General features: G+C 31.5%; 2 protein-coding genes across 4 annotated transcripts; one reads left to right on the top strand and one right to left on the bottom strand.

Moving 5' to 3' along the window:
* Positions 1-4,528: 4,528 nt before the first annotated feature.
* Positions 4,529-30,484, bottom strand: ovo (transcriptional regulator ovo). Of its 3 annotated transcripts, XM_015512521.2 has the most exons (8): positions 29,560-30,483; positions 15,693-16,981; positions 15,299-15,571; positions 14,967-15,221; positions 14,506-14,878; positions 13,918-14,042; positions 13,623-13,781; positions 4,529-7,273 (listed from the first exon to the last, which is right to left on the bottom strand). In XM_015512521.2, exons 1-8 carry the CDS (start codon positions 29,906-29,908, stop codon positions 7,271-7,273), a joined length of 2,826 nt encoding a protein of 941 aa, XP_015368007.2. In that variant the 5' UTR covers positions 29,909-30,483; the 3' UTR covers positions 4,529-7,270. The 3 variants fall into 3 exon arrangements, with proteins under 3 accessions (XP_015368007.2, XP_015368006.2, XP_015368008.2); XM_015512520.2 differs by lacking the exon at positions 4,529-7,273 and having other exon boundaries at positions 9,554-13,781; positions 29,560-30,484; XM_015512522.2 differs by lacking the exon at positions 4,529-7,273 and having other exon boundaries at positions 9,554-13,781; positions 15,036-15,221.
* Positions 30,485-42,010: 11,526 nt separating this feature from the next.
* LOC107169150 (EF-hand domain-containing family member C2-like) lies at positions 42,011-56,120 on the top strand. Its single transcript, XM_089215744.1, has 11 exons — positions 42,011-42,070; positions 47,405-47,587; positions 48,981-49,134; positions 49,512-49,741; positions 49,909-50,163; positions 51,748-51,991; positions 53,206-53,472; positions 53,979-54,157; positions 54,210-54,634; positions 54,974-55,076; positions 55,991-56,120. The coding sequence occupies exons 1-11, from the start codon at positions 42,011-42,013 to the stop codon at positions 56,069-56,071; spliced, it is 2,181 nt and encodes a 726-aa protein (XP_089071870.1). The 3' UTR covers positions 56,072-56,120.
* The last annotated feature ends 6,051 nt before the right edge of the window (positions 56,121-62,171 follow it).

The following is a 62,171-nucleotide window of genomic DNA, read 5'->3' as shown; positions in this document are numbered from 1 at the left end:
TAATTTTTCAACTTTTTTAGTTTTTTTTTTTTATGAATATCGATAAAAATTTATTTGTTCGGTAAAAAAGCTTGAAAATTTAATAAATACAAGACTTCTAACACATTGAAACAATAGCAGTTAAAAAATATTAAAAATAAATTTAATTTTTACAGTATTGGATTTCCATTGAATTTCACATTTATTGATTTTCTTATTTTGGTGTAACTCAAAGTCTAAAACAAATGACCGCAGATACTTGAAATTTTCTCTGAATGTTTATAGTTTATATAGACATTTTCTAAATTTGATAACATTTTCAAAATATTTAGATTTGTTTTGAGCTGTTTACTGACATTTTAATTTTTCAACTTTTTAGTTTTATTTTTTCTATAAATATCAATAAAAATTTATCTATTCGGTAGAAAAGCTTGAAAATTTAATACAAGTAAAAAAAGGTTAAAAAAAAGGCTTCTAACACATTTTAACAATAGCAGTTGAAAAATAAAATAAATGTTTAGCCATAATTTTTTTTTTACATGTATTCAAATTTTAATTTTGACAACATACGTAAAAATCACAAAAATTGGTAAATTATTTTATCCTAGAAATTCATAAAAAATTTTCTTTTTAAATCTAAGATTTGAAAATTTAATACAAGATTCCTTACAAATTTGTCAATCTTTATCACAAAAAAAAATGTCCACCGGAAATTCAAATTAAATTTTTATGAGCATTTGAAATTTAAATTTTTACAACATTTGATTTTCACTGGATTTCACATTTAGCGATTTTCTTATTTTGGTGTAACTCTAAAACAACGACCGCAGATACTTGAAACTTTCACTGAATGTTTATACAGGCATTTTTTATATTTGATATAATTTTCAAAATATTTAAATTTGTTTTAAAATGTTTACTGACATTTTTAATTATCTATAATATATCCTAGGCTGATAAACCGTTTCCGCTCAGAATCGTTTTTCGTATACAATGATATAATATCATTGGATTCAAATTTAATTCCATCCATTACAGCAGGGGTGGGCAACTGTCGGCCCGCGAGCCTTTTTTATCTGGCCCGCGATACATTTTCAAATTGCATTAGGTATAGGTATACAATTTTAAACTTTATCGTCTATACTCTATAATCTATAATGTCTAGTATAGACAGTGTATACTCTATCTTATCGATATAATAATTGTTATCTGGTATTGAACATTGTTAAATGTATAAATGTCACAATATAGTTATAGTATGTATATACACACGTATGGATACGTATAGATTTTAACCATAGCTGTTTGTACCGATCTATTTAATTATATCAGTTTCTTCGTATCGTTCGTGTCCTATTTAAATTCTAATTACCTACTCTAAAATATCCACTTTTACGAGAGTTCGCATTAAAAATGTTATCCATGTTTGGAACTACTAACATTTGTGAATGTTCATTTTCAAACATAAAACATATTAAATCAAAACATAGAAATCGACTTACAGATGAAACATTAAGTCACCTACTTCTTGTTTCTTCGTCCGAAATAGAAGTCGATTTTGCCGCGTTGTCATTAGAAGCCACACATCCTCAAAACTCTCTCTAAACTGCAAATAAAAATTTATATTTAAATATTTAATTAAATTATTTTCAATAACGCTTTTTGTATTACCTATGTCCTATTTCATTATAAACAAAATAAATGCTATTTAAAATGTATATTTTGAATGACCATTTTTTTTTCTTGCTTTCTATGCTCTGGCCCGCTATATTTTAAATTTCTAAAAAATGGCCCTATAGTAACTGTGAGTTGCACATCCCTGCATTACAGTAACCCACTTGTAATCTACTGTACATCAGAGTGAAATCAACTGACATACCTGTTTTTATTTTTATGTTGTACTTAAATCGATATAAATAATTAAATTTTTATAAATATTCACGTCAAAGCTATATAGAAATAGTTTTTATTGTTAATTACAAAATTATTTTCAAATCTTTGTGATTTGACAAATTTTGTCAAAATGTAAGCTCTTAATGTTTATGAAAAAATGTTTATTAATGTATCTTTAATGATTATAAATAGCTATAAAATCACTTAATATGAAGAATCTTAAATTATATTTTTCAGTGTTAACTCGAAAAACTTCTTTTAATTTTTTAGTTTAATATCTCACATTGCAGTTGTGCAATGCTCAATTTTTGTGAATATATTTTTAACTAATATGCTTTATTGTAGATACATACTATAAAGTAGTAAACAAATAAATTTAAAAAAATTAAATTTTAAACGTGTTACGAAAAATATTTAGGGAACTATACGCATGAAAATGCGTACTTTGTACCAAATGTTTAACCCTTTTCGATAAAAAAGTCATAATAATAATTGTATGAAAAGAAAAAATTGACAAAAAAAATCGACATTCAATAACGGTCACCCATACATTTACGTGGCATAAAACCGCCGGCTGAGCCGAAGGAAACTTGAGAGAATCCCACGACCGCCGGAGGTTGTCCTATGGTGCCAATAGCAGAGAAAAATATGTTATTTAGATTAAAACATTTGTCGTTGATAATAACATGATTTGTTAAAAATTCATTACAGTTTCTTATAAGTTATCCTTATAGTGATTAAAAAATTATAAGAATACATAGGCACAATTTTTTTTTATTAGCATTTGAAGTTCAAATTGACAAAAATTCATTAAAACCATGAATATTTTTTTTTGTGTCTATCATCACGTTTTGGGGCAGTAAAAGTACTTCGATTTTTGACTTCAGAATCTTATTCGATCAGACAGTGAATCTAGTTGGTACTTGGGGGGTCAAGAGTAAACAATTTTTAACATTTTTCTAAATAATCGGGATAAACAAACTAAAAATTACAGAAACAACGGGAAATTTTAAGCACAATCAATTTTTGACAAAATCAATTTTGGTTTTTTGAGTAATTTTAAAACAAATGAAATTTTCACTGAATCTTTATATAAATATATTCTATCCACATGCAATTTTCAAAAAATGTCAACTTAAGTTGAACTATTCATAGGTATATGCAATTTTCGATCATTATTAGTTTTTTTTAAATCAATATCGATAAAAATTTATTTGTTCAGTAGAAAATCTTGAAAATTTTAATACAAGTCTTTTAACATATTGTTACAATAGCAGTCCTTCAGGTAGCTATAGAGAAAACTCGAAGCATCATTATAGGAAAAATGTTAAGTGCGTTTGAATTTTAAATTTTTACGAAATAGCGTAACGATAACGATTTATCCTCAAACGATTTTAAATATTTATTATTATTCAAAAAGTTTAAGTCATATATACATAAAAATTTCACCAGTTATTTACATTGGCATTTTCTTTACATGATTTAATTTACAAAATATTCTGAATTTTTTTGAGATATTTATAGACGACTGAAATTTTTTCTAAAGTGTTGATAAAATTTTTTTGGCCCAATCAAAATACTTAAAAATTTAACACAAAAAGTTTCTCATTAATTATTCTTATGGTGATTAAAAAATTACAAGAATACAAGCACAATTTTTTTTTATTAGCATTTGAAGTTAAAATATTGACAAAACTTCGTCAAACCATGAATATTTGCAAATTATTTTGTAGTTCAAAATTCATAAAATTGTTTGTATTTATATCTAAAGTTAAAAAATTCAACACGATAACGATTTATCCTCAAACGAGTTAAACAAATCATCTCCGTTTAGAATCGTTTTTCGTATACACTGATGATACCTATCATTGCATTCAAATTTATTCCCATCCATTACAGTAACCTACTGTACAGCAGAGCGATATCCACGACTTACCCGCTTTTTTTTTCAATTTTTCTTTTTATACAATTATTATTATTTATGATTTTTTTATCGAAATGGGTTAAACATTTGATACAAAGTACCTACGTTTTTTCATGCGTATTAAAAATTTCAAATATCTTTAAATAACTTAAAAGAATTTGAAATATTTTGAAAATTGCTTCAAGTATAGGAAATACCAGTATATACATTCAATGAAAATTTCATGTGTCTACTGTAATCTATTTTAGAAGTACCTACACCAATATCTAAAATCGATTTTCTCAAAAAATGATTTTGCGTAACAATTCCTGTTTTTCCTTATAATTATTTTTTTGTTTTTCCCTGCGCTTTTGAAAACTCTCTGGAATTTAAATATTCAACCTCCCCTTTAAACTAACTTGATTCATTTTCCAACCGGAGAAGCTACTAAAGTTGAAAATCGAATCATTATTATTTCGGCAATTTATTGTGTAAACAGACACACACACACACAAAAAAACACAACATAGGTAGTTAAATAATTCGCTCCGCTCAGAATCTTAAATAGTGGACGTGAGACGTGACGCTACTTCATGACCAATTAATCCTTGAGTTTATTCAAGTGACAAATATCTAAACTTATGCTGTCGAACTTCCTTTACTTGCTGCGTGTTACCACACATTTTATTATAGTTTTTCAAATTTTTTCAATAGGACAAGAGGGAAATGGAAATCAATGACAACAAAAGAAAATTTAATACAATATACATATAACGTGTATTATATTTACTCATATTATGAAATATCAAATATATATATATGATATATATTATAGCTTATAACTTATAAAATAGACTGTGGCGTGCGCAAGGAGGTGGTGAGTTAGGATTTATTGCCTCCTCCCATTTCCCCATTAATTCCCTTATTCTGATCTTTGGTACTATTAGCACCACAATATTTTAATCATTTAAATATATTATTATCAGGTTTGGGATTTTATACATAATATGGTGATGGAAGTCAAATTCACAATTTTCGTTATAATTGCATGGATTTTGTCACAGAACATTCTGGTGAACAACATGTGTTATCGCTTATTTCATAATTTCATCAAAAATAAAATAATTGATTAGCAACAGATTACCATTTTTTAATAATAATAATTATAAATTATGACATGATCAAATTGCCGTAGGTTTTTATGCTGTTATTTAGTAGGATGGAATCATGATACCTACAAACTTTTTTAAATTAAAACATCTAAAACAAATAAATTAGTGCACATTAATATTTATTTCGAATTTAGACTAATACGTGTTTGAATTAAGAGACGGGTTATTTATGTTAAACATACATACTATAGTACTATATTTACCTATAGATCTGTGGTGAAAAGGTAATATTTCTATTGGAGTCCAGAAGATTACATTTTTAATAATAAATGAGGTGCGGGGAAAAAAAGTCTATACGACAAATCTTTATGTTGTTTAATAGTTTTATGTAGACAAAACATTTATGTAAGACAAGTTGGCAGTCCGGTATTTTGACTACCACGGTCCGGATTCGGACCGCGGTCGGCCAGTAAAGGGGCGATACTCGTTTGCGAGCATTTAACCTTTTTTGCGACTCGTTTGCGTACAGTTGTACAACTCAATTACGCACATTAATTTTTACCACTTGTGATAAATGACCCAAAACGTAGGACTCGTTGGCGTGTACTTGAACTATGGAAAAAGTCTACTAAAACCCAAAAGAACTAACAAAAATAATGTTTAAGATTGTATTTCTCACTTTTACAGGCTTAGGACTGTCTGTATACAACAGACTTGATTAAAAATGTTTTTTTTCCCTGCTAATTTAATTTAATTTGCTATTCATAAATGTCTGAAACATTTGTGACCGAAACTAACTTTTGAGATTACGCGAATCTTATCGAAATTTCCTATGCAAGTTACAATATGAGTCTAATTTAATAATAATTGTACACAAACCAGTTGTCGACCGTTGTATTAGATCTTGCGTCTCGCAATATAATTTAACAAAAATTATAAAATTTATTTCTTAACATTTTGGCTTTTTATATTGTATTTATCCATGTGGCTCGTAAACGTATTCATGTTGGCCAACCCTATATTAGATACTCGTTATGCAATGGCGACCATAGTCGTGCACTCGTGCGTAAATTCAAATCCTATAACTATTAAATGCAAGATGGTCCAACCAACGGCCCTCCAAGCCTTTTTTTTTTTGTACTCATCCTCAACCTTTTTATGTATGCGTACCACCTATACAGTTTGAAAATGTTCGTGTATACTACTTAACCAAATAACGTTTTTGTTACTCGCCAAAAATGTAAACATTATTTTTCATGTTTGGAATATTATTTCTCTAGGGACTACAAAATTATTTTTTGGTTGACTGTGTTGTAGTTATTCTTTGGCATGTCTTAACTTGACGTGATAAATTTGTTTTAAAATTGTTTGCGTATTTTTGTTGTTTTTATTGCATATTTTCAGCACAGATTTAGTGATATTTAAAGTAATATTAAAGCGCATATTTTTGAAATTTTAAATGCTATAAAATCCCCCACTTGGTAAAATTACTTACCCCTCCCCTCCACATTTAAAAATCCTTGGACACGCCACTGCTAATAATGTATAAGTGTATAACCAAACAAATAAAAAATAAAAATAAATAATCGGTTAGGTACCTGTTATTATAATTTATACATATTAATACATTTTCAAAGTTTTATATAGTTTTAAGTATATACACAATTTATTTGCAATATACATATTTTACACATAAGGTAGCTAGAGAGTATTACATTTTGAATTTTGTGTGATTATTTTGAACAAAAAAAAGAAGTCGTTTCATTTCAAACGTGTCAAACGTTATGACAGTCCATTGTTCTCCCGAATGAGGACCATAGTACACCGTATATATATGGTCTTGGGCATAAGCTGGTTTCACGGAGCAAACTATTTTCAGTTCCCCTAGCACTTACCGCGAGTGCCGCCGTCTTAAATATTTATGGTCTATACCGCGTTTGGCGGTACGATATGTTTATAGGTGGCGGTAATATACATCATATATACCACACACTGTCCGCCTGGCCACAATATAATATCCGCAGAAAAAATATATGTTTATAATGATATAATACTATATGTATTATGGCCGGAAACGTTTCCGCGATTGTTTCCGATTCCCGGCGGCGGACAAGTGTTTCTGCAACAGCGTCTGAACGGCAGACGTAGCTTCAGACACCATCGGATGATTCCGGGTGAACATACTCGTATTATTATACTTTATTGCGTATCCACGGCGAGTGTCATGATTTTATGATCACCCGCTTAGCGGTCAGCCGGTGGGGAGGGAAGGTTTCGAGGGTGGGCACAACTCTGAGCAGGCGACGTCCATGATGATTGTGTTGCTGTTCCGTGTGCACAGTGTCCTGTGCCGTTACATTAAAGAGAATAGTAGAATCAGTCATCACTGTACGGAAACAAACAAAAACAATGTGTTAATTTCATTTCTTTTTCACAGCCATTTCAATATGTATTAAGCGTACAAGTATTATATTATTATAAGGCACATAAGCCCACATGTATATGGGTGGGTATGATCATATTATATAGAAGTATCAATTAAGATATTATATTCTTAGAGAATCATTCGCCTTCTCTATCTGTATGTCGGTTATGTGGATTATTATATAATATATACATATCAGCACTACCAACTACTGCATTTTTTTTGTAAAAATCTAATGGTATAGTTTTAATGTTCGGTCGGTGGGGGTGGGTGTGGGTGTCGTATGACATACGTCGTAAATGCAGCGCATCACCAATAAACAATATTCTTTTTAATGTTTTCTCCCATTCGCTGAGCCCAAATTGCGCAACTAAAGTTCAGAAACTTATAAGCGCATATAAACTTTCTTTTTTTGTTAGTGTTTTCTATGGTTTCACAAAAATCACTCAAAGATGATACCAACTCAAAATCACACTAAACTTACATCTATAATGAAGAAAGTGTGCCAGACTTCCGAGCAAAAGAAGATTTGTATTGCACATATTATGACGTTTTTGGTTATAACCATTTATTCTACCCGCAAAATGTGTTCATGGACAAAACATAAAACACTGTGACAATTTAAGATCAATTATAACGCCTAACACTAAAAACCCAAATTAGTACGATTGTACGAACAAATCCTAAAGAATTATTATTATTATATTATTTTTTTTCATCACACAACCGAAAAGGTTTTTGTTATCCACTTATCGTGACCAAACGGAACTTCAGACTTCAAAAAGGTCTAAATTATATGCAAACCAATCATAAATACTACGAATATTTATCTTCTATACATACTATCCAAATGTAAATATATATTTAAAATATAATTAATATTAAAACGTAGCTGACTCTTATCAGTATGACATAAGCATCACAAGTTCACACCCAATACGCTATATTTAAATAATTAGATACTATTTTAGCCTAGTTAGGTACTACCTATCTATACTTGTAATCATCACCTCCACGAATAAGGATTGTGATACAATGTATGCAGAATAATAAAAAAAAAAAAACACAATACTTTAGAGCAAAAATCGGATCAACCATAAATAATAGTGTTTTTATTAACATTGTTTATAGTTAAAAATGATTATTTAAAAATAAACAAATGTTAATCATATATAAATACCACACAGCCTGTCTATTTTGCTGTTACTCGTTGACCATGGCATAATACACTATCATAAAATGATTGTCCAAGTTCTATTTTGTAACTCAAACTTTTTTGGGTACACTTTCCCGTTTTACATATCATATGAATACAATTTGTCGGATATGACTTTGAATTAATAAAAAGTAAAAAATGAACCGACAAAAGTTTAATACAACTTTATTTGTGGGCACATTATTCTTATGACATGTATTTTATTAATAAATAAAATTTAGTTGGTGGTGAATAAAAGAGGAGGTAATAAAAAATAATATTTGAAACTGAGTAGTAATGTTGAATAAAATCGGGGTTGAGGATAATAATTCCACATATTTGGCGTTGTTATTTTTCCATGATTATAGTTTATAAGAAAAGTAATAATGTTGTATTGATTAATTGATTGATAATCGATTAAAAAAAATTTTAAAAAAATTATATTAATAATGTATAAATGTATATATTTTTATAAAAATGTATATTATTAAAATAACTTAAAAAGTACAACGTAAAAATGTAAAAATTTCCTACAAACTAAATAATATTGTTTACTTAATTTAAGACAATAATAATAATTATAATAATAATAATAATAATAATAATAATAATAATAATAATAATAATTTAATGATAATTATAATAATAAAATATTCATAATAATAATAATAATAATAATAATACAATTAATACAGTTAGGACGTGTATAAGAATAAGTTTAAATGTATCACAGGTTTATGTTTATAGTATTACATATAAATATATAATAATATACTAAGTATCTAATACTATAGAAAAAAATTATTGAATTCCTTTCCCAATTTTTTTTTATACTTTTTTTACTATAATCGTACTTAAATAATAATTATCGCATAATTTAACAGGATATATAAATAATTTATTTTCCATCCACTGAGGTAAAAAAAATAATACTTTATAGGATATCACTACCCGACCCGAAAGTAATTTATTTTAAATACTATATAATATTACTCTACACAAACTTATTCGTCAATATATTTTTAAAAAACAACTAGGTATGTATAATTTTATTTACACGTTATTTTATATCATAACATATATTATTATTTATTATCTAATGAGAGCCCATATACCACAAGCAGTGCCGTTAATCGTTAAACCTGTACAACAATGTTTTATTGGTTCTTCGTAGGTTATAATATATTATACTCTTTGGGATGAAACCTTCCGTGGTGCTCAGTAGTTATAATTTATGATTTGACGAGCCCCGTCACCATTCAGCATCGCCAACCGAATTTCTATGCTCAACACCACGACCACCAATACGATATTTTAGAAGACTTTGGTATGAGGTAAATTATTTTCAATATAATATGTATGTACAGGCTTTGTTTTGTTTATAATAAAATCTGTGTAACTAGGAATTCCACCATCAGAAATTAAAACCACTGCAATAGTATAGGTAAACCTAAATGCATTCGCTTATTGTTTTATAATAAATGTATGTACAAAAATTAATAAATAATACATACTATGTGCATTTAGAGTAATACAGTCAACCTTCTGATACAACGGATATCACAATATATCGTGGCCACCACAGACCGTATTATTATTGATACTGAAATCCGATATATAGAAATAATATCCGAAATAATTCGCGGAAAACTTTTCGAAAAGAAAATTATTTTCATTGGAAACATACGAAAATTTCGAAACGTCAACGTTCGTATGGGTAATACTGTATTAAAACTTTCGTGGATTATAAAAGTAAAAAAAAAATAAATAAAAAAAAATAACAATTGCCTAAATCACCCGTTGTAGTTAAATTATGATAATTACATAAATATAGGTATAGGTACCTTATATGAACCATCATAATAATTACTGTTAATAAATAATAATACAAATCACTTTATTGATTCGTTTCACCTTTGTACCTATTAATTACTTAAAACTATCATTATAAACTAAGCACAATATACATAGTAAACGTGTATATTGTTTATAAATGTGTGAGTGCGCATGTGTGAGTGTGTCTAATACTACTTAAATCTAAAATTAAAACTATACATTTAACAATATAGTAATGATTATTTACAAAATCCAAACAACACAATGTTATATTGTAATATTATAATATTATAATATTAACATTTCTATTAAAAACAACAACATCAACGGCTGAACGACTGAACGAAATGTCATGTCTGATTTACATATATTTATACTCTCATTCAAATGACTTTCAATACCTACACTTCCGATAAATATTTAAAAGGACCAGACGTGAGTTCCATCACGTTTTTCAAAATCAAAATATCACCGATACTAATATCTCTATCCGTATTAAGTTTAAACTATCTCTTTGAAATGCTTTTTGAATAAATAAAATAAATCACAGATGGAGCGAATGTCACGACTACTAATTCGAAAATATGACTTATACGAACAAAATATTATGTCATTAATGAGGTTTTACCGTGGCTTTGTCAAAATATTATAATTAAATGATTTGAATTCTTTTTTTCCAAACACTCTTAGCGAAATCGACGAATTATGCAGAAACTTATAAATTGTAACCAAGTCCTCGCAGATTAAACCGATCTCTAAGGTATATTGCCATCGAAATGTTTTAGTGGAACGCATAAAATGTATTCAGAACATAAAACTTAGAACACTACAAACTTAAATCAGATATTTGAGTGTAATATATATATATGCATAATATAACCCCCTAGTATAGTTTTAGTGGCCTAAGTATTAAATGTTTTGTGGATTTCAATTTTTCAGAACATTTTTTGTACCTTTTATTTTGTCAGTAGACATAACGTCGAATGAAAAACTATATAATTTATTACTAGATAGGTGTGTCATTTGGTGTAATAGCTTAAATGCTTAAATGGGGTAAGTTGAATTTTGGCGAAGATCCTTAAGGTCGGTGAACAAATATATATCTGTCCTGACCGGTGTTTTATTAACTTAACACAGCATCAAGGAGATGACACTATAATATACAAACTTATAACATTAAGTTTTATTGAATAATATGTGATAATATTCTCATGCAAAAGCGTATACTTATTTAGTTATTCAATGATATACGTCAGATATCGTTTACGGTGCGTAAACCAAAACATATACACCTATAAAAGTCTGTTTTACGGGTTGACCCATTTTTCGTTATGCTTTATTGAAACTTCAGTAACATCGGCTGATGATCAGAGCAAGATCAGACTAAAAGGTCTCCAGATGATATGTATGTAATGGTTAAGAAAGGTTTTGCTACCACCCCCCCCCTCTTTGTAGTGTCATTTCTTATATAGATGATAAATACTTAATACATCTTGATAACATTCACACATTTGAAATGTAATTATAATTGACAATTGTTAATATCGCTATTAAATGTATTATAATTTTGAAAAATATATTATTCAACACCTAATAAGTAGATAGGTTCTAAAATTATATTATTAGTAATCCTTTTAATAGAAATACATGTAGCCAATCATTTTACAATTTCAAATTTTTAAATCTGTACCCAGATAGAAATGGTATTTAAATTTAGTTAATATAGTCATAAAGTAAGAAACTCATAAAATTCAATAACTATAACTTCTCCGTGGTTCTATGTTAAGTATACATTTCAAGCCATCCACAATGCAACCAAATATCCGTCCATGCACTTATATTATATATTTTTATGATATATTCAATAGCTGGTTAGTAAATTTTTCAAATGATTACACTATCTACGTTTTGCACTGCTTAAAAATACTATAAAGCATACAGTTGTTAAAGCGAAGTGATTGCAACGACCATAAGTAAATTATTATTATTGATAGAATTCGTTTAAAAACCTCAAAAATTAATTTTAATTAATTTAAATTGTTTGTGTACATTGGTACAGATTAAAATTTAGAAACAAATCCTTAAATACAATTTAATTTTCCCATATTTGTAATTGAATCACGCGTAACAATGAACTATTAGATTTTCTATTCCTTACTACAGAAATATTTGTTATGCTTTTGTAACATAATCGAAGAGATGTCTTTAATACCGATAAATATAATTCACATAAAAAATGTAGTAAGGTTAAACTTTAGGCCAATATTTTTCTCCCCTTTTCATAAAACAAAACAATTTTATAAGGAAAAATATTAAATATTAAATTGTGTGTTTTGAAAATCAGCACTAACAATATTATCTCAGTCTACTGGTAAAATAGTAGTCGAAATTAACGATCATGTGGATTTGGTTTATAAGATACCCAAAAGTTTCTACTTATAATTGTAAAGGAATAATTTAACAATGATAATATTGTACCTTAAGATTATATTTTATTACGGATTTGAACCGTTACATAAAGTACATTCAATTGTATAATAATCAACAGTATAGTTGTACAAGCGGTACTTCTAATATTGTTATTATTTTCTAATTTTTTTTATAAATTAAATACATTCAATACATGTCTATAGGCAGTGGTTGAATTGGAAAAAAAATAAAGGTGGACTCTAAATGAAGTTGAACAATTAAGCAAATTATTTTAATAGTAACCCTATATTCCTTGATGAATATAATAAAGGGGTACGCTATAATTTGAAGAAAAATGAAGAGTAGCTCAATCCCCCTGCGTCCTCCCCCAATTCAACCACTGTCTATAGGTTTATCTACAAAACCCATATTCACCAAGATGAGGTAAAATCGAAAAAAAGTTCAGAGACCCTGACATAAAATTAGTGCGGATTTTCAAAGATTTCTGTGCTACGAGCCATACATTAAATATTGGCCAACTATAATAATAACTAAAAGGCTTACTACGACACCTAAAATACTATAAAGAGTCGAATTCATAAAATAGGTTTAAAATTGTTATACATAAAGATTTTATAATTGAGTCGTTACAAAATGGTAAGAGATATTTAAGCATGGATATTTTGTCGTATTTTCTACTCCAAATTATTTCTTACTTTCTTTGAAAGTCAAACCACAATACAGCATAAATTGTTATTAAAAAAATAAGTTCTACGTAGTGTAAGTAATTAAAACTATTTTGTTAAAATAGATTAACATTTTGGTCAGTCTAGCAATATGATTGCAATCAGCCCAATATTAGGTGCGTACTTGAAGCAACATGTTGGCAAAGTTTGAGTTTGTGAACTTGAAGTGTCTCTTGTCATAGAATTTGAGTAGTGCCGGACTGTATGGGTGTTTCTCTTTGAGATGAATGTAGTGCACTTCAGGTTCATTGGTGGTATGTCCACATTCTTCGCAAACGTACATCTGTAATGAAAAATCAATAACATAGACGTTAAATACTGTTAATATTATGACATCTGCTAAATTTATGACAGGCTTAAATGCATAATAATGCAATATTATTATTGACAGCTGTATGAAGAATGTAAATAGTACATACCTTTGTCCTTCTCTCTTTGTAAGCATACTGATGATGTACACCATGCACTTTCAAGCAGTGAGATTCAAGTGAACAACGTTGAGTAAACGATTTCTCACACAGATTACACTTGTAAGGCCGGACACCTGTTGATAACAAAAATGTAATATTAATATAGTTACTCAATTTCAGTCGTAAAATTAATCGAGTTCAACAAATTTTTAAATAGCTGAAGTAAGATTTGATTTTGTTTGGCATAGCAAAATTAAATTATTTTAAAACAATATAAATCTTTTACAAAGTGATTGCCTTAAAAGCAAAAGTCACATAGTAATTCACTAGGTGGCAAACAGCTGATGATTGTATCACTAATTTATTTTTTATAGCTAAGTTATAAAATTGCATTATTAATACTATTATTATTAATAATAAATTATAGCTTATAAGTTATAAGTTATAACATATAACTATATTAATATATTGTGTTTTGTTTAAAAAATGAATCCAACTATCTTTATTTAGTTTTCAATTTAAAAATAATATTTTACTCAATCACAAAATCTTAAATTCGTAATTAATTTCCAATTTCCAAATACATAATTTACATACCAGTATGTGTTCTGGTGTGTCGTTTCAAGTCAAACGTGTCATTGAAACCCTTTCCACAGAACGTACATAGGTATCGTTTGACATCACTGTGACATTTCATGTGTCTGTTCAACAAACGTTGTAAGTTGAATGTTTTAGAACACAGGTTACAACAGAACTTTGAACCGTTTTTGGTTGTTTCGGCTGGTTCGGGAGTATTATTTACTGATACGATAGTTGCAGGAGGTACTGAAGTATTGCTTCTATCTGGCTCTGGTGTTCTAATTAGAATTGATGGGGGTGGCGGGGGTAGAGTGTCGTGATTGGCTAATGGGTTCTTGATGCCATGACCACCGTTGACAAACTCGAATGGCAAGTCATTAGGAAGGCCGAGCTGTAAATGATAATTCATATGAGTACACACAATTGGTTCTGGGAGCTTTTGGGGATTAAAGAAATATATATCAAAGAACAATATGTACTTTTGCCATTGATTTACTGGAGAAAGAAGAATATTTTGATTTCCCTACGGGTGGGGTGGTCTTTCTCACCCTATGTTGTAGTACTCTGACATCCAAAGCGGAGTTACTGGAATCTTTGCCATTTTGAGGCGGTGGCGTAAGTGAAGACATTGTACCATCCATACTAACGCTGGCAGGTGATGGAGCCGACATGCTCGTGTTTGAGTCCATCTCTAGCGACGACAAACCCGGTGATAACATCATTTGTCCACATGCCTAAAACAATAACTAGTTATAACGATTTGGATACATTGTACGTGATTGTGAAAGTTAGACTAATGATTTTTGCTTACGTCTACGTTTTGAGGTTGTTGTAATTGCACTTGTATTTGTAACTGTTGCAGTTGTTGGTTGGAGTCTTCGAAACTGCTTTGTGATAATCTGTCTTTTGATATATCATAACTTCCATAGTTATTTCTGCATGCTACTGGCTGTCCATTATTGTTGTTGTTCACCTGCTGTAGATAATTGCGCTTCTCTAATTGTGACTCGGAAAACCCGTTTCTATGTTCATTAAACATATGCAGAGGTTGTTCGACCAGTGAAGGAGGAATGCACTCTTGGGGCTAAAAAATGGTTTTATTAAAATACTGATAAGAATCATGTGTATTGCTAGTGTGATTGTATATTTGATACAATTATGCAATTCTAAAAATAGAAAAAGTTGTATTATTCATATAAATTTACCTCTTTGAAGAACAGTTCAGCGGCGTCGTTAAGGCTGTCCAAGAAGTCGGGGTCTGTAGGACCCGCGAAAGTAAGAGTAGCAGTAAACTGCAAAGGATCGTTGGATGTGCCATTTTCAGAATCAGCCATCAGTGTGTCGAAACTATTTGTTTCCTTTACGTAACTCGATAGATCTTCACAATCGTCCTCTTTAATATCCATGCCTAGCGACGAGGCATTTTGTAACATAGAATACTGTTTCGGTGGACCTTCCAATCCTATGGAGAAAGGACCACCACCACCAGTGACAGGATTTTGACCAGTATCGTTGTTGAAGCACAGTTGTTCGGTCATCATCAAATGATATTGATTGTTGTACTGAGCAGAGTAGCAATTGCCACCCGATTTTATGAGGCTCTCGTGAAAGGGTGGCAGCGAAACAGGACTGTTTGGTCCACCAAAATGTTTGCCGTTGCCACCAGGGTTCATGCCACCACCTCCTGGGGCCATGCCACCTCCCCCACCACCACTGCCCAAGAGACCGGCGGGACCACCGCCTCCACCACCACCTAGTGTGTAGGAATGCAACGACGAGCCACGGTTTGAACTAGAGTTGGTACTACCACCGTTTGTACCTCCCCCACCGCCTCCCCCTTGTTGGCCGCCACTGCTCCTTCCTCGACCAGCAGCGGCAGTGATAATACCATTTGGCGCTGAAACCAACTGTCCTCGTAACGTAATAGTGAATTTGTTTTTGATAGCTCGAACGATTTCCAAGTCTAAATCTGCTTCCTTTTTAGGCACATGATAATCGATCGGTGCATCTTGTTCGGGTTCTTGGACAGTGCTCGGAGACTGTGTTAATGGTCTTTTCGGACAGACAGACGGTGATTTAACGGCTGCTGGTGTTCTTTGTATTACTGATACCTGATGGCATTTTGGTGGTGGTGGTGGTGGTGGTGGTGGTGGTGGAGGTGGCAACTTTGGTTCAGGCTCTGGGCTAGTCACAGCTTCCTCTTCGACTTTGACAGAGGATGGTTCACATTGCCGATGGGTTACCTGCAAACTATCTTTACTACCGTATGGTATATTATCGCCATCTGACGTGGATATGAATCGTCTTTTTGGCGGTGGGTTCCAGTCAGGGGACGGTGGACATATGATTGGGGTAGGAGCCTCAATAGACACCGTTGGACTAACTCGGTGGTTTGGAGATTCTGCTCTACTTCGTGATTCTCGTTCCACACAATTAACTCGGTCAATCTCTTCATCATCATCTTTAAGTGGATCTTTCTTGGAGACAATTTTCTCTGTAAAACATAAATATAAATCAAATTAAGCGTACAATAGAGCACTGCACGGTACAATTTGGCTAACCAAAATTAAATCGATTGTCATTCGTATGGCGTGTCTGTTATTACAAGCACCTGTACACCGTGTCATATTCAATATCCCTTTTTAAACATCGTACACATACGTAACGCGCGACGCCCCAAACCCTTTAACCCACTGCCAGACTGTTGTTTGTCTCCAGTCCAAGGATAATTGTTATATGCCGCGCCGACACAGCAACAAGGCCGTGGTCGCCCCAAAATAAACAACCGCCGCGCATGTTAAATATAAAAGGATTACCGACGAGCCTCTTGTCGACTACAATAAAACCATAATTCACATCGCCGTTGTAACAGTATTTGACCAGCAGTCTTTGTGTAGTCAGACAGCACAAACAAAACGGGACAAATAAAATGAACAACGCGCGACATACAAGGCCGAGTTTTATTACTGTTCAACAGTCGTCACCCCGACTCATTACATTTAATAGTCACAGATACCAATCCATGCATTTGAAAAAAAGGGTAAAAAATGTGTTGTCGAACAACAAAACGTTAGTGGTATTTTTAAACCCGGTCGTTACGCGTGTAATACTATCATCTTCGCGCTAACATGCCGCTGATTCCTTATTATAGAGTCGCAAGTTTTTTACGCGCATCGAAGTCTTATGAACTTTCACGATAGACCACGGCGGCCTCAGCTTCGAGACGATCTACGATGGAAGTAGGACGTGCAGTATAAAATAAATACACACAGCATAATAATAATATAATAGTAAGATAGTCAGGACCGGGTTCGGGCGCGTCACGAGTACCGGACGAACGGTTCTAACCGGATTGTCAAGAATTAAGGCAGCGTTCACAACACAGTATTCCAATATTGAAACTCTCAAATGTACAAGTAATATGATATACCAAATGTCTATAAAAACAATAATAATGTATTATTATAATACATCGATTCGAAAGGAGACGTTCGACTTGGACGCGTTTCACGTGAAAACTCTATAGCATAATGAAATATTCTGGGTCATCTACGAGTACCTGTTTATACGTATATATTTATATATAATAAAATCACCGTTCCGGTGCAGAAGTATTGGGTACGGAAGGAAAACGGAAAAAACCGTCCAAACAGCCACCGCGGCCAACCGTAACGATCAATGTCGTTGCACTCGGCCATTGCCTGCACACAAAACACTATAATACAATAATTATACATAATATATATATTTATATAGCTGTGTTCTACCTGCTACATTTAACTCGGAGATTATTCACCGTAATGGTGACGATCGTGTTTTTTTATTTCAATTCAACACACCAGAAAGAGCAAAAAGCGTACGATTTTCAGCGGTAACCAATTAAATCGGATTTTCGCGGCCATTGAATTTCGTTACGTTTACAACAATATTATAATGTATAGGTAGGTATACAGCAGGCATCACACCGGCTGCAGTTCGCCGCTTTTTCACGACTACGTATCCGAATCAATGCCGCCAACGATGAGCGTAGCTTGTGTGAACAAATCTTAAAGCGTGACTGGCAAAACTTGTTTTATTTTTTTTTTTTTTATCCACCATCGAAACGTGTACACGTACTTTTGTGCGCGCGTGTGTACGTGTATGTGTGTAGGAGAGCGAGTTTATGAGTGTACGTGTGTGTGTGTGTGTGTGCCTATATACGATCATAATAATATACGCGTACACAATACACGACGGTATATATATGTATATAAATATGTATAGGTATCATAGGCGTGCGCAGACTTTGACCGCAGGGGGGGCTCCTTAAAAAGGTCCGAACTAAAGATTCTTGTGTGATGATAATTGATTAATTAATAAAATAATAACTTAATCACATTTATATTTTATTTATACTATTAGATTAAAACTGGCTTCACTTTTTTTTTGTAAAATCTAAAAATTTCGCTGTCTAGTATAATATACATATCTATGCATTTATTAAAGAAAAAGCCAGAGGCCGCAGAGGGGGCCGCGGCCCACCCGGCCCCCCCTGTGCGCACGCCTATGATAGGTATAATAACCGTGCGAAATACTTGCTGAATTTCAAATCATTAACCAAGTTCAAGGCAAAGTTCACGTCTGCGCCAGCTACAACATAATGGTCGGTCGTTAAAATCTCCCAAGGACAAAATATCATACTCCGGCGGCGGCGTGCGCGCAGCCGCAAAAAGACGTTGCATAGCTTTATAATATACATATATTTGTAATATATTGTGTGTGTGTAACGTGCACGAGTGTAATTTAAATTTTATCGCTATTCGAAATCAAACCGCCATCAAGGCACGCCATCCACCACCGCCAATCGGGACGACACAATCGACGATATAGGTAAGTATACGTGACTTGAGTGCGAATATTTCGTACATGTACCTCCTCTACCTATTATCATACTTTTTACGGGACACGTGAGTTCGCGTGTGTATATTATTATACAACTATAGTCAATGTCAGCATATACGTTGCGCTGCTTCCACATACAGCGATGCCATCCGCAGCCGATGAGAGCCCCGAAAAGTATTGTTTATTTTAAATACCGACCTTGGACGGATTTCGGCTGCAACAGTACGGTATATTCCGCGTGACGACGGATACGGAATAGCAAACGAATGTGGGCGTTTCTCGCCCGTATGATGTTACGATTGTTAAATATTTAAATATTATTATTGCAATAGTCACGCGTAGGTCTGTGGCGTTATGGGTATGTCGTCGGGCGATTGTATATAATATTCATTCTGTAAAATATACATATTACGTTTTTTTGTTTTCTGGCCGGCGTGGGATGAACGTTCTGCGAGAGAACTGAGAAGGCAAAATAAAACAAAAAACAAACCGTTCACGCATTGTGCATTACGTTATTATTATATTATTGTACTACGAAATCATAATGGCAAACGACACTCTTCTTCTCTTCCGCCGGGCATGACAAACGGCCGCGTATTATAACGGTACTCGCCACTGTCACACACACACACACACACACACAAACGCGTATTGTAATGTTTATATTGTATATTAGTAATGTGTATATATTAAAATATGACCAGGCGACAAAATGACGAGCCAGACCATGCCGTAGGCGCGACGCGTACCTAGATATACTGCAATAAGTCGTGTGTGTTTTTTACGGGTCGTTGGTGAATAGGTATCTAAATAAAAAATGAAAACATCGATCGACGACCGTTTTTAGTGTGTAATATTTGTCATTTGTCTATTACGTCGAATAATCACACAACCGCGATGTGCAGGGTGCAATTATAATATATTATCATATTATACGTCTTATACTCGTATGTACCTTATAGAACGATCGAGTTATGTTTTTGGGTGTCTATTTTCTTCAATCCGACAGGATGTCTTGTAAACATATTATTAAGACGGGGTGGGCGTCAGGACACGATGAGGAGTTATCCTCCTCGGACAAACTAACGTTGTGCGACGACCATCAGAGACGTAGGAAATTATTTTTAAAAAAAACCAACGAACCCGCGATGTAACGTGGGTAGGTATACTTATTTAGACGTCGCCCGTTATACGCCGAGAGCGAATGCGCGTATTCTAAAAACTTATATATGCGTACGAGCGCTGCGGAAATCGCTATATAATATAATATTATAAAAAAACATTAAGAACTCGTCGATTGAAACACGCTTAGACAAATTATGGTTTATATATTTTTTTTTCCGTGAGTGGCCCGCGATTTTTATGAAGTGGAATTATACAAGAAAATGCGTCATAAATAAAATATAAAACATATAATTATTATTATCATTCATATATTATTATTGTTATGAATAGTTTTCGGCCGTAAATTGCCAGTGCCATTGTCCTGTCTGCAGCAGCATAACATTATACACAAAATAATACATAAGCGCCTACCTACATATTTATATATATACATATGTATATACGAATATAACCGCTAGCAGAGTACGGCGGCGGCGCGATGTGCGGGTGGCAGGGTGGGCGGGCGCGCCAAAGGACACCGAACGGCGACGGCCTCGGACGCAACAACGGACGCATACTATAACCGGATAAAGGATTCTGTTATTTATAACGATTTTTTTTTTTTTTTTTTTGAGAAAAAACGTAACCGTCTATAGGTAGAGAGGTATATGATATAACGCGTATAATAAAAAGTGTATAATAACGTAATATATATATATTTTTAGACGCTCTCCGGTCTGTCCTCGAGACGCTGCCGCACCGCACCAGTCGCGATGTCGTGCCACGTCCATAATATATAATTTATATAATTTATTATTTATTTATAACACTATCGTTAGTAGACGCGTTTAGCGATCGTTTTTGCCCGCGCCCGAACGTACGCAGATATCACGCGGCCTCGGCGGTGTTTCGTTACGAATTATTTTATATAATATATTTCCTTCACGAGTAGGTATGGTTTTTCGTCTGCAGTGCCACAACTTTGCGAATGAAAAACCGCTAACAGAATCTCCGCAAAACTACCGAAAACCAAAATAAATCGACGCATATATAGTTTCTCTAACAAGCGTGCACCTGTCGTCGCGACACAGTGATGGGACGACCAGCGCGTCTTAACTGTAGTTCATGTAACGTTATGATTTCAATGATTGGGGCCCAATGTTACATTTTTCATGGATTATGACGCAAGTCCGAAGCGGCAGTCAAAGGAACGCGGCAATATAGATAAAAAATAAAAATAGTAATATGTATTATAACGTCGTCGTCGTGGCATTGGTCGGTTCGGAGGTCTCTCTCTCTATCTCGATTCAATACGTTATACCTATGTATAATAGTCGTGTACAGTCAGGTTTTTGTCCGGCACACCTCGATAGACTTCAAGGTAAAACTCGTTTCAGGTTCATTACGAACTGATGCCACTATAATGTTGTTATATACAGTAGACCGTCGGCTAACGGCCGCAGAACCTATTATGAATATGTATATATATGTATACACATTATAGAGATCGACGGACAGCGTTTTATATGTATAATGTATATAATATATATATATATATATAAAAAACGGATAAATAAATGTATATAATGTACGGTGACGGGGCGGGGAAACAAAAGAAATCCGCCGGCTTTATAACAGTGATATTCAGAACGTATTTTTATGTACGTCGTGTGAGCTGCGTCTGTGGCTGTGTACGGTTCGTCGGTACACGCCACCGCCGCCGCCGCTATTTCCCCTCGCTCGCCGCTCCTCAGAAGCCGCCATCGTTTTTTGCCACATCGCCGACACGGCAGTGATTGTTCCGGTGATTGGTGGAGGAGCTAGTGCGTTTCCCGTGTATTTGCGCGCAAGCACACGGTCAATAATATTATAACGTCAGTCTGCAGTCATAACATTATTAATATTATCATACGGTGTTGTATAATCGATTTTTGCCATGCGATTTTCGACAAAATCGTCGAACGGACGGATTCAACGAGAACGGCGACTATAATAATATTATTATTTTTACCCAGGTGGGACGTTGTTCAACTACAACCATTACCATAGTAGGTATTACATGGGCTGTAGTTGCAGCGCTTGTATAATATTTTTATGGTAGTGTGTAGTAGTTGTACCGGGCAGATGCGGGTGTTTAGTAGGCGCACTTGATGATTTCTGTCACCTATAATATTATCATTATTATTATGCAGGTTGTATCATGATATCATAGTGTCGCACTCTAAAATTATATCGAGGTACCGATGTTCTACGCAGTTACAGAATGAATCATACTGGGAGACCCAAAGCATAGAACACACACTGGCACAGAATATAATATATATTATATACAGTCAATAAATAGGTACGGGAGCTTTTCTTTTTTGATTTTAATTTTAATCAAACTCGGTCTGCAATTTATCACTAACAAAATAAATAAATATATTTATAATATATTGCGTCATTGGATGGTTTGCATTTTTTTTTACACCGTGGCAATAATTCCTTAAAATTTCCAATTGCGTACTCATTATTCACATAATTATACCAATATTAAAACGTTTACGTTTGTCGACAAAACGATTGATGTGATCATGTCCCGTTTGCGAGGTGAACGGTGAGTGCAAGACCTCGGTGTTCGTATATTATTATAAAGTACATATTATTATTTAGCTACACCAACCATTTACGTCCAAACCGTTAATATCTAAACGCATTTTCAGCTCAAGATTAAAATATGTTATTAGTCAGTTATTAATTATTAATTTATTTATTATACATTAATGCCCCCCTCATAATACAGTTTGCGCGTGAAAGCCGTTTGACATACTTGACGCTCGTCATACTAGGTATTAAATTTTTTTGCTTCGGAACGTCTGATAATTTGGAAAAAATAAATAAGCTGTTAAATGGTTTTATAGTTTTAGTATACTTAATTATCAGCTATATTTGATTCGAAAGGGTGTGTTAAGTTTTTAAAGTGCCTAATTATTGCAGTAACACTTTCTTACGATTTCCATTACAGTTGATTTAAACAGAAGATATTTGAAATTTTAAAGAATATAATATGGTACACTATGTTATAAACGAAATGTTTGAAACAATTTACCGGAAAATTACATTTCATACCTAATTTAGTTAGTTTTAATAGTTTATAACATGGTGCAAAATAGTTAGCAAATAGTATGAAATAAAACAATAATTGTTTTATTATTAAAGTTATTATATAATGATAAGGGCCTATGTCATATTATTATAAGTTCTTCTTATTTAAGTGAAGCGTTATGACTTTAAAATGAACAAAATATCTATACCTTATTAAAAATATTTAAAAACATGGTATCAAGTTGGAAAATATAAATAAATAAATTTACCTAGGTACAATAATTACAGACATTTATGTTTGTACTTCCAAATACCTATTAGATATTTTTTGCCAACTTTCCGCGAAGTCAACAATAATAGGTACATGTTTTTTATTTATATTATATAATATAATATTCGTGGTATTGTGTATTTGTGATTATAGAATTGAAATACAAAATCACGATGTGTGAACTGATAATTATGGTGAGATTTACATATGGTATGGACCTTTAATACACACTATGCATAGGTAGTGTAAAGGTGGTAGATACAAAACACAAGTTATTGGTGTGCATACAAAAGAGGAATATTAAGGAGACAATACGAAGTCGTTAAAATACGCGCCGACCAATCATCCTTGATAAATTTAGAAAACACCATGAGAACCACTGACAATAGAAGCACTGATTTTGGGCACCTGTAACTTAGGCAGTGTTCACTGTTCACCTGTTATGAGTAGCAGTCACCCTCCGAATAAATGATAATATTACTGCGGAGAAAGGGAGTGATAAAGAGAGAGAGAGTGAGAGAGCGAGGGAGTGCGCGTATAGGCGTATATAGTGGAAGAGCATAAAGAATGCCGTTGCACCCTCCGAACAATATGATTATATCGTGTATAATATTTCATTTTCCCATGTTTGGGATACGTGAGCGGCGGTAATAAAAAGGGTCTGAAGGGGAAACGGTTTTTATTATAAGCCATTCATGAGATATTTTTCGAAAAACAATTTCGACGTATACCTATACATAAATTCAACATTGATAATATAAATGGCCACGATAAAAAATATTTATTACCGTTCGAAAAGAACACAATATTATATAATATTATAAACCATCAATGGCCGTGCACGTAACCGTGTTAATAAATAAAACGCAGGTGTTTCCCGAGATTTTAGGCAAAAAACCGTTGCGTCAAGTTGTGTCCACACCGCGCATATCCGGAAGTGTCCCTACCGCGCGAATACGTTTCCCCTGCAGCAAGGCCTTTTGCGACCATGAAATAATATAATACAATATGACGACGACGGAGACAAAACCTCCAAATCTATCCAAGACACGTTCAACACTGTTATAATATCGTATTTGGCGCAGTACGAATTATGCGAAGGTGGTTGGCAAACCGTTACGTAAAATTTAATTTCGATTCAACCTATTCAGACCCGTCTCAGCTGCTATTAATACGTGGGTAATGAATTCGGCGTTGACGTTCTTGTAAGAGGAGAAAAAAACAATACGCAATTTGTGTTATCTAAATTCTAAATCGTATGCGCACACACACATACACTGTTGTTGTATTTTGTGACCTTGCGTGTAACCAGTAAAATTATTCGTAAGACAATGCCATAATGTTCTACAATAACTGTTGAACATAATTTATATTATTATAGTGCCGATAGGACCGCGATAGGTCTCGAGAACGTTTTGCGCTCTATCGTCGTCCGTATTATACCGCATACCCGGTGCAAAGTTCGACAACACCGAGGTGTACCGTACCCACAGGTACACGTAGGCGTATTATAATAATATCGTTGTCGCATGTAGATGGATGGTTGAGGTTTCCGAACAGCGGTTTCCGTGCGAATAAAATAATGTACATCACGATGATGTACCTACGTATAGGACGGAAAAACCGCAGCAAAAGAAAACGGCGGAACAATGGACGACTGCGCGTACAGTGGGCATATTCTAGCAATCGGAGAGAGGTACATATATATAAAATCATGGGAAAAATCACGAAGGCGTGTAAAACGAGCGAAAAAAATCGAATAGAAGGAAGACGGAGAAGGAAAAAATTCGAAAGACACGCCACCGCGACTTCGCGACGTCGGTAATTATTGTGTGTATATATATATATATGAGAGTGTGTGTGTGTACCCGAGCAAATTGTCGGAACGCATTGTGCCAGTTTGCTGACCAACCGAGCGTCTTCCAGAACGTTGAACCCGCGCGGTAATGACGACCCGTGAAGCGAAACGAAATTGACCTTGTTTTTTATTTAGTTTTTTTCCACATTATTTTTTAATACTCATTATTTTTCCGTCCGCGCAGTTTCGCGCGGTCTCGGCGGGAGTCACACTTAAATTTTTTTATCATACATATATAGCAGCATTCTGATTCGACCATAATTTTCGTTTCTCTGCCGTTGCAATCTTCCCGTTGCCGCAGGGACCGGAGACCGGAATTTTCGCGGAAACCGAAAGCCCCCCGATAAGCCGTATTCGGTGATATCGAACACATGTACCATACAGTGATGGCGTGGTGGAAGAGAAGCTGTGCCGAAAAGCGGTGATTGGTAACCGCGATAAAATTGACGGCGTCGGCCGCGGAGGGGTAACGGGAATGCGAGATAACCGGTTTTTCCGTTGACGAGAAACCGAACGCAACTCAAGCTCGAGAATAACGATGATGATGATGCGATGATAATAATTATTCTCGAGGCGACTATATAATATTTATCATTAATAAAATTATATATGTTTAATGCATATTATACGCACTATGATATGTCAATAGCATTTGTAATGCGGAAACGAACGATTTACATTCTCGCATCTTTAGAAATATTGAAGTGATATATAAACTAAAAATCATTGTTAATTGCTTGAAATACGTTTTTATTTTTCTATACAAAACATTATTCCTGTTCGTTAAGATAAGTACACGCGATTTGCAAAAAAAAAAAACAATTTTACATTGTACCCACTACCACCGACATATAAAAGAGAGATACATATATTTATATCGGTACACTACAACACGTCATATATTTATATCTAGGGACTAAACAGGTTTTCATTTGTAGAAGGAAATTGTAAGTTATTTGATAGGCATTATCTGCTTTAATACCGTTTTATATTTCCATCCAGCATTATAGGTAGCAATTTTATGACACGAATGTGCATCACTGATTTGTAATATGATTTTGCAGTATACTTTCTTTTAGTTTCCGAAAATAATGATTTATACATGCATAATATTATGTTGTTGGTATTGGCTAAAACTAATGTGCAATTTTCAAATGACGGAAACACGATAGAAAAAAAATAGTGCCGGTCAGATTTTATTTTATATAACTATATAAGTATTTTTTTTATAAGACAACATATATTTTCAGACTTATTATAGGCAATAATCTTCTTTTGTGTTTGCCTATATATAAATATTAACAAGATTGAAATTAACAAATATACAGCATTATTATTCCATTTTATGTTTGCCCTATATTGAGAGTTAAATTTACATATTAGATTCTTAGAGCATTTATGATATGCTTTTAATAATATTCACTGTTCATAAAAATATAATGTATATTTGCATATACTTATCTTAGTTCTTAGGTCATGTTGATTGAGTATTTATAGGAATAAATACAAATTTTTTATTTTAAGGCATACCTAATCATATTCAAAAATGATTTTTACGATATTTTCTGGATTTAAAAAAAAAGAAGTTTTAATTTTGATGCTCACTTTTTGTAACTAAATTTATCCTAAAATGATTTAAACTATAGTATTATTATTAATGCATTAATATTTTAAGTCATTAAGATGATTTATAATAACTATATCGGATAAATAATATTATACAATCAATTATTAGTTTTGGTAAATTTAAATATTTATTTCTTATTTATGTAGAATATATATATATATATATATGTATATATATATATATATATATGTATATATATATATATATATATTATGAAGGTAAATTGTTATTATATGTACCCGCGCGGGTACATAATATAATACTTCACGTTTCGATTTTTGGCCTCCTGTCGCGTCAAGTTGCGACGGCGTTAGGTGATCGTTATATTTACAAAGTGTTGGTATCTACTTATATAAATGTGAAGGGAAAAAATCCTTGTCAAATTGTGGAACCTCATAGGTAACATAAAAGGAGTATAAACACAAGGCGTGGCCAAAATCGAAGTATACGTGAATTGCCAAATATTTTTTTTTGTAAATTTTTTCACCGGTTCGCATTGTAATCGTTCGCTGCGGGAACAGTCCACGCTTTGGAAATTGTCTATAAACGCCCGCGGAGACCGGAGGTTATGTGAACCATCAGCCACTATTATTCACCCACTAACACAAAGGGGATAAATAGATAAGTAAATATGCACAAACAAGTGTGCAAGACCACTTGCCACGAATAAAGCTGAGGTTGAACAGAAATTTATCGATTTCGGGTCCAAAGACACACAATAGTTCGCAAGACTACCGTGTACGATCAGATTCAACACCCCTCATCATTTTCTTTGATTCGATAACCAACAACAGACTCGACGAATGCGCTTTAATATTAGAAACAAATTAATAAAGGAAATCAACGTTGAAATACCTATACAGTTAGAATACGTGTTTTAGCGACATTAAATGTTGATGACAGGTGCCGATGGTACCTATCACCCGGTCACGATTTATAATCGATGACGTGGAACTAAAAAAAAACTAAGAACTCGCAAAAATAAATCACTTATTTTAATGAAATTGGAGATATTCTATTACATTTGATAAATAAAAAAAAACATTTGAAAGAACCATCTTTTTATCTAAAAACAAATAAGTACAAACTATAATTTAACAACAGAAAACACTATTTAAAGAAATAATGACTGGATAATTGTTGAGAAATATTTCAAAATAGTACGCGTAAATTTTCGTTCGGCGATTTCGCAATTATTTTATACGTCCAGACTACAATAAAAATGTCAATCATCAAAATAAATAGATAAATAAAAAATTTATCGTAATTGTATTTTAGTCATGTTCGGATATGCCTGTAACTTACATATTATTATCACATTAAAATTCGAATGCCTGCATATATTACAAAATGTGAAATCCAGTAGGTATCGAGCGTTTAAGTTTCCCTACCAAGCGGTGGCTAGCCATACACACCAGCCGCGAATTAATTTGTTAATGAGTTAAAATATATTATGATCACGGTATACAGTTTACCTAGACGTACGTAGTACAAATAGTATAATAAGCTTCAATTTCCAAGTATATAATATAATATAATATATAAATATACGTGGTGCCTCAAGCAACCGCCGCATCTAAGTCTGATTGATTACTATATGGTTCCTAGAGCGTGCGAGCTTGGACACGAATATCTCATATGCGGGTGGTATATAATATTATAGCATTAAAAAAAAAGAATAGGTATTGTAAGAAATCCTATAAAATAATATTGTGCATTTAGAGAAAAATTATTTCACCGTTACACCGATCACAATATTATTGTGCTATATAACATATTATAAGGCGCGTATGGTGCCAGAACAGCTTAAAATGTGGTTTTATTAAACGTTTTATTATCTAATTAAGATTATACGGTATATTTTTAATTAAAATCCATAAACAAATTGGTTCCTGTAACAGTCTAAAAGAGAAATTGTCCGCTGGACAATGTAATTTATTTTGACAAATATTAATTTAATAATTAATTTTGTTACTAATAATAATATAAAAAAAAATATTTATATCGAAAAAATCTGCTTGTGGGTAGGCTGTTCTGGTGTTACGCGCCCCATGCGTAAATCACGTTTTGTACATTACCCTGCAATACAATACGCACTGCAGTTTAAAAAATATGTTATTATAAATTATATTATATTATATTATTGGTTATCGTGACGATATAAATACTGTTTTGTGAATATACGAATAATTGATATTATGACAGGACGAAGGCGACGATAATAAATGTCAGATTGGGGGTCCTTACCTTGTGGGGTTTTCGGCACCGGTGACTCCTGGACGACTTTGGACTGCGGCTGCTGCTTCGGCGGCGGTGGTGGCGGTGGCGGAGGTGGCGGCGGAGGCGGCAAATGCTGCCTTATCGGTGCAGGCGGCGGCGGTGGCTGCGCAGGCTGATGATGATGGGGCTGATAGTGGTGCTTAATGAACGGTGGTGGCGGTGACGGTAATCGGCCATGGTGATGGTGATCGTTATGATAGTTTTGCAGCGACTGTACCAGCGGGTCGGAGGAAACATGTGCGTTTCCTTTTTGGTTTTCTAGCAGTTTCTGTTGCTGCTGGTGCAATCGGTTTTTGATGAGGAATATCTTCGGCATTTTGACTTGGCGGCGGTGGCTAGGTCACGGCTTAGAGTAACGGTGGCGACAAAAATACGTTTTTTCACGACGGGGACGAACAAAATCGCAAAAAAAAAATTTTTATCAGCAAAGAAAATCAACCGTTACGTCCGTGAGTGTGGCATCCACGAGTGTAACTGTCAGCCGCGCCGGTAAGGTGCGTAAAGAGCGGGTCGGCGGCACGTATACCACCGCAACAGATTCATATTGATAAATCGTTTTGCCCGGGCGGAGTGATATATTTTAGGAATACACTTTTGACGACGACTACGGCAGATGCAATGTAGTATGCAGGCGGTAGTAAAAATTAATAAAAAAAAAAAAAAACAAAAAAAAATATATATATAAAAAAAAACGACCGAATTACACTCAATTATAATATTAATCCGAAAAAATAAATGCCAAAATCAAAAATTACTTTTTATTATAATAATAACAATATTAATGCAATGGACGACCAAACGGTACGTCGGTGAAATCGGTGCGGCGGTCGTCGGGTGTCGGACGGACGTGTTGTCTGACAGACGCGGCGGCGGAGAAGCAAGAACTGGCCCGAGAACCATCGAAGCCGTTGCCGGCGGCTCGCGGAGACCCTCCACTTGTCGGGCGGTGACGGCGGCGGTACCAGCGTGGGCGTGTCGATGGTCCACGGGTGGGGGGTTGTCGGCGCGTCGGCCGAGTATGTGACCGTTGTTGACGCGGCGGAGGAGCGGTGGAGGAGTTTGCGGTACTGAACACCGCCTGATCGCGAGCACATAGAAGACCGTGTCCGGACCACTGCCAAGATCATGGTTTCTGCGGTTGCGGCGGTAGTGGTGGTGGAAAAAGAAGAAACAGAATAATAATAGTACTGTACAGAATAGAGGAAAACGAAAAATACTATAATAGTAATAATAACGCGGCGGGGAAACCAGTCTCTGATGTAACCGGTGGCACGCATGCGCGGGGTACGTATCACAGCGTTGAACCCGTTCGACGGAACACGATATTCGTACACACGCACTCACGCACACACGCACATGCACGGGCGAACGCAACAGGTATATATAATAATATATTATATTATTATTATGTTATCGTTGCCCGTCCTGTTATACCCTCCCTTTGACCGTAATATTTACTGCACTTCACTCCGCTCGTCCATCCCCGCCCACCGACCCACAGATGACCGCTCCGCCGTTGCGATCGGCCCCTCTCCCACCCACCCACCCACCCACCAATTACCACTACAACCATATTCGACGAGTGCGATGGGGACCCGCTATAGTCCATCTTGTCTACCGTTGCCGATATAATAATCGTACTTATTGTATTATATATTATTATAGGTATACAGAGTGATTCGAATGTCTTCGCCCGATAACGATTTTGACATGGTTCCCTGCTATCATAAGTCGCATGGGCAAACGACATATTTTGCAGGACCTTAAACCAAATAATCAGTGGCCCCACGCACCAATAAATTAATAACGCTAAAAAAGGGGGCCGCTCTTATGGATTTGCAATATGCCAAAAATTAGCTCAGAACGGTCCTTACCTATATAATATGTAAGTACAGTGGACACGTATACCATTTTGAAAATTAAATATATTCAAGACCCATCATCGTCAAGTTTTTATCATTTTCGTTTCAAATTTCGTTTCTTGCAATTAGCAAATTGCTGTCAATTATCAAAGTGTCAAGATGGAAAGATCAAAAAAATTCCGTATTTTGAATATAATGGCTATGTGGCTATGTCTGAGCGGCCAGTGGAGACATTAATTTGTTTTGAGTTGTATAATTGTGTACAATGTTAAAATTAAATACTTTCAACTTCATCCCGAAACTTTCATTATGAACTTTTTAAATCGGATAAAGACTTTTGAATCATCCTGTATTATATATATATATTAAATATATATATATATATATATATATTTGTATGTATTATTATAAATATATTGTGCGTATATATACCATGTAGGTACACACAACGTACGATTTTATTATTATTATTATTAATATTATACACTCTCCTCTCCGGAGATCGAATCAGTTCGACCGGTTTTGTATACATACATTCATTTATCCGCGTACCTATATTATATATATCGGTATCAATGTATTGTATGTATACATATTTATACCATATGCCTGTAGTTTCAGATAGGTTATTTCTATAGTTTTTTATTTTCTGTTTCTGTCTGTCTGTCTGTCTGTCCGTCTCTCTCTCTTTTTTTCTTTCCGAGCATAAACCGGTGCGCCGCCACAGAGTCAATGTCAAAACACGGCGGACTGTAAGTTTTACTTTTCGCCATTTGTTGTTTTATATAAGTATAATACGTATAAATATTATGTCCGTTGTCGACGTCGACCACTCTAAACTGTAAAATCGAACGCTCACTGCTGCAATCTTCGAACGACCTACACACATATCAAATTATTATTATTATCATCATCATCTGCATAAATACTGCACCGCACATTGTGTGATTCATTTTTGTTTTTTTTTTTACGCCGATTTAAACGTTATTATATCACACTACTTATATAATCAAACCGACATTAAACAGTGAACGCGCGATGTCATCCATAAACAACGCTGCTGCGCGGTAAATATTGGCCGCTCGTGAAATGCGTAGGCTTTATACGTATATAATAGGAATCGATAGTTTAGAATTTATAGTTAATTGATTGTTCTCAACAAAATACAATTATAGATTCATTTAAGATAATAGGCGAACTAAGAGTCGGCATATAGGCCTAAATTGTCGAAAAGTGCGAAATTACGAGTCTATAGACTGTTGAAAAAAATTATGTTTGAACAATAATAGCCATTACGCGTTTATATTGATTCTTTTATACACACATTTACAACACGGGACAACTTTTAACTTGCTTGTGAGACTTTAATAACAAAAACAATATTCTGAATATTGAAGGTGGCACAAAACAAATACCTACAATAAACCTCATAATTGTAAAAGTAGTATAATATTCGTCACTTCACTCATAATCTACAACTTTGATGCATAGATGTTATAGGTAGATAGGTTGGGTACTGCAGATGGATCTAAAAGTATCAAAATAAATTGTTAGCTTTTTGAATTATAAAATAATATATGATTATTTATTGCAATGTTCACCAATGTTATATACATACTGACCAGTAACAAACATACTAAATAAGTCTATACTTTTGATTATGAATTTGCGTATTACATTTCCAACAACTAAATATAGCAAAAAGAAAATTGAACGCATGTCGGAAAAATGCTACGATGAAAAAATATTGTATATCCTTTGTATTATACCTATTATTATAGCCGTAAACTGTTTAGGCATAATAATAGGCCACTTATTTAGTTGTGTGTTTTTTATTTTCAGATTTGCTATAAAACAAGATTCTATATAATATATTGCATTATCTGGGCATAGATACAGTTTTTAGATTTACCTGACAATAATAGTCAACATTGAGTTAAGACAGCGTTTATATAGTTAGGTACTTATATTAATTCTTCACGCAGTTGTAATTTGCAATTTTATCAAACACTTTAGGTACACCGGATAATTCTTAAAATACCGTTTGTAATAGTGTTAAATCTCCGTCGATTTAGTTATTGTATACTTAAATATTTTTTTTGAGATTATATACCATTATTTCCAACTTTGTAGGTATTTGTAACGAGTATATTTTTCAAATAAGTATGGCCCATACAAATATAAGCATAATATGTTAGTTAATATTATTATTGATCATAAACACTATATTATAGTATACATTTATTATGATCAATGATATTATATAAATATAATATAGATACATATCTACCTATCACGTAAGTTTATTTTTAATAATTATTGTTTTAATTGTGTATATGCATGTTAATCACAAAAAAACGGGTAAGTCGTGGATGTCGCTCTGCTATACAGTAGATTACAAGTGGGTTACTGTAATGGATGGAATTAAATTTGAATCCAATGATATTATATCATTGTATACGAAAAACGATTCTGAGCGAAGACGGTTTATCTGTCTAGGATATATTATAAATTATTAAAAATTTTCAAATCTTAGATTTAAAAAGACAATTTTTTATGAATTTCTAATTTGAAATAATTTGCGAATTTTCGTGATTTTCGTGATTTTTACATATGTTGTCAAAATTCAAACTTTGAATGCTTGTAAAAAAAAATTGTGACTACGCATTTCTTTTATTTTCAATTGCTATTGTAAAAAAGCGGGTAAGTCGTGGATGTCGCTCTGCTGTATAGTAGCTAGGTTACAAGTGGGTTACTGTAATGGATGGAATTAAATTTGAATCCAATTATATTATTATATCATTGTATACGAAAAACGATTCTGAACGAAGACAGTTTATCTGTCTAGGATATATTATAGATTATTAAAAATTTTCAAATCTTAGATTTAAAAAGAAAATTTTTTATGAATTTCTAGTTTAAAATAATTTGTGAATTTTCGTGATTTTTACTTATGTTGTCAAAATTCAAACTTTGAACGCTTGTAAAAAAAAATTGTGCCAATATATTTCTTTTATTTTTCACCTGCTATTGTAAAAATATGTTAGGAGCCTTATATTAAATTTTCAAATCTTAGATATAAAAGGAAATTTTTTCATGAATTTCTAGCATAAAATAATTTACGAATTTTCATGATTTTTACGTATGTTGTCAAAATTCAAAATTTGAAAGCTCGTAAATAAAAATTGTGACTATATTTTTATTTTAATTTTCACCTGCTATTGTAAAAATGTGTTAGAAGCCTTAAAATGAGTTTTATATAAAAAAATTTTTTTGTAAATACATATTATTATTTTGATACGTACTATGTATAATTTAAATTTGACTGATTTGGAACTATGTGTGTAGTACGAAAATTTGAATACTTTAGGGACTGGTGGCATATACGCATATATAGTCCTATAAGTTAATACTTATTTTTATTTATTACTGCTATAACCAAAAGAACCGGTAAGAATCATGTAAAGGAAATGCCAATCTTAATAACTGGTAAAATTTTCAAGTATCTAGGACTCATACTTTTTGAATAATAACAAATATTTAAAATCGTTTCAGGATAAATCGTTATCGTTACGCTATTTCGTAAAAATTTAAAATTCAAACGCAATTAAAATTTTTCCTATAATGACGCTTCGAGTTTTCTCTATAGCTACTTGAAGTAAAACTTATGGAAAACTTAGTGATGTATTCTTAATCTTTAGTTATAAACACAAAAAATTTTATGATTTTTCAGCTTCAAAATTACTTACAAATTTTTACATTTTCGACAGATTTCGTAAAAATTTGAACTATAAACGCTTATAAAAAAAAATTGTGCCTATGTATTCTTATAATTTTTTAATCACTATAAGAATAACTTATAAGAAACTTTGTATTGAATTTTCAACAAAAATAAACAAATGATGTTATCAACGATAAATGTTTTAATTTAAATAACATATTTTTCTCTACAATTGGCACCATAGGACAACCTCCGGCGGTCGTGGGATTCTCTCAAGTTTCCTTCGGCTCAGCCGGTGGTTTTATGCCACGTAAATGGATGGGTGACCGTTATTGAATGTCGATTTTTTTTGTCAATTTTTTCTTTTTATACAATTATTATTTATGACTTTTTTATCGAAAAGGGTTAAACATTTGATAATACTCAAGATAAGAACTCAATGATAATAAAATTGTTTGGCATCAGTCTAGGATATATTATAGATTAATAAAAATTTTCAAATCTACTTAGTATTTTGATAGGGCCAAAAAAATTTTATCGACATTTCAAAAAAGAATGTTTATATAAGTATATTCTATCCACTATGCAATTTTCAAAAGTTTTCGACTTTTGTTTTGAGCTGTTTACTGACATTTTAATTTTTCAACTTTTTTAGTTTTTTTTTTTTATAAATATCGATAAAAATTTATTTGTTCGGTAAAAAAGCTTGAGAATTTAATAAATACAAGACTTCTAACACATTGTAACAATAGCAGTTAAAAAATATTAAAAATACATAGGCACGATTTTTTTTTTTATAATCATTTAAAGTTCAAATTTTGACTAAATACGTAAAAATTACGGCAATGTTCAAATTATCTTAGATAAAAATTCATAAAAGTTTTTCTTTTTAATTCTAAGATTTGAAAATTTAATACAAGGCTCCTAACATATTTTTACAATAGCAGTTGCAAAATAAAAGAAATATATATATTCTCAATTTTTTTTTTATAAGCATTCAAAATTTAAATTTTGACAACATAAAAATTTTTCATTTTAAATCTAAAATTTTAAATTTTTTAATAATTATAATATATCCTAGACAGATAAACCGTTTCCGCTCAGAATCGTTTTTCGTATACAATGATATAATATCATTAGATTCAAATTTAATTCCATCCATTACAGTAACCCACTTGTAATCTACTGTACATCAGAGTGACATCAACTGACATACCTGTTTTTATTTTTATGTTGTACTTAAAACGATTACAAAATTTTCAGAAAAATTGAAAATTTCAGTCGTCTATAAATATCTCAAAAAAATTCAGAATATTTTGAAAATTAAAATGCCAATGTAAGTAACTGGTGAAATTTTCATGTACCTACGACTTATACTTTTTGAATAACAACAAATATTTAAAATCGTTTGAGGATAAATCGTTATCGTTACACTATATTTCGTAAAAATTTAAAATTCAAAAGCACTTAAAATTTTAAATATTTTTTAACTGCTATTGTTACAATATGTTAGAAGCCTTGTATTAAATTTTTAAGCTTTTCTACAGAATAAATAATTTCTTATCGATATTTATAGAAAAAAAACTAAAAAAGCTGAAAAATTAAAATGTCATTAAACAGCTCAAAACAAATCTAAATATTTTGAAAATTTTATCAAATATATAAAATGCCTATATAAACATTCAGTGAAAATTTCAAGTATCTGCGGTCATTTGTTGTAGAGTTACACCAAAATAAGGAAATCGCTAAAAGTGAAAATCCAATGTTGTAAAAATTTCAATTTCAAATGCTCATAAAAATTTAATTTTAATTTCCGGTGGACTTTTTATTTGTGATAAAGATTTAAAAACTTGTAAGGAATCTTGTATTAAATTTTGAAATCTTAGATTTAAAAAGAAAATTTTTTATGAATTTCTAGCTTAAAATAATTTGTGATTTTCGTGATTTTCGTGATTTTTACGTATTCTGTCAAAATTCAAACATTGAATGCTTATAAAAAAAATTGTGATTATGAATTTATTTTATTTTTCAACTGCTATTGTAACAATATGTTAAGAGCCTTGTATTAAATTTTCAAGCTTTTGTGCCTAACAAATAAATTTTTATCGATATTAATATTAAAAAAACTAATAATGATCGAAAATTTCAAATGCCTATGAATAGTTCAACTTAAGTCGAACATTTTTGAAAATTGCATGGTGGATAGAATATACTTATATAACCATTCGGTGAAAATTTCATGTATCTGTGGTCATCCGTTTTTCCCTTAATTTTTAGTTTGTTTTTTTCGATTATTTAGAAAAGTATTAAGAATTTTTCACTTTTGACTCCCCAAAGTACCAACTAGATTCACTTTTTGATCTAACGAGGTACTGAAGTCAAAAATCGAAGCATTTTTACTGTCCCAAAACGTGATGACAGACACACACACACACACAAAAAAAAAAACACATCATGGTAAAATCAATACATTCATCGCTCCGCTCAGAATCTAAAATTAAAAACAAACGATTTTTAGTTTTGAAAAAATAAGTTTGAAAAACATATTATTTATAAAGACATTATAATATATATGATGCATAGGTATTACGACGTAGGTTTACCGCAACAAGTAGGTATATTGCGCTGTAGAAATATTTATCGAAAAACTTCGGACTCCTCCACACGTGTAGATAATCGACATAATGTTCTCGTGTGTATATTATATTATACATTACAATTTACAATTACGATTATCTACACAAAGAACGTAATACCGAGTACCTATATTATATGGTATATATTTTGAAGAAGCAATCGTTTTAACAACAAGCCTGCAGAATAATTTAAAAATGTCTAAAAAAAAATTGATGAAATAAAAAATAATAGTATAATACATTCTTTTGTAAATTTTAATAATTATTACTATTATAATATATGCTGTAGTCGCAGCTAGAGGTGCATCTGCGATTCACCGTAGGGTGAGCCACCATCGGTGTTGTCGTTAGTTTAGTTGACGCGTGTTCTACCTTCCACGTATTACATAAAAAACAACGAGAAAACTCGGTGGTATGTTGAATATTATATACTGTAAAGTAATATAAATTGTAATATGATTACTTATAGAGTGCGTTAAACGGAATCATAATAATATTGTTGTACTTACAGTCGTCTTAATCATATTATCCCACTATCCGGCTTCCTCTGCGGCAGCTCGCTCACACACGTGTATAATAATAAGTTATAATATAACAAAGTTAATGAAAACAATCAACTTAAATTAATTAAGTCTAACGTTTGAACGTTTTTAACAAACAATATATTACTTAACTCTAAAATTTAAAGTTATACTTAACACTTGTAATAATATATAGAGAAAAACAAAAAGTTCGTTTAACTATACTAACTAAGAGATACACATTATTATAATATATTATAGTGATGGTGGAACTTATTTTTTTTAATAATAACTAAATATTGTTTTTTTTAAATACATATACATACTATAGTTGCAGTACTTAAGAAAACTGCTCGTTTGTGTCAACTGTAATAAATTATTAGCAACTAATTTTACCAATCAAGGAATGTTTATTTGATTATTCGCATCACCTATTTAAAACCATTGTATCAACTGTGATAAAAAAAATCAATTCATTTGTTTTGACTAGGTACTATATGTAACAAATAAAAATGTATAGGAGCGCATAATATTAAAAACGAGAAAAATCCAATAGTAACTATATTTATATGGAACCAAATTTTTAAGGAAATTATAGATAATAGGTAGGTAGGTTTTAACTTAACGTGTTTTACAAATCTGAATAAAAACAAAAACTCGGTGGCCTGGCATGCGCGTGTCCCTTTATAATAATATATTATGGTTATATTAATATTATAGTGTCTATTTAGTATTATAATCATAATTATTATACTCTGTCGCCTTAATCAGATTCACTATTCGGCTTCCAGCTCTGCAGCAGCTCGGTCGCACGTGTATAACGTGTACATCATAATAATATAATTTATTATATACACATCGGTATGCGTATTGTGTATAATATAATATGTATATAGATATATTATTGTTATCACATACAACGATCTACACAGCGTAACATAATAATGATATTTCACATTATTTACATTACCGTGCACTTAACCTACTCGTGAATTTTAATGTCTAATAACGGACCGTGGTAGAGGGCGGTGGCCGGTGTTTTATTTTCTTAATTTTTATTTTTTGGAGATCATTAAACTGAATCGCGGATGGCTGGTTTTAATTTGCGTAGTGTTAAATAATCTCTGTATATATACGTATTTATACCTACGTTACGCGTGATGTGGATTTGTATAAAAGGCGTGTGCACCGAAATTGTGGACAATTAAAATATTTCGTGCAGGTCATTATCCTTTGTGTACACGCACTTGTACTATTTAGGTACCTATCTAATTCCATCGTATATATATAGTGTTCGAGTTCTTCAGAAATTAGTGCATATAATATACACACAAACTGCATAAATATAAATGTATAATACAAAAAATAACATCTGCTTACGTTGAAGGTGTATATATTACGTAGTCTATATTATTATATTCAAAGCAATTTTAACGCATATTTTTACAGTCGGGTTCCAGGGACGTGTACGCAGACAAATGGTGCGGGAAGTGTTAATACATTTTGGAAATGATAACTATTTAATTTTTTCAATAAACAAATTACTACGATACTTCTGAATACATGGCTGTCACTTGTCAGTGAAGAGCTGATATTAACAATTGAAATTCTAGAATCATGTGTGTAGACATTATTAACGTGGGTATGTAAAATGTAAATATTCATGAATTAGGCCCTAAAATTATTTATGGTTTTATTTGGACCTATATAAATTGTAGTACCCACCAATGGCGCCATTCGTTTTAATTAATATCATTTGAAAGAAAAAGAAATCATCTTTAAATGTGAAAATATAATACAATGTAGGTATGGCTTAATTTTTACTATGTAGATATTGCCAAAATTTGATAAAATTGAAATATTTAATGAAAAAAAAAAAATATTATAGTATATTATTATGTACCAATAACTCATATATTATAACATGATATTTTGTATATGATACATTTAGAACTGTAGATATAACTGTAGAACGTAGCTTATTTATTACTTAAAGCTTAGTTTCAAAATTCGCATCGGTACCTACCACATGATTGTATCTATAAGTTTATATAATGTGAATTTCTATATTATACTGCAAACGAAAAATTGATGGCTCAATGATAAGATAATTTGATTAACATAAATTACCCTAACCTTATACCACCCACCTCTGGGAAGACGAAATACTTTTCATTATTTTTCAAATTCATGATTCATGATGTTAACACTTGGTTATACGTAATAAATATTAACTACGATATATTATATTATGTGTTATAATACAATAATTTAATGTGTTTCTTCACATTTTTGGTTTTATTGTTTTGGAACCTACGTGTCTCGTAGTCACGACTCACAATCAACTATCTAAAACGTTTGTAAAAAGTAAATATAGATATTATACTTTATGCTGACAGCTGCTTGTGTAAGTAAAGAATATAATCAATGATCATTATCGAGCAGACGAATATCACTAAAATGTAATAATTTTATGTATTTATGATTGTTGTATACATATAATATTGCTATTATGGATACCAAACTAGTCTTATATGGCTTACTCACCTATACATTATTATGTGGGGAGTAAAGTGACATCATTTTTAATGGTAAAATTGTGTACGGTCCGACAAACTTATTGGTTTTATTCTCTTCGTCTTACAGTACTATATATTATTTTTTTGTTTCTTTATACAATATTTAGACCAGATTGTTCAACAATTGAAAAATAATTGATAACAGTTTGGATGCGAACGATGACGAAGTTTAGCTTTGTAAAGGTGAAACAATTTTTAAAATTGGTACCTCATAACAAATCGCTAATTAATTTAACCAATAGCCACCCTATCATAAACAAAAATTATACTATCCATGGAATAGTGTAGCTATTTGATTGTAAAAAGATTTAATCGGTTAAGTAGTTTCATAGATTAGCCCGAACAAACAGGCAATGTTGAGATTCTTTGATATATATTATAGATCAAGATTTGAATAAAAAATTATTCTGAAATTGACAGGTACAAGACCTATTTCGTGCAATCGGCTGGAGTTGACTAAAATATAGTTCGATAACAATTTGGAAAATACGTAGTCTAAAAAAAAAAATTGCACCAAACGTTATCAGTCGAATGCTATTTTATTGCAATCTAATATTCAAATAACATACAATATTTTATATTGAATGCATCTCTTGCTGAGAGTAGTCATAACGCTGCACAGTAATAAATATAAAATATATTATGATCTTATATATTATTTAAACCATGGATATAGATACATAGAATCTGATATTCTGATATATATATAGTATAGATGTTAAATTGTATGCTTTATATTTCAAAAAGAGAATAAATAAATAATCTCAACAGCTTCAGCTGCTCACAAAACGAAAAATTAAAATTTCTCTTAACAGCTGTTTAAAAAAAATACAGAGATAACTATATTATATGGGTACCTACGTTATGTATTAGAAAGAAACAGATGAATTCGGCTCCAAGGTCATGATTCATTGTTATAATATCGATGCTATGTACATACAGCACAAATATAAGTATAATATGAAAATATTATTATCGTAGTGGACATTAGAAACTAACGAACGGTTTCCCGGGATACAGACAGTCAATATTCCAGCACATTATCGTCATCTCGAAAATACATATTTGATCGTTATTGTTATTAGGTTCCGGTACCAAAATGAACCAATGCGGTAGTTCACTGTTGCCAAAAATACCTGGTATCTACCAGTCGTACATGGTGAGTTCTTTTTCATTTTATATAGGTCATTTTTATATTGTCTATATATTATTACTGCTGATTTTCTCGGAACGCTATACAGACGTAGTTTCTTGACGAATCGTATTTCTGTACAGATACGATAGGTAAGCAGTTAGGTAGTTAATAGGTATATCATACGGTATTAAAAAAATGTTTAGCGACTGTGTACCGCAGTGTACCTCAAAGTATATGTGCCAAGGAATAAGTATGGATTAAACCGCGGCGTGACGGTGTCTATATATTTACAGGGATGCTGAGAAACATTATCTGGTCTAAAACAAATATTGGAAGACTAAAAGGCGGCGTGGTAAACCTTATGATTAGTCACGCTCTGACTCGGTGAAAGGCGCCGTGGGAAAACCGTAACTCGAATAGGGTCATAGGGAGTAGGATTTCGAAAAAGTCTCGGTACCTCTGCCGAACAAGGCCGACACCTGTGCTAGCTCCAATCCGTTAAAAATAACATCCTATATAACGCATTGATATAGTGACTTCATCCACTGACAATGATTGTTTAATGCAATATGTATTGTGTACAGAAAATAAATACCTACTGATAATTATAATATTGTCTTATTCGGACGACGCCTCCACCACATAAGTATATACCTTCTTCAAAAGTGTCACATTATTCCATTAACATCGTCGAGTCATGATCATTTATAATATGCATAATGATACTGTCTTCAAACAATAAATATAACTATAATGAAGGCCGTAGCTGAAAACAAATTTCGGGAGAGGGTTCGATATTATTTTTAAATAGAAATACAGGATAATCGTAATTTTCACGTTGATAATGTAAATCTTGTTTATTCTTTTTATTAAAAATATACATCATCATTCTAGTATTTAATTTATATTATAGGTAATTATTTATATGCATAAAAAATTATTCTCATTACCTATATATTAAAAAGTAGAAAAAAAAAATAAACATAAATACATATTGTTCTAATAATAAATTTACAAATAATTATTAATTTATACACATTACACTTACAACTTTTTGAGTTCGATGTCCGTATATATAAGTTCAGATTATCTGTGACGACCACAACACCTATCTAGCTTATCTTACCTATTAATCCAAATCTTTATTTCAACGTTGAAATAAAATAAAATGATACGTTTTATCCTATTTCAAATTACTACTTAAACGAAAACATTGATTAAATATACAGTTTATGGATATTTCTATAAAAAAAAGCTTAAATAAATCAAACCATGACGTAAAGTAATACGGTATAACTTTTTAGTTGTCAAGGTTAGCATGAGAATTATTTTAATAATATTAACAAATGTTTGTATTTATCCCCTTATTATTATAATAACCTACTGAGAATTTTCAACTTTGACTTCCCCGAGGTCAAAAGTAACAACTAGATCCAATTTGCTACCAGAAACCTCCATCGAAGTAGATGATCGAAGAGTTTTTTTTCTATAAAAGGTGTCTTCAGGCAACAAATGAATAAACACACATCATTGTCACCCCGCTCAGAATCTTTTATCTATTGAGATATCGCCTGGATAACGAAAAAAATCTCCCAATACCTACCTATAAATATATCAATTGGCATCGCAAAAGATTTTATTATATTTATGTATACTTTTTTTTTTTTTTGAAGGACTAAAAAATGTTCTTCAATTTTTAACGGTGTTCAAATGCGATGTATACCTACGTATACATTTTTTAAAGAATGTTTGACACTTTTTTACAATCGAATTATGTTTCGACATATTATTATCATTGTCTCGGCTGTATCATTTCAAACCGGGTGAAGTGAGACTACAACGCGTATTTTATATTATTATTACATATTATATTATATGTTTCCCACGTCGAAAACCGTCCATCATCTCGTGCCTGGTACGCGTTAAAATAAAATAAAATAAAATTTATAATAATATATATATCGTCGGTTCACTACAGCACGTATTTACAAAATAGGCAGATATCATAATATAATATAGTATACTTTTAGCTGACAATCTCTACGAAGCTCTTGGTCCTGACCCCGACAACACTCAGAAGATATTTACCTTTTTAAAATTATCTAAATTATATAACCTAATCTAAACACACCTTCACACCCCAAGCTTGAATTGTATAAATATCCCTCCTTTTATCACCATATGTTAAATTTAACTTCAGCCAATAATCTATGTTGTTGCGGCTTAATTTTAAATAAAAAAAAAAAAAATATAGTATACGATATTATATTATAGACTGGTATATTCGCGTCCGCCGCCAGATTAATTATCGAACAAATCAATTTTCAGAATTTGAGTGAAAAAATTGATAAAGCAAAAAAAAAAAAAAATCTAAGGAAATATATTTTTCGTCGAGCAAATAGTGCTTGTGTATCTATATATAATATTATTATACGTTTGGACCACTCTATAGGTATACTACGACCATGTGTCCAAATCGTGTGTGTGTGTGTGTGTGTCTATGTAACTACAGCAGCTGTACTATATTTTCTACCTATACAAAAGTTTACATATATATATTATATATCGACGGCACATAACGCAAATTTTCACGGCTCCGTCGTTTGCCATAGTCATTATTTCGGTTCGCTATTTATAATAATAATAATATATCCTACGAAAACTCTGCGGGTAGCGTAAAGAGTAACGACCGAAGGTCACAGACCATAACAGTGTAATACGCCACGTACACGCGTATTGTATGTATATATAAATATACAATATCATATTTATTGCGTTATAACTTATAGCCAAACGTGAATTTCGTCTGTGCACAAATAGTCTTTGTCACCGTTTCGGCGTTTCCGCTTCCGGTCCGAAGACCGTGGTAATAATAATAATAATAATTATAACAATCAATGTATCGTTGTTATTATGTGTCTATTATATCGTGGCGTCCGTCACCGCTATATATAGCGTGTGTTTGCTAATACATTTAATAATGTCTTTAATCTATATTACAATGTATAGGTAGTAAAATATGCTAAATAATAGGTTCGTAATGTAGATAATAATATTTGTAGCAACAGCATAGCTGTATATATGTATATTATAACTCGATTTTCCTCTGGGACAAAAAAAACTATGTCAGTGTATCTCGGTATACCTAGCTCTGTGAACTGATTCTATAATATGCTTGGTATATTTTTTAAAGTGGTTCTATCCATTCCCTAAACTTTCTGTTGATACGTCTAACCTCTGAGAACAACCAATGAGTCTTTCGTACAAATTGGTTTAGTCAGTGTCGGGGCCGGCCATGGCCGCCAGGCCGCGAACGCATTCGGGGCCCCCGGCGGTATTTATGTCGAGGTGCCCCGATACTATTAAAAATATAATATTTCACTACTTATAATCATTTTTTTTTATCATTTTATGAAACAACATGTTTGGGGGCCCTTTTTAGTACCAGGCCGACACTGGGTTTAGTAGTTTTTTAGTCTATAAGCTACCTGTATAAACACTATTGCCTTGTGTTGCACATTTTTATAACGAAAATATTAGATTCTTACCGAAGCAATGATTGTAATACTGTATTAACAATGATTTGTGTTTTTTTAATGTTTGTCATTCAAATTTAGAATAGGTAGTGGAAATTCTCCGATTTTGGACATAAGCATCTTTTCTGACAGAAAAGTTAACCTAGTTGGTGTTTTTAGGACGTCATAGATTCACAAAGCAACGGCAAAAAATTGGAAATTTCTAAGCTAAACCAATTTTTGAAGAATGTATTTTATTTTTTTGATGTTGCTCAAAAACTAATTACTGTAAACATTTGAAATTTTCACTAAATATTTATATTTAAGTTTTTCATACATGGTAACATTTTAAAAGTATTGACTTTTTTTGACCAACTTATAGTATTGAGGAATGTTTCAAATTTTTTTTTAACATTAGGTTTTATCGGTAAAATCTTTTTCTTAGTAAATTTGGTAACAATTATTTATGGTTGTATTTTTTTCATTCTAATTTCGTTTTATTTAGTTATAATATATTTATTTTGGTTAAATTCGGTAATTTATCTGTATAATAGGTACTAGCTATTAATTCAGTGTTGGACACAGTTATTATTTCTTTTTCAACCAGAACTATAGGATCACGCATAATATAATACAGACATAGAAAATAAAAAAGATTCTTTGGATTCAATAATTGATAGGTATATTTCTATTTTTTACTAATCTCAAGTGTGGACTTAATTAGTTTATGCACGGTTCACTATGTCCCTGAAACCGTTTTCAAAATGAGTAAAATGAAATAAATAATGACCTTATATATATATACCTAAGAATCGACTACGTTTCCGTTAATACAAATTCCAATATTAATACAAACGTTATTTTAGTAATTTTCTCGCCAATATATTGTTCGAGCTATACCCTATACATATACATATATATATATATATATATAGGTAGCTAAGAGATAAACGCGCGCAATGTTCCGTAATAATATTATATACATTAAAATTGGAGGCAAACTATTGCAAAGTTTTATGTTTTATCCATAATACAATATTATTATGTGTTTTGACGATAAATACATTCCATTTGCATTTTTATTTTTTCACAGTTTTGCCGACGTCGTTACTGTAAGTATAGGTATAGGTACTTTCATGTGAATTAGGTATAGTTATATATTACGTAAATATATACATACAAGTTTAATAATACACGAAAGCGTTTCACAGGAATGAGTATAAACGTGTCGAACACTCAAATGGAGATTCTATTTTGTTTTTTTTTTCTTAAGTAATTTGGTTAATCGTATTTTAGTGTTTTACATACATTGATTGCAATTTTTACAGTTGCAGATGCAGAGCGTTTTGTTATTATATTTCCATGCACGATATGATTATCGCATGAAAAAGTTCCAGTAGTCTTATCTTGCTATAGTACCTACTATTTTTAGATATAGATTATAAATAACGCGTAAAATAATATTCTGATACGTATAAATTTCTCGAATTTTTCACAGTTGGTACATCATCTAGAAATATTGACCAAAAATTATTTTCAAATTATATTTTGTTACCGTAATCAATCATCGCCTAAGTCGTTCAACTCGTGCTACATACATACCTTCATACAGAAATAAAATTATTGGGGCATTTTATTTGTTAAACTTTTCCTAGCTTATAGATTTTTATGAAAATAAGTTTTTCAAAAATTCTAGTCAAACACAACAATAATATCTCAACGAATTAAGCTCGCAATTTCAAACGACATTCGTCTGGTATATACGGGAATAACGTATTAAAACGATGGTTACATAAAAAAAAATTGAATATTCTATGTAACACGACGCTTGCATTTTTTACAGGAAATCAAAGATAAATATCCAATAGGAAGTGATTTGGAATCCATCAACAACGTGAGGTTTATCAAGTCGATAGAAAAAAAAAATGAACCCTTGTTTTGTGATGCAGATGTGGCCATGGTGATGTTGGCCAAAGGCCACAACGTTATCAACAAGCGCAATTGGTTGGCGTTTGACGATAAAGAGGTAAACATTTATAGATAAACAGACGTAGGTATGTGATAATAAATAATATAGTACGCGTTTAACACTTAGCTAACACGAGATGTGTTTTGAGTAGGTATATTATATTGATTTGTCAAACAGAGCACTGAATTCATAAACCACACAATATACTTATTTTAGAACCGCTCACTTTTTTTTTTAAAGATTGTTGTATCTAAAAATCAAAAATTTTATGGTAACCTAAAAATCAATATATTTGTAAATATATTGTTTGTTACTTATCTATATATTTATTTGAAAAAAATAATAGGTACAAAAGAAATTCCCATCATGTAACTATTATGTAAGTAGGTAATCATCACAATAATTATAGATTATAGATAACATTAGATTTATATATTTTTTCTACGTATTATTATTATACAATAACGATTTCATCTGATTTTCGAACATATAAGTAATTTTTTTATTTTGGGGCGCTGCAAGAATATCACAATTATTATTTAAAACAAAATATAACGCTTTTTGGTAAACTTGGTAAAAGTTTTCGGCGTCAGGAACACACGAGGTTCGTTGGTTCAAAATAATGTGCGGTTTTTGGATGCGCAATGACTAATAAGTCGATAAAGTGTGCGGTTATGTGTATCGGTGTTTTTGGAGTCGAATTCGCAAGATTTTGGATGCAACCGAGAAGAACATAACGTCACACAATATTGGTACACACACCATGAGAAAGAAAAATATCTACTTAAGCACATGAGTTAGGTACCTGCCAGCCATAAGTATATTTGACGCAGTAATTTAATATCTCGTTGGGACTCGGTACATATTCTTACATATGTTGTTTAAACATCATAATATATATATTACAAAATGATTCCAATCGTGGACAGCAGATTGATGGGCTAGATATCTGTTATAACGAGTGTATATAATAATAAACCGTGTATGGAATTATTTCTGTAGAATGCTCTCGAATTTCGATTATTATCTGCTGCCTCGCAGAAATTTTGGCAGGTAAACAGAAGGTTAGCGAGGGCAGTGCGTGAGTACGAGAAGTGTACCACGATCAATACGATGTGCGAACGGTTCATTTTGGTAGTTTTCTTTATTTATTCTTTTTTTTTCATCTGTTGTACGAAATTCGATTTCATTACAAACAAAGTAAACGTCCGCTGTAATTTGGGGTATCGTTTTACTTATTTGGTTTCGGTCCGGTTTTAAACGACACGACTGTACGGTTTGTGTACTGAACTATAGAGTAGCGGTGTACATTAATACAATCAATTCTACTCGATCCGAACAGAAAATAAATGCATATAATGTTTATGCAGTTTGGAAATAAACGAAGAAACGAATGACACGAGTCGAACATATATATATACATGATATTATTATGTTGTTTGTATTATAGGTTCTCACTTTTCATGCTTTTCACAAAAAGTCTGGCCGTGGAGGCTACGCAGGAATAGATTACATTCTAAAACGGCTCAATATCATTTATTTTTTGGTGGACGAAACGATTCAAGTAAACGAGCCGTCGAGATCGAACAGCGGCTGCCCACAAGGTTCTCATACAATTGTACCTATTTATAGTTAAAAATCCATAACGGGTTTAAAATTAAAAAAAAAAAAAACGATTTTAATTTTAAAACACACAATTAATGCGTAGTATAAATAAAAAAAACACGGAAAATAGTGATAATAATATAAAGAAACTGAAACATAAATAATATATTTTTTTCGGTATACGGACTATATAGAGCTTTTAAATAGTTAAAACAGTTGAATAATTATGATACGACCCATAACGATCAAAATGAAATGTTGAAGGGTAATAACCTTTCTTATTATAAAACACGTATAACAAGTTTCATATGAAAATGTATATTAAATTTGAAATTATGTTTGTATTTTATTATAATATTAATTAAATCGGTATTAGGTTGTTTCATAAAAAAACAAAAAATACCGTTACCTGGCTGTGATCAAGAAACTGGGCCCTATTACAGGCTACCCGATTTAGTTGTCGGCACTACGGTCATCTTTTACGGAAAAGAGTTGAGAATCACAGGTGTCGACCCATATACTAGAGATTTCTTGCACACGATGGGAGTACCTGCAAAAGAAAACGAACCGATTCCAGAAGATCCATATTTTGAGTACAGGAAAAAAGTGATGTACTGTATTATTTTGCATGCGATCAGTTATTATTAGTATTATTATTATTATTATTTGAGAATTCCGAATTCCGATTATAATAATAATAATAATAATATAATATTCGTATCGTGTAATCCACATTGCAGGACAACAGCGTTTTAATATTGCAATTTTTCCAGACCGCTTTGGATGTCACGTCAAAAAATAAAGCGAATATAGCAAGGAACCTACCTCCGAACGGCTTCGACACTCTGATCTTGCGATTTAGGGGCTATTGGGATGACCGTAACCAAATGGAGGGCGAATTGCATTTCTATGAAGTCCTTTATTACCTCGTCGACGATACGATGGAGTTAGCTGAAGAAATTGTTGATGAAAACAAAGTTACTGGAATACGTCGTAAGATAATCGTGAAAAGACAACGGTTACCAAAAGTAAGTATACAGATTATATGCTGCATAACTTTATATACATATACACGATGGTTCACCAAGCGTACTCACCCCCCCCCCCCCCCCCCACTTTCTTCTTCAATAATGCAATTATTTAATATCTGATTTTTTTAAATTTTTATGTGTACTTTAAGACCATTATAATTACCATTATATGCTATCTGAAACAAGACAGATAAGATACATTATATACAAACTGTGGCGATTTATTTTATATATACCTAATAATTATTACTTTATATACATACCGATAAAACAGCATGTTTAATTAGTTATAATAATGTATAATACGTGTCATGACATAGGACATAGCCATATTATAACTACTTATTTTTGACTATTATTTAAGTTTAAAATAATCAGTAAATATTGTTCTCCATGTTAAAATCAATATTAAGCTTCTTACACTATTTCTACTGACGTCTAAAACTAATAAGTAGTATTATTACAAGCGAAGGAACCAATATTTAGTATGTTGCGTTAAAACCTAAAAATACATTTAGATTTATGTTACTGCAATAAATTTATATGCAACATAACATAATTAATTAAGTGATAAATGATATACGTAGGTACAATGTACATAATGACATATAGATACGTATATAATATTATGATTAAGGTACTTATTTAATTTATCTTATCGATATGTCATATCACAGTACATACTGAGTACATAAAATATATTTATACGGTTTGTATATACTCGGTTTTGTGTTTTGTCATAGATTGAAAAATATCAAATTTTTTTTGCCACAGTTTACATAACGACTTTTAAAAAAAAGGTTAATTTTTCCTCTGTTAACATGCAATCTTTCAAATGTCAACTTTCTCTCTGTCAAACCCCTTTTTTAATACAGTAAATTATTTAAGCGGATAATTTGTCATGATTATATTGACATGTTAAATTGAAAATACTAACGAGAATAGTTTTGAGTTATTTAACTTTAATAAATGATAATAGGTCCATATTGGTGATTTAAATATTTCACTATTTTTGTTTATCTATCATTTAGACAAATAGTCGAGTTTAACAAATATTAAATCCAATATTATTATAACTATTTTACATTTTTTTAAATCCATTTTTTTAGGATTACTATTTTTAATAGTATATATGTAATAATAATTCAACTTTTAATAGCAAAAAAAAACGTGTTTAAATTTTAAATTGGGGACAAAATTAAAAAAAAAAAAAACAAGTTTGTATTGCTACAAGACACTCCTTCAGTACATAGAACAATATAACTATAAAAACTTGAAAGTAATGACTATAGGTTGGTATATTTAAAAATTTTAACAATCAGAATTCGAATAAATGTATTATTAAACGAAAAATGGGAATGTCCATTCTTATATTGAATCATTCTGTATATTATATAGCCATATAGGTAGATTACCTTGAACACCGAACAATAAGACAAACGGACAAAACTTACTTTTTATTGAATCTTAAAGTTTTAATTATTTTACAACGGTATTAGAATGTGTTTCAAAACGCATCGCTGTGTGGCACATAATATAGTATAAAATACCATTGTATGAACATGTTTGTTGCATTTCCAGGAAGGTCCGTGGTGTTTACAGCCTGGCCACAATGTCAAACAAGACATACTTAACGTTATGACGACAAACAAAAATACGTTTTACTATACAATGGATTCTCAGCTTTGGGATGCACAAAAAGTGTCGTATTATCATTGTACAGATTTGTTCATCGGACAAGTTCTAAACGTGTATAGTCGCTCTATCGTCCTGGTTTCGTGTGACGAATTTACCAAAAGCTTTTATACAAATGTATACAAATTAGGTTAGTGTAATTATTAACAGATTAAAATTAAATTTAGAAAATAATAACATAATTCTATCAACAATCGAGTAAATTTGATAGAATGAATTATATTGATTTATTTTCAGTATCAGTTATATTATGTTATAACTATATGCTATTTTATTCTGAGCTTAGGAAAAAATTTATTGATTTTAAAATGATATGTTTTTATTGTGATATTATGTATACATAATTGACGATTGTTGGTAGAAAAAAATGCTTTGATTATCTTTTCTGGTAGAAAAGTGTATCTAGATCAACTTTTAGAAGATCAGAATAAAAATCTTCAATAGGTACCTACGTTCAAGAAAATCCGAAATAATAAGTTTTTTTTACGCAGAAATAGTTTTTGACAAAGTGTTTTTATTTTGTTGTTATATTCAAAAACAAATAATCTTAAATACTTAAAATGTTTATAATAATGTTTAGCATTTACTATGTATGGTATAATTTTCAAAATATTTTGATTCTTTAAGATATTATTATTTATAGACATAAAATTTAATTTATTTTAGATTTTTTCAATAAGTATTAATAAAAATGCTTATTTCAAAAGCCTTGAACATATAAAACAAAGTTCCTTATTAGTAGTTTATTTTGAAACCAAAAATTAAATAACAGTTTTTTCATAGATACCTATTCTAAATTAAAATTTTGACAAAATTAGACACTGTTTATAATTATACTCAGAATAAGAACGTTTCGTGCTCGCGCATACAGCATAGTGCTAGGTAATGGTCTATTGAGTAGTGTAAATGCGCAAACTAAAACAAGATTTTATGCTCCACCAAGACAAGTGCTTATTCCAAATTGAGTACAGATATTTCAGTGAAAAATAACAAATTTTGGTATTTTGTTGTAATTCAAAAATATTTTTCGTAGGAACTTTAATTTTTTACGAATATTATGTATATATATTAAACAGAGAGCTATAAAAAAAAGTCAGTTTGACTCAAAAACATTGCATCTTAATAATTGTACAAAACACATTAAATAGTAAATATTAAAATTTTGAACTGTTGATAATACTCTTATGCTATTTTAATAAATACAGTATAATGTCAATGATAATTGTTAAATATTTGTTATTAGTTATTATTTATACCTAATTTAGAAGAAGGTACTTATAGTTGATTTAAGTATTTATAATTGACATTAACGTTTATGTTTAACACTGATAAGTTACGTTTTAGGAACCTTCAATCCAATAGAAGCTCCTAAAACAATGAGAGAAATCGAAGAAGAAATGTTGCATCAAAAACGAGTAGAAATAATTTTGAAGAACTATGATGAAGTACTGAGAAAACGTTTGATTAAACACGGAGGAGTAGGAATAATATTTGGCTTTCTAATTAAAATGATAACCGATGATCCGATTAATCAAGGTAGAAATTTCATGTTGAAGTACTATTTAGATGATACGGAATTCGCTATATATGAATACAGGGAAACAAATTCAGGTATGATTTAGTTCTTTGAAGTGAGCACTTATTTTACTAAATTGTATTGATAATAATTTGATGATTAAGAAAAATAAAACTATTATTAATCAATAGAGATTATCTACGTTTAAAACATTTTTAAGATCAAAATACACTTAGTAATATACTAATATATGCTAATAAACTATCTTCGCTTAGAATAATTGTTCGTACCCAGACAATATTAGTTATCATTGAATTCAAATTTTACATATCCTATAGATATAGTATATTACTGTGACTTTACACTATGATAAGGAACACTCGACATCTATCAGACCTATTGTATAGGTAAAACAAATTTGTACCTGATTTTCCCATTATTTTTACTTTTAGGATTTAGCTTAAATATTTTCATATACTGAGTATAATATAATATGTATCTTCGTAATGTTGAAAATAATAATTTATTGCTCATAATTTTGCATTTTTACTGTAGCACATTGTATTTTATTATCAATTTATTCTGATGTGCTTTTTTCAAGGGATGCGCGGTGGAATGTTTCGTTCAAAACGTGGGTTTAGTGAAAACCAAGATCAGGCAGATTTATTCATTTTTCATCAGTTAGCGGTTGGAGTAAAAATTTGTATTGACGAATTCAAGTTTATTATCGTCGATATCGACGATAAGACATTGCAGTTCATGATCGACCATCCAAAAGAGGTAAATATTAAAAAATAGGGTAAATTTTAAAGTAAAATTACAATTCTTTCAGTTCTCACACAGCAATTTGGTCACAATTAGAAGCAAAGTGCGTGAATTGATAAACAATCGATTCCCGAGCTTAGACGAATTTCGAACGAAATATTTTCAGGATCGAGAATTGGTGGACAGAGATGAATTCAGAAACGTTTTGTCTTTTGAAGGAGAACTGGATCCTCACACTGGAGCAGTACTGTCACTAATACACAAACGCCCAGATCCTTTTGAACCTTTTACGGATGATGTGTTTAGAAGCGTAGTGCAAAGCGAATTGAGAAAACATTGTTTTATACATTTTGATGGCTTAAAGAATAATTTCAGATCCAGAAAATCGAAATCCGACCAAGTAGGATACATTGAATGCAGTAAAGCAATCAAAGCGATGAAAAGCAATAGAATTTCGTTGAGCGAGGAAATAACTGATATTCTTGTTAATAGGTAAGCAATAAGCATTGAAGAATATAATATGACGTACACCCTTAAAATGGTAACTTTTTTTAATTGCACGTGCTCTTAAAATGTCTCTGTGCGTCACTGAATAATAATACTAATATGCTTCGGATGATAATATTCAATAACTGTAAATTGTAATATGGCTTTCATTCGTAATTTAAATCAAATTCATAGGTCCCTATGCTAAGCTCAATCTCAGATGAGCAGAATGTCTATAGAAGTTATGACTAAGATCACTAGAGAAAATTTTTTTTTTTCTCAATAGTCATTATGGTCATTCGTGATGATAAACTCTGGTGTACAATAATAAATATATCGTTGCAGATTCAAGGACACCAAAAATGGATGCAGCGTAAACTACGAAGAAATGGTGGAATTTATGGATTACGTAAAAAATCCGGTGGAACCTCCGTCCAGATTGGCCAGGGTTAGTGTGTGAACGACTATTATATATTGCAGGGTACCGTGAGGGCTATGGAGGTTTTAGTATCGATAGGGCCAAAGGGGTGGTAAACTATGGTAGTATAGCGCATTGCGAAGATTTATTAGTTTTACCCTTATCAAGGGTGCAAATTTATCTATTTAAAACTAAATACCACTGAAGCTTTCGGAATAGCTTATCATTCATAATTTTTTGGTAGTATTATACATTGGGTTTTGTTGTTAGTACCCTTCAGAATAACTACTTTAGTATTATTCAAGTAAGTAACTATCTTGTGCAGACCCAAGCTATTTAATTAAATTACGGCCTGCAATAAAATTAAATTGTACATTCTAAACTCTAAAATTCTATAAACAGTGAATAAAATAAACGTCACTTTTCACCTTAACTTAAGATAATAATAAAAGAAACAGAGAGGAAACGTTCATCAACATCAAAAACAATATTAAATCAAATAAATTAATCAAAAACTAAATAAAACAAATATTATTATCTGATAACTTAATAAATATATATTACATTTAATATAGTATTACTATGCTAATGATATGAATGATTGGTACAAAATAAACTATATGAATTGATTCTAAAACGATATAAGTTTAAGAAAAACGTTTCGTTTGTTTCATTAATGAACTTTTTTCTACAATGGTAACCCTTTCCTAACAAAATATCCTGTTTCATTTTATTATTCTCCACTAAATTTAGTAAATAGTTGACAATATTAATATTTTAAATTATTATCATTAAAAATGTATGCTGACCGCAAATAATTTTCAAAAATTTCATTTGGCTGTTTCTAAAATCCTAGCGAGGAACGCTGGTCTAGACCGTAACATAATCACAATAAACGAAACCGTTTTTCGGTCGTATACAAGCACAACCGTTATCTGTTACAGGAACTGTTGTTCGTTAAACCCAAAAAAGTGTTGGTCCGAGTGAACGAGTTCATAGATGGCCTGCGGTCGGAGATTCAGTGAATAGCAAAACGAAAAATGAAATTCAAGTCAAACTATGATGTTATAAACACACAAGCTTAATGAAAAAGTTAAGTCTAAAAAAATATTTTTATACGAAAAATAATCTGCGTTATTTTATTGCATGACGAGTTAGCCAATCACCATCGAACGTAATAATAAAAATAATAATACCATCGAGTCTGGCTGAGCATGGCATATTACGATCTAAGAATGCCAATTTGACACACATCACAAAACGACTTCTATATAATATTATATTCGGAACACGTTGCCCGCTGTCGTCGTTATACTACTACCAATAATAATAATAATATTTTATTGAATTATATTAATATTTATTATTATTATGGGCTCTCACAGCAATGGTCAGCGTGCGTGCGTGAGTGTGGGCTTCATTAGCTATTCAGGAAGCGATGACCAACATTTTAATTCGACTGAAGCTATAGGTTTTAGCGGACAAACGCGTGTCGTGTGTTTGTTGTTTTTGGTATATATATATATATATATATATATATAATATTTAATATATTTTTACGTGTACGGTGTACACATTTTACCAGTCTGACCGGCCTTGGTGGCGGTCTGGGCAACGAGTGGGTCCTGTACTACTCATATAATATAATATACTATCCGGACGAAGAACGGTGCCGCCGCCGCCGCCGCCGTTTCGAGCAAACCGCATTATTTTATAGTTTCCCGACACTGAGGTGCCCGCAAGGTCGTGTTAAACTACCAGACTAGTACAAGTATGATAAGTAAAACTGGTTTGAAACACATGCGTATAAAATGCAATATATATATATATATACCGATGCACGTTCGGAGCTGTTTAGGTATAGGTACGTATTTATAACATGAAATGTATATACGTATCCGACTACGTTTGGGTATGGGAAAACGGAAGCGAAAGGGAAATCCGGAACTCTAGATCATTTTGGGGCACAGCCCACACGTTAATATAATATTATTAATACATATCTGTCATAAGATATGCGCAAACCGCTACCGTAGGTACCCTAAAACAATCGATTCGCACGGTTTATCAGCATGAAGGCGCTTCATTTCCCAAGGTGTAGGTTGCATGCAATCGCACTGCAATTTTTCGTAAAATTCAAGGCCTGGGGGAGGCGACATGGAAGGACAGTATATCATCGTCGCGAGCTTATATTTTTGAAATTATTCCGATAGTGAACTGGTTGTTACGTCTTGATAGTCTTATCTACTTGTTTATGATCTGCAAGATTTACTTAACCTCCCTTCTACGATTCTTTCATTATTTAATTATTTAATTATTGTTATTATAGATAAAATACTATTGTACTGTTGGTATTATTATTATTATATTATTACGAAAAAAATTGTGTAATGATAATTATAAGCATATACATTCATATAAACCGTATAACTATCAATCACTTTATTATTTTTACTTTTATACATAATATATTATGATTATATATAGATTTATTCATACAATAATATACCTATACCTACCAATAAATTATAACCAATCTAAGAATTTAATTCGCTAAGTATATGACTATAGGCGGTAGTAGGCATAGTTGGAAATAGTATATTTTTTTAAGGCCTGTTACCAACAACTTTTTCTGTATACATTGAAAAAATCTATAATATGGAATTATGTCGATGTATGGTGTAAGACCTCTAATAATACGAGACACAGTAATATTTAAATGTTATAATATTATAACATTTATTTTATTTTATATACATACGCTGAAACACTGACCTCTTCACACACAAACCGTTTCGCACTACCGTGAAACGGATTTAAATCTCGTAGCAGTATTATAATAATATATTATAGTTGACCGCCATATTATCGTTATCCGCCCGAGGAGTGAGAAAACCTTCGTTTCAAAATGTTTTTGGCAAACGGCCAGTGGCCACGATCGCGCAAAGCGGTAGTATGACAGCGTACAACTCGAAGGTTTATTCCGCCCGTGAAACGTTTACGAATACATAACAAACGTTCGCTGCCGTGTTCCCTACGGTATAAATAATATTATTTGTATGTTATTCGACTTTGATTATGCGTTTTATGAACCGTTTATAATATTCAGCAGGCGAGTATGTAGGCGCCGTTGTAGGACTACCCGAGACTGCGAACTATTACAATATGTTATTATCAATTATCACCGATTTGCGCAATGTGTATATTATTATTACATTTATACCGTGTGTTCACCAATTTAGGAAACACTGAATTTCTCGACCGGAGATGTTGGAATAAATCGAATTTAACCCTCTCGGTTAGGTTAGGTACAATGCGCCACGCAACTTATTTTTTTAAACATAGCAACAGGTATTTTTGATATCAAATTCGGATACACTGAATTTTTTTAAGTCATTTTGACCAATCAACCATGGCTCTAAAACCGGCTGTGGGTGAGTTCCGGCCCGACTTGTCGTTTCCGGTGTTCGAGTCCGGTGAATTCTAGCACCATTAATATTTTAGGCATAGGTTAGTTGCAGCCAGAAAATATTTTAGTGGTAGGTGCGAGTTGTGGCCCGAGTAGGTAACTATCATTACCTATGAACTTAACCTATATAATATATACAACTATTACCTATATGTACCTGGCAGATTCGGTTTTAGATATACATAGCAATAAACGAATAACGATAAACGAAAATATGTTCAATATGTATGGGAAGTTATATTTTTGTATAATATTTAACAATGTTATTATGTTATATTTTTTTTTTTGACATTATTATCATAATATTATATCACACCAATACTTTTATTTTTTTCAAGACAAATATATTAATATAAGTACGACAATTTATACTAGAAAACACGTAATATTGTGATGTTTATATACTATATATTATATTCATATAGTATATATATATATATATCATATATGTATTATATACATTGTATGGCCGCAATTCGTACGTAGCTTTCATAAGCCCGGGCTGCAACTCGTACGTACCTCTCATAAGCCCGGGCTGCAAATTGTACGTCATTTAGGGATTAGGCCACAACTCACCAGCACTGCTAAAACCAAAATTGACTGAATGAGAGCCATTCAAATTTTAATAGATAATACATTTTTACAATTCATTATAAAATGCATAAAATCATTTATCATTATTTATTATTGGTTACTTTTTGAATATTTTTACGTATACAGTTGTAATCAATTTTAATTAAATAATTTTATATCCGTTTTATGTTAATTTTATTTAAAGCACGCATAAAAAAAAAAAAAAAAACGTAAAAATATTCAAAAAGTAACCAATAATAAATAATTATAAATGGTTTTATGCATTGTATAATGAATTCTAAAAATGTAATATTTTTTAAAATTTGAATGGCTCTCATTCAGTCAATTTTAGTTTTAAATCCATGATTAGTTGGTCAAAACTACTTTAAAAAATTCAGTCCAATTTGGTATTAAAAATACCAGTTGCTATTAAAAAAAAATAAGTTGCGTTGCGCATGCCGCGTACCGAGAGGGTTAAAAATTTGAAATTTATCTGAAAATGTGTATTTGTAATTTGTATATACCACTAACTTGTAAAAAAAATTCGATTTATTCCAACACAATCCAGCCTAGAAATTCAGTGTTCCCTAAATTAGTGAACACACGGTAATATGCAAGATACTACAATGATGATATTATCGACTAGAACTTATTTTTGAACTTTCTACTATACCAATACCACCAACCCATTTTGAAATTTTAATTATATTATGTTGGTGATCATCGTGCGTACCTAACCGTAACATAGGTACCTAACATATGATAATAATAATTTATTATTATTACTAGGTACTATTATTTTTTTTATTTTTTATTATTTTACATTAATAAAATATAATACATGCGTAGCCAAATTTTTTTTTATTAGGGTTGGTGTTTCAACACCCAAAAGGACAAAACATTCCTTGATGGTTTGTATGAAGCATAGGCACCATATTTATAGAATTTTGTATAGACTTTTGTTCGGATCTATATTTCGTTAGTAAATGTTAAACGTACGAATAAATAACTATTTTAATTGCATATTAATTTTGACAGTGGTTTTTGAAGTGTGACTTTGAAAAAATGATTACCAATTATTATTATACTATATAATATCATGTTATTAAATTGCCTTAGGAATCATACAATAATTACCACATAATTTTATATTATTTTTGGATAGCCGCGATTCTATGTAAATAAATATTCCACGCGAGCATTACACTAATTTTAATCAACATTTATATAATTATGATTAAAAATTAAAATGCGTATTTTTGTAATTGTCAGGTAGTATAGATGTTATTTTTTCACGATTTCATTTAGTATTACAAAAAATAAGGAGTTTTATTTTTGATTTATTAGGAGTTAATTATATTGCGTAGTACCTATTTGCCCATTACCGTTGCTGTGTTATTTAAATTTTTAATTGGTAACTACTAGAGTGAAGAAGCACATGCAAGGTGCGCTATAAAATATTTATCCACTACTCCTGGACTCATACCTAATAGTAAAAAAAAGTTTTCAAATATTTATGATTTTTCTAATCATGTATAAGAAAACTTTCAGTTACTTTCAGAAACTATCATATTATTATATCCTTTTCGAGATAAAGCAAGTCTTTGCTGTCAAAATAACCATTTCCTAGTCAATATAAACTATGCCACTAGACACACCCTGTATATTATAGTCTGTATAGATCTTAAAATAGTTTATATATCTACATATTTTGTATACATATAAACGTATCGACATCAGACTTGTTTTTCACACGCATATACGACCTATATAATATGTAAATATTACAATATACCATTATGATGCATACCTTACACCGTGATATTTCTATATGAATCTATGGTTTTGTTGTTTTCGCATGACTGTAGCCAAGCCATAAATGTTTCTAACTATGATAATATTATGTATGTTGCACCCGTGTGGCGTGTACACGTTTATGTACACTATAGTTGCGTTTTCGAAACGTTTGCAACATTCACGGGAATATTCAGAGCCCTATTTCGACTTACCATGACATAATTATAGGGGATCCCATATATAACTATATAATACAGTCGTATACGTTTTATTCATACCAATCAACTTTACTTATAGATTTATTGACAATCGATGTGGAAAAAAAAAACTGAAATTTTAATTTTGAAACTAAGTGGGCTCATCAGAAGATTATCACAAGTCCCAAAATGTATTAAGTAGAGCTCTGGTATTCAATAATATTCAATAATATTCAATATATAGATATACATGTATTTTTGCAGCCTATTGATCAACTATCTATACCAATAGAATGCGATTTTTGTGTGTCGTGTGTGTGTGTGTGTGTACGTGCGATCCTGTAAGTGATCCAAAGCCTGCAAGTCATGTTTCTGAAGTGCGGCACAAATGGGTAATCTTATACCCGAGGATGTGCATCACGAACCCAATTTTCCAATTTCGCATTTTAAAGAGGGGTTAACACGAGGATTTGTTGGCTTACGAAAAACCAATATGTTTTTTGTTTGCATATTATATAGGGTTGACACTGTTGCAGATCACATAAAATTGAAAAAAAACAAAACAAAACATTCTAGAATTGTATACTCTTGTTCATGTTACACTTGTATTTTGAACTTGGTCAAAACCACCCCCAATGTAGGTGTATGATGTTAAAAATAAGTACAACTTACATATTTTGTATTATATGAATAACGGTTAAAACTTAAAATGCACAATAAACGTTTATCTGTATATTATGACGTGGTGATTTCTCGGATCAGTGAATAGCATTCGCACATAAACACATATAGTTGAATCATTTTCCCCTCTCGCATTCCCACAGACAGGTCAGGTTTTTTTTTATCATGGGCATAATAAATATTTCCGATTATGTCTGTACTATTATCGTACATTAAGGTACGTAAATTGCGCATATAGCTGTTATAGGTAGCAGCCCCATACGTGGACAAACTACGTTCTATGTATAGACAAAACGATATTTTATACATTTCTGATTTTATAATAATATATAATATTGTTCAATCATATAGGTAGGTACTTAATGTTTTATTGTATAACGATGACGCGTGTGCCGTATGTATAGGTAC

Source organism: Diuraphis noxia, unplaced genomic scaffold (genome assembly GCF_037042655.1).
Source record: "Diuraphis noxia isolate RWA-SAM2 unplaced genomic scaffold, SU_Dnox_SAM2 contig0001, whole genome shotgun sequence".
NCBI lineage: Eukaryota > Metazoa > Arthropoda > Insecta > Hemiptera > Aphididae > Diuraphis > Diuraphis noxia.
This window is presented reverse-complemented; position numbering and strand designations above follow the sequence as displayed.

Coding starts and splice junctions, on each gene's coding strand:
- ovo (XM_015512520.2), bottom strand. CDS start 29,908: ATGCCGAAGATATTCCTCATCAAAAACCGATTGCACCAGCAGCAACAG. Junction 14,043..14,505: donor ACACACCAGAACACATACTG/GTATGTAAATTA, acceptor TGTTATCAACAG/GTGTCCGGCCTTACAAGTGT. Junction 13,782..13,917: donor ACAAAGAGAGAAGGACAAAG/GTATGTACTATT, acceptor TTTTCATTACAG/ATGTACGTTTGCGAAGAATG.
- LOC107169150 (XM_089215744.1), top strand. CDS start 42,011: ATGAACCAATGCGGTAGTTCACTGTTGCCAAAAATACCTGGTATCTAC. Junction 49,135..49,511: donor GAACAGCGGCTGCCCACAAG/GTTCTCATACAA, acceptor AATCGGTATTAG/GTTGTTTCATAAAAAAACAA. Junction 50,164..51,747: donor AAAGACAACGGTTACCAAAA/GTAAGTATACAG, acceptor TTGCATTTCCAG/GAAGGTCCGTGGTGTTTACA.